Source organism: Otolemur garnettii, unplaced genomic scaffold, assembly GCF_000181295.1.
Source record: "Otolemur garnettii isolate 467f Iridium unplaced genomic scaffold, OtoGar3 scaffold00005, whole genome shotgun sequence".
Taxonomy (NCBI): domain Eukaryota; kingdom Metazoa; phylum Chordata; class Mammalia; order Primates; family Galagidae; genus Otolemur; species Otolemur garnettii.
Window position 1 is genome coordinate 33,090,197 of NW_003852400.1, and position 72,089 is coordinate 33,162,285.

The 72,089-nt window shown below is 34.9% G+C and overlaps 1 pseudogene; it reads right to left on the reverse strand.

Annotated features, from left to right (window-relative positions):
- Nucleotides 1-25,942: 25,942 nt before the first annotated feature.
- LOC100945837 lies at nt 25,943-30,234 on the reverse strand (annotated as a pseudogene).
- Nucleotides 30,235-72,089: the final 41,855 nt, after the last annotated feature.

Consider the following 72,089-nt stretch of genomic DNA (forward strand, 5'->3'; position numbering starts at 1 on the left):
TCTTGAACTTCTGAGCCGAAGCAATCCTCCCACCTCTGCCTCCCAGAGTGCTAAGATTATAGGCATGAGCTACTGTACCTGGTAATAACTGTTTATTAAAACAGTTATTTTTTTTCTAGTTCAACTTTTCCCATTTGGACTTAAGAGTTTCATTTTAAATATATGATTTATGTATCAATGATTATGAAAACATTTCAAGTATTCATGTTAGCTTCAATTACCAAATGCTAATATAATGCTAAAAAAATTGTTAATTTGTCTAATAATTCAAACAAAACAAAGCCTGATAAAATCCCAGTGGAAGCTTCAATGAAGGGGTCATTCACAAAGGTGAAGTTCTAAAATGTAGACAGATTCCTCTCCTCAGAAAACTTGACAGACTTTTCTTTTTAGGAACACAGGTTTTACATACATGGAATGGCTGAATAACAATATATATGGTATAGATTCTCCTGTTAATTCATAAATGGAAAGGGAAGAGAGAAAAAGAGAGAGGGGAGAGGGAGAAAGAGAGGGTGACCTACAAAAGCTTTCTGGGAAGATAAAGCAGCATAAATTTAAATGGAGTTTGCAATTTCACTCAGAGAGAATGCTTGTGCATTTTTGGGGGGGTGGGTCTGGGTTTGAACCCGCCACCTCCGGCTTATGGGGCCAGCGCCCTACTCCTTTAAGCCACAGGCACCGCCCTGCTTATGCATTCTGTGAGGCAGAAAGTCAGATAGAAAGGAATTGTCACTTGATTATCATTTAGGATTCAAAAAGTAGTTATTGAGGGCTATGCAATCCATCACCCAGGAATGGGAGAAAATTCTTATACTTGATAAAATTGAAAACATCAAAAATTATCTAGCTAGAGAAAAGGGTGGTGAGCATTACATATTGAATATATGAAGTCTGACAGTTCAGTTCATGACTCGTCCTAGAAAATGCTAAATACTTCATTGCTGAGTAACACTATAGTTACCTTTGAAATATTCCTCTTGGGAATGCCAGCATCTAGTCTACCCTTCAAAGCAATTTTGGAGCTCTTTTTACCTGGAATGGCCATCAGAGCTGTCGTCTTGGAAGGTGTGAAAATAAAGTTCATGAACTCATCCTAGAAAAAGTGCTTTGGAGCGTGGATCCAGCACTACAATTAGCGCATAGCTTCCCAAGGGGAGTCCTTTGAAGGTGACCGTAGTAACGTTCGGCAAAGAGGTAAGTAGCTGTGTTTCCATGACGAGTCTGTGAACCTACTTGTCTGATCTCCTATCCCTTTATTTGGTAAATTGGAATTTGCATTAGAAGTAAGGATAAAAGGAAGGCTTTATGCCAACTAATCATTAAAATTATGGTTATGAATAAGCTTTCAGGGGTGGTAAAGTGTAACAATACAAAATAACGACTCATCCTTGAAGGTGTCTCACATGTGGAAAGAAGCCTTGTCAGAGAAATTTAAATATGCTTTTAAAAGTTGATACAACAAGTTATATAAAGAGGCATGGTTACTTTTCTAAATCCTCAAAACTGTATGTATCTAAAATGGCCAAAACCTTTCTTTCACATATTCCTATTGAAGAAAAACTAACCTATATTCTAGCACAAATGGTAATCTGATAAATCAAATGGTTTCTGCCTCCTAAGAAATGTTTATGTACTAAAACATTAAAAAAAAAAAAAAAAAACTGTGAAAACATCCCAGCACTTGGAAGGCCGAGGCGGGTGATTGCCTGAGCTCACAGGTCGAGACCAGCCTGAACCAGAGCAACCTCATCCCGCCTATAGCTTCGATAGCCCCAGCTACTTGGGAGGCTGAGGCAAGAGAATCTCTTAAGCCCAAGAGTTTGAGGTTTGCTGTGAGCTGTGATGCCACAGCACTCTACCAAGGGTGACAAAGTGAGACTCTTTATCTAAGAAAAAAAAACTGTGAAAACAACATTTTACATAAACTGTAAAGAGATAATTACACCTGATATTCTGTGTGGAAAAACAAAGAAAATATTCTAGTCTAAAATGGAGAGTTCAAATTTAATTTAACACATTTGCATCTCATCGACAAGGTTTCATTTTTCAGTTTCTGTGTGCTCCCTTTAAAGATAAGAGTATGCCCATCCTAATTAGACGTATACACCTTGGAGATAGAGCAAAATATCCCTTTCTTTGCTTTTTCATTCTCTTTTTTTAAGGCTCTCTATCTCTTTTAAGACTGAGTTTAAGATTCAATTTTTGCCAGGAAACAAAATCATGTATTTGCTGAGTCATCTATGTTTATAGCTGATTGCTTCTAAAAACAAAATCCTTACATAGAGAATAGTTACTTCTTGATCAATTCACCAATAAGAGTTAATAAGCAATTTGCCCACGTTCACATAGCTCTCAGAGACAAGGATCACAGTAAGGTCCAATGATTTCACAGGGCAACCCATGCCATTGTGATTTGAAGCTTTTATTGATTTTCTCTTTTCTCCAAGAACTAATGGCATTTATAATTAAAAATATGTAATTGGAAGGGTTTTACCCTAATTGCTTCAGTGTTGCTTGTCTTACCACCATAGATTTCCTGCAGGAAACAGAAATTGATACATTTGGGAGGAAAGAACTTAAGAGCAGATGAGAATATTTCAATTTGAAACTCAGTTTTACCACATTAGAGTTCCATGACCGTAGGCAAGTTATTTCATATCTTTGTATGTCCATATCTTCATCTGTAAAATAGTCATAATATCTGAATATTATTGCTGAGAGGATTTAATGAGGCATTCCATGTCAGGTAAATGAAGCAGTGTCTGGCAGAGAGTAATATTAATTATTATCTTCCATGATCGTTACCTATTGTCTTGAACTGTCAATAATTCTTCAAGTATTAAGCATGCAATCAGCAGCATTTGCACACTATCTTACATTTAAGGAGTCATTGAATTATTTGACTTGGTTTAAAAGCTGACTTAGTGCTGACTCAGCAAAATCGAACTCAAAAATTTAATTGTAAATGTAAATCCCAGATGTTACTTTAGTAAATTTGAGGACTTCTTGATAGCTTTTATGAAAATTAATTTTTTAAGTTAATTTTTTTGCAGTTAAGTTTGTGAACTCATCCTAGAAAAAGTGTTCCAGACTTCACTGCTGATTAACACCATGGTCACCTTCAAAGTCCTCCCCTTGGGAAGCTAAGCACTGATGCCAGGAATTAGTCCACCCTTCAAAGCACTTTTTTTAGGGTGAGTTCTTAAACGTAATTGTCAAACCCTGTACATCATTTAAAATGCCACGTTCCTCAGATTTACTGGTTTTAGCTTTGCAACTCATCTAGATTAACTTTGATATTGAGATTATGTGGAAGAGTCAAGGTTCTGGACTCAACATTAAAAATGTCATTCAGGAATATCAATAAATAGATGTCCTCATAAAAAATATTGATGAGAAATACTAATGTGACTGTGCTGTTGAGGCTTAAATAAAACTCAATATTGCATTGTGTGTAATATGTATAATATGAAGGTATAGAATGTACAGCCGTAGAAACTAATATATGAGAAGGAATCAATATTACATTACTGAAGCGTGCTATTTCTTCTTCATTCACTGAAGGTAATGAGAGTTCCTGTGGATGGATAATTATCATTAAAATGAAAATTACATGAAGAATTGAAAGCCAAGGAACTGAGGTTACTGAAAAATATGAACAACATTTTATATTCTTTGAAATAAAAAAATTAACTACAATATTTAGTCACATAAGGAAATTCTCTGCCAGAATTCACATACCTAAAGTAAGTAAAATAGATAAAAGGTATTTTACTTTATGTACCATATTTTCTCAGTAGGAAAATTTCAGTACCTGCCCTCCCTGGAACTCCAATGAAATTTTTATCCAATGTATTTTCTTTGTCATATAAAACCTTCTAACATAACAATTTGTAGTTGTTGACACTCCTTTTCTACACAGAGTAACTTGAGAACTTGAATAACTTAATTATCATAGCATTTGTTCTGCCCAAGTTCAGTTTCTGACCAAAAGCAGAACTAAACAGCCAGTGTTCCATATTCAGCCTGATTCATTCTTACCAAGACATAGGCAAATAATTCTAAGAAATGTTTATTCTAGAATCTTCCATTTCTCTTAACCAAAAACTCTACCAGTTGTCAAATCTTATCATTCCATCTCCTGAATATACTTTGACTATCATTTTTCTCTTTATGATCATCTCAGTAGCAAACTTTGTAAAATAACTTCTCTGTTCTTTTGCTTCTAGGTTAAGCTTCTTCACGTTTAACCTTCATGTTAACACCAGTGGAGTACAACCCAAATCTGGTTGTATTTTACACATAGATAAAATGCACACACATGCGTGACCTATATAAAGATTCCATTTTAAGGTAGCATGATGTTATTTCCCTCTTTAAAAATCCTTTTCCTAAACTGATACAATGCTGCCTCATTACCTTCGCAATGAAAATCCTCCATGTGATTATTCAGTTATATGAATTCATGGCCAAAAACCCAGATTCAAAGTGGCTTAACAAGGAAGGCATTTTATTATTTTTTGGAGATGTAAATTGTATATTTTTTAAAAATATTAAGGTGGTACAATTTTTTTTAACATGGATATCTTGTATAGTGTTTAAGTCAGGGCTCTTAATGTGCTGGATACCAGAATAGAGTTCACTGTACCCAATACCCAAGTTTTTATCCCTCACCCCCTCCCACCCTCACTTCTTGGTTTTCAATATCTGGTGCATCTCTTTGTCTTTGTGTGTGCCCGTCATTTAGCTCCCATTTGTTAGTGAGAACACGCAGTGTTTGTTTTTCCATTTCTGAGATTTTTCACTTAGGGTAATGTTCTTGAACTCCATCCAATTGCTGTAAAAGACAATTCATTTCTTTTATAATTGAGTAGTACTCCACAGATTAAAACTACATTTTAGCCCACATTTTCTTTACCTACTCATCAACTGATGTGTCTTCAGTCTGAATCCTGTATTGAAATGGTGCTGAGATAAGCATTCAAGTGCAGATGTCTTTATTATAAAATGACTTTCTGGGCGGCTCCTGGCTCAGTGGGTAGGGCACTGGACTCATAGACCGAGGGTGGCAAGTTCAAACCCGGCCTTGGCCAAACTGCAACAAAAAAATAGTCAGGCATTGTGGCGGGTGCCTGTAGTCCCAGCTACTTGGGAAGCTGAGGCAAGAGAATCACCTAAGCCCAGGAGTTGGAGGTTGCTGTGAGCTATGTGATGCCATGGCACTCTACTGAGGACAATAAAGTGAGACTCTATCTCTACAAAAAATAAAATAAAATAAATAAAATGACTATCTTCCTGTGGGTAGATGCCCAGTAGTGACATTACTAGGTTGAGTTGTATGTTTATAGTTATTTCTTTGAGGGATATCTATACTATTTTCCATAGATGTTGTACTAATTTGTAGTCCTACCAACAATGTAGAAGCATATCTTTCTGTATCCACGCCAGAATCTATTATTTTAGGACTTTTTATTAATGGCCATTTTGACGGAGGTGGGATGGCAACTCATTGTGGCTTTAACTTGCATTTCTCTGCTCAATAAGTACTGTTCAACCATTTTTCATATTTTTTTGGCATATGTCTACCTTCTTTTGAAAAACTTCTGTTTATGTCCTGTGTCCACTTCTTGATGACATTGTTTATTTCTTGCCAATTCGTTTTTACTCTTGTAGTTTCTGAATATTAGCCTTTATTGGATTTATAGTTTGGAAATATTTTTTCTGATTTTGTAGGTTGTCTGTTTATGGTGTTGATTATTTCCTTTGTTGTATAGAAGCTTTTCAATTTATTTAATTAAATATATTTATTTAATTATATTGTAGTTGTATTTGCCTAGGGGGTCATTTTAAATCTCACATAACCTAGAACTTAGAGATACAGTTGACTCTGGGCCTGGTACCTCAGGTCCCTGCCCTGCTTCTCATGGTTTCTTGGCTCTGCATAAATCCTTCTATCAGTTGATTGTGCACAATATGGCTTCTCTCATGGAACAATAACTGTGGAACATAGTTCTCATTATGCATCTCGTTGGAGAAAAACTTCTTGTTTTTCTTTATGGAGGTGGAGGAAGTTTCTCCTTGATTTCAATTTGTTTAGATCTAGCTTATCCTGTTCAAACATTAGAAAAAGAATAAAATTACCATGATAGGTTTATAAATATATGGATAATAATTGTCTGGCCAATAATGAGTAATGAAAAATTAGTTGCATATTTCATGTAACATATCCAATTCTTGCATGTTATTTTCCTAGATCTGCCTATACATACTCTAAATGCTAAACACAACAGCTGCTACCTCTGGTTTTCTAAATTGGTCATATCCTGCCTTCTCTTTAGCCATTTTTTCCCCTTTGCCAAGAATTTCCTTTACTATGTCTCCATCTAATTAACATAAAGCATTTTTTATAGATTAGCTTAAGATTAACACTTTCTGTATATAATTCTTTGATTCTACCAGGTTAAACCAAGAACACCTCTTCGATCACCTTGTAGCTTCAAGTATAATCTTTTCAATCTCCTGAAGATAGAGATTACCTGATAGACTATTTCAAAATTCTAATGGCCTGAAACCACTCCCAGATATTCTGATTCAACTAGTTCGGCGTAGAGCCTGAACCTGAGATTGATTTATTTTTTTAATTCCCTAGGTGATTCTAATGTAAAGTAAGGATTGAGAGTCCTACTCCAGATAACACTTGCCACATCAGGTTATGACTACACATTTGTCTTTCCCCTCTACGGGGATTTAAATTTTTGAGCATAGGACTGTATTTTTTATCTTGATAGCCTAAGTACCTAAAGAATGTCAGTGCCCAAAAGTTTGTTGAAGAAAAAATAGACTGAGTTCCAAAAGATGGTTATTTTGATTCAACTTAACAACTATTAATCAAATCCCTTCTTTGTACTGGATTCTACATGAATAATTTGTATACAAGATAAATAAAATGGTGTCAGCCTTTAGTGGAATTAATATTAAATTGATGCTTACAAATTAGCTATTATTATCACAATGAGACTATCATCAGACCACTACATCTTAAATTATTCTTCCAGATGTCCAACACTCAATCTCATAGACCTAGTGATTCTTTTCTTAAATAATACTCCATTATCTTATTGAATGCATAATTTTTAAAAACTAGGTTTTGTAAGTATGCACTTATGAGTATGAAAACTCTAATGACAAAGAGTTATGTCCTTTTATTTTTCATTTTTCTGAGTAGTTAATATTTTTCTATTCTTACCTGGACTCCAAACAAAATCCAACAAGTTGTACATAGATTTTATATCCAAGAAAAGGCAGGTGTTCACTAAAAAGAATGAGAAGATTAAAAGCAGCCTAACTGCAGAAAATCCCTTTGAACCACAAGTTTAAATTTTTAATGGCTTTACAATCTTCTCAAGCTGTCAATGGAAAAATGTGGCTTGACATTGAACACATACCAAGTCAGTAGCATAACTATTTTATAATGTCTGATTGGTCATTGAAAAAATAGTTTAAAATTCAATCCATGTGATGGAAATGCCACTTAGAAAAACACCATTCATACTGCAGTGCAGCAGGAAAACTGTGGTTATAACAGCTCCCAATTCATCCGGCAGCAGAAGGGTTTTTAAAGAATTATAAATGGAATGGTTCCTAGAATATTGCATGTTGAGCATTATTAATATAAATTTTACCATCATAAAATTCACCATTAAAAGAAGAAAAAACATAATATTATTTTTTTTACCTGCCAGAGTTTTAAAAAAAAAAAAACTTTATGTGTTAAATGAAGATTTTTAGGTTTATTTATTAAAATCCTTTTGGAATGCCCATTCAGAATTTCATTAGGTCATTCATTCATTAATTTAAATGAAATATGTTGAACACTTGCTATATTGTTTCTCAGGGTGGAAAGAGTTTGCCTAGTCATCTGTCCAACTGGGATTTATACTAGTCATGCATTTTGTATTCTATTTGGGAAGTCTATGAGGAGTAGGTGTTAATAGCTGCAGCTTACAGATTACTTGAAAAGAACTAATTGCTTCAAAGGGTTTATTTATATGTTGATAACAAATGAAACAAAAAGTAAATAATCAAAATAAATCAGATTAACTTTTTAACTTCAAAAACTATTCTGGAAAATTATGAAAAATTGGATGGATTTCATCCACATGTAGATAATCAGATTTGTGTTATGCATCTCAGTACCAGACAAGTTCTAGAGACTGTAAACTTCAAACTTTTAAACTTTTGCTAGTTTCAGCTGAATTTCAATTACCTAAATTTGAGAAATCTAAACTCATTGATTTTATTTTATGCTTATATTTCTATATGCTTCTAGACATATTCATCATTGATTAGCAGTTTTGAAAGGGTTGGATAAGGAAAGAAACTGTTGCACTAACAGAATTGGCTCTATTTTACTTATCGGCTCTAAAAACTAAGTTAGTAGAAAATGAGGCTGAAATTTGTGGCTAAATGAAAGTTTCAGACAGTATGCAGATTTTTCTCATTGCGGAAAATCAAGAATTAGTCCTACTGTAGAACTGTTTAAAATTCATTCACGTTTTCTTCTATAAGATAAATTTAAGCATGATAATCTACTTCAATAATTATTATGACAGTGATAATAACAACTTCCACCAAATGTAGACAAAGCTTCAAGGACTAAATAGTTATGAACCAACTCATAATAGTTATAACTCAAAATAGTTATGAATCAACATTGAGACCTGATCAGGAGAGGGCTTTATGGCTGTATTTTTGTTTTTTATATATTTCAGTTTACTTGATTCCTTAAAAGAAAATATCATGCTAAGGCCTTTCCCTTTGTTTTTGTGTTTATTCTTTCTATTTTTAAATAAACTTTATTTTTTAGAGCAAAATTGAACAGCAAGTATAGAGAATATTACTATTTACCCCTTCTTTGCCCCTCACGTGTAACCTCCCTCATTATCAAACATCTGGCACCAATGTGGTGCATTTCTTACAATCAATAAACCTACATTGATATATCATTTTCACCAAAAGTCTTACTTTAAACATCAGATTCATTGTTGGTGTTTAACATTCTATGGGATTTGAAAAATGTATAATGACATGTACCATCACTGTTAAATCATACAGAGTTAATTTTACTGCCCTAAAACACCTCTGTGCACTGCCTATTCACGCCCCCTCTGCACCTTATCTAAACTCCAGGCTACTGATTCTTTTACTCCAGGTTACTGAGCCTTTTCCTCTGTCTATACTACAGTTTGTTTATCCATTTATGTGCCAAAGAACATGTTGGTTGTTTTCAAATTTGGAGAATTATGAATAAAGCCTCTATAAACTTCTGAGTGCTTGTTTTTGTATAGATATACAAAGGGGTTTTTAACTCCTTTGGACAATCATCAGGAAGATAATTACTGAATCATATGGCAAGAGTAAGTTTAGTTTTGTAAGAAAATGCCAAACTGCACTCCAAAAATATCCTGTGCCATTCTGCATTGTCACTAGCAAAGAACGAGAGTTCCTAGTACTCCATATTCCCTCCAGCATTCATTATTACCAGTTTTCTGGATTTTGTCCAGTTTTGTAGATGTGTAGTAATAACGCATAGTTTTTTTAATTTGCATTTACCTCATGACACAGGACGGAACAAATCTTTTCATATGCTTAATTTTCCATCTCGATAAAGCATATATATGTGGTTTGGTAGGTTTTCCTTTTTGTGTATACAAAGTGTTTATTTAAAAATTTGGCTTGGTTTTAATTGGGTTGTTATTTTCTTATTGTTGAACTTTAACAGTCCTCTGTGTATTTGGGATAACAGTATTTTATCGGTTAGGTCTTTTACCCCCATCTGTGGCTCATCTTCTTATAGTGTCTCTCTTTTACCCCTGTCTGGGGCTCATCTTTTGATAGTGTCTCTCACAGAACGGAAGCTTCTGATTTGAAGGCAGGCCAGCATATCAATTCTTTCTTTCACGGATCCCGCCTTTGACATTGTACTTGAAGAGTTATGTTCAAAACCAATGGCATTTAAGTTTTTTTTCAAATTTATTTTTTTAGGACTTTTATAGTTTGGCAATTTAAATTTATGTCAAAGATCTGTTTTAGTAAGCTTTTGTGAAAAGTGTAAAGTCTGGGTCTAGATACTAGTTTTTTTGTTTTTTTTTTTGCATGTGGATGTCTAGAAGCACTAACATTTTGATGTTGTGTTTTGACCTGCTGGTTAAGATTAAAAAATTTATAAATGTAGGGCAGTGTCTGTGGCTCAAAGGAGTAGGGCGCCAGCCCCATATGCCAGAGGTGGTGGGTTCAAACCCAGCCCTGGCCACAAAAAAAAAAAAAAATAAAAAAGGCAATAAAAATTATAAATGTAATCACATTTGTTTTAGAAATACATTATAAATTTAACCTTAGGAGTAACTTCCAAGGCCAAATAATCAAGAACTGTGGGGCCCACAATGCCTATGGAAAGAAAACCCCATGTAAAGGCATGTTACAAATATACAACATTGTTATAAAAATAAGGAGAAAATACCCTCAGAACATTCTATTATTACCTTTAAAATAATATCTTAACTGAATTTGATTGAACAGAGATTTTACTAATAACAGGTTAATATTAATAATTAGTTATTAGACAAATTCACACATGAACCTAAATTCGAAAATGCTGTTTTAAATATTATAAAAATTTAAATAATTAAGTATTATATTTAATATGCTTAATTTAATATTATGAAATATTATTAAAAAAACTTAAATATTATAGAATGGAATAATTCCTATGAGAAAAATCCCAGCCATCATCTTTAAGAAATGATGAGCGGAAGAGCAGGACAAATAAACATGTAGCATGTCCAGCCTCTCATTTTAACAACTTAGGGACCAGTCACTGTCTATTCTTTCAAGCATCACTGTTAAAAAATATTCTACGTCTGGGGGTTTACTTTAGAAGGTAGCCGTGTATCCTTAAATGTAAAAAGTACACATTTACCTTTACCAGTTGTGTGACTGACGGGAAGAATTATTAAGAATCACGAGATTGTAATACATTAAATTCCTTTTCCTCAATAGACAAATGATGCCCTTTTCTCTGTGTATTCTTAGGATGGAAAGTCAAAAGTGGTGGGACATGCGTGCACGTGTTGCACACGCTGGCTCTTTTTAGGTACGTTTATGATAAAGTAAGTAGAGATTTTTTTTTTCTAGGATTTCAAGAACTACATATTTACACCTCTTCATAAATCAAGCACAACAAGATAGCATTACAATGATGAACTAGAATACAGATGAAGAGGATGAAATCAATGACCATGGGCAGCAATGTGGCTCAAAGGAATAGGGTGCCGCGCCCACATGCTGGAGGTGGTGGGTTCAAACCCAGCCCCGGCCAAAACTGCAAAAAAAAAAAAAAAAAAAAGAAATCAATGACCATAAAATTCTAGGATAAAGAGAAGAGAGTATGTGAGTGTGAGGAATTCAGTTGATTAAAGTTTCACTGGATATTTTTCTATACACACTATGCGCACTTTCTTTCCATAACATATCCTTTTTTTTAGGGAAGGAATAAAAGAATATATTTTGGTTTTTTGACCTGGGTATATTATTAAAATAAGCACATCCCCCACTTACTGTTCCTTCTCTACTCCTATCCTCCTCTCATTCCCCCCACCAATTCCATATGCATATTCTGTTTTTGACCAGACAACTAATACACAGATTTATTTCTACAGAAACAATCTCTGGTAAAATCGTAGAGTGCCTGCTTGAATCATATCCAAATGTTGACTGCACGCTTTCCAATGGCCAGAAATAACTCACAGCAAATGAATTCACAGAGCAGTCAATGGAATACTGTAACCCTCTTAGGGGAGCCATTGTACTTGGAGAGAAATTTGAGGCAATGAAATAGCCTTTACACACACACATACACACACACACACACACACTCTGTACTAGGTATGGTAGAAACTATGGTAAGAGTAAGTTAGATTATTGATTGGTTGGTGGAAAATTTCCACTTGAAGCCTCTAGGTGTTAGCTTAAAATTCCTTTTCTTTCATTGGAACTGGTAATAATTTATTCAAAATGACTTTTTTTATTTATTATTGTCATAATACTGGCAATAAACTGAATTGCAATAATACTAAGAAAGAAGAGACTGATGTTACTTCTAAGATATAAATCCACACAGATTGGAAAGTTGGTGTTTCTTAAGATGAATTCCAGAATTCATTTCAGAGAAAAAAAAAGTCCTGACAGTTTCAGTGCATGCATGGGGTTCTGTATTTCTGGGATAACGACAAGCATTCTTTTAATAAATTTCTTTTGTTAAAGTCACGCTGGCATTGGAGGCAGAGTTAGAGCTGAAAATATGCAAAAGTGGAGATGGAAATGAAAAATTGTTTAAAATAAAGTTTATCACATAGGAGAAAGCAATTAACTTTTCAAGTTAGAATGTTTGACTATTGTTACATATATCATGGTTAGACCAATCTGCACATTCGTTGTTTTAGTTTAACACGCAGAGTTACAATTTGTGTGTTATTTTAGGAGCTAGCATACTTGTGAAAATTTCTGTGAACATTCTGGGACAGTGTCTAATTTGCCTGAAAACAAGGAAAGGTAATTATTTTAAAGCAATCAATGCACGATTAAAAGTGGAAGCACAGTCTCAATTTTCATCAGTCTAATTTAAATATGCACCTTAAATCTGAACGTCACTAAGAATTAACAGTCTTCTTTCCAAATTTAGGGATTAGGAAAATTGTTTTCCCTTCCAAACTCATGGTCCAGGGGGTTTCCACACCTTCTTCCCCTATCACAGTTGATTGGTTTCTACCTTATTACATCAAAATCTGATGTTCCCGGTATCTACACACTTACCACCACCACCACCCCCACACACACTCTAACCACAACATCTACATTGTATTCCTTTTAATCCTAGTTACAAATTCTTACATCATCTAAACTCTGGGCTAGTCACTTCTCACTTCATTTAGTTTTGGGATAGACACATTTCTTACTTCATCTCGATTCTGTGCAAGGGCAGAATTTACTGTGTCAGGACATACGGTGACAAAGAGGATGACTAAGGTGTAGGGAGCACGCCCGTTCCTCCCACCTCACGCACTCCGTGTCCCGGGAGGATACATATGCCATTTCTTCATTCCTCCTTCAGAAGTGATGCCCCGAGAGATCAAAAGGAAGTGATCAGAGATTCAGGGCTGGTTAGAGGGCCTCTGAGCACCTCTGCCCCAGAACCACACTGCAAGTTTCTGCACCTCTTGTAATTATTATATTACTCCTGTGTGCTTTTATGTCTCTGTATTCTAAAGGGGGGAGACAAAAGGGATAAGAAGGGGAAATCAGAGGGAGATAAAAATGGAGGCCGCTTTACAGTTTTTCTTTCCGTTTGTTAACAACATCAGTGGGCTTTGGTGTTTTGCTTCGGGGAAAGGCGAGCAGGAATGAAGCTGCTGACTTCATCCTGTTCCTGGGAGGAGACAGAAAATAACGGAGTCTGGTGGGAACAAGCAGAGCCAGCACCAGGGTCATCATGCAGCCAAATTCAGACCTCCAGGAACATAAAAAAAAAGGAGATAGAAAGATGTCAGGACAGAGAAATGTATTTCCAGTAGAGCCTTTATTTCAACCCACGTTTTAGCTTCTTCCCTGGTCCTTCTAGACTCCTTGTCTCAGGCGTGGAGCTCCCAACAGTAGCCTAGAGTCGATTCAATGCCCAGTGCTGCAGCTGGGCGGTCTTCATGCTCCGATGTCACGGCTGGGGTGCCATCACGCCACCTGAACTTGCGATTTTGGACCTCATTTATCTAATGTTTAATAATTTCCTTTGGCATTGCTAGTACGGAGTTATTCTTTATGCACAGTATATAGGTTACGGAGAGCATTGTGGGTCAGGTTGGAAATGTAGCCACTAACAACATTAACTTTATTTGTTTGCTCGACAAATGTTTAAGCACTGTAAAGATGTATTTCAGTTTTCAAGGAGAGGTGAATAAAAAGAATAGGTTTCTTAAATTTGCAGTTATATAAAAGTGGTTGAGACTAAAATGTCCGTGTTGAAATTTATATTTTTAAACTCAGATAAAGGCTCAATAATTATCTTCCAGAAGATGGCAAAGGATGAATTTCAATTATTTTAATCACCATTATTTATTTAATAATATATATTATTTGTGTAATATATATTTTTAATATTAATATGTTATATTTATTATACAATAATTATAAAATATATGACTACAATAACATTACATTATAAACATATATAACATATTACATTATAATATATAAATTATATTTAATTGTATAATAAATATGTTACAATACAATATGAATATCATATTTATATTATATAATATAAAGATATAAATAAAAATAATATTAATAAATAGAACATGACCTGATCTGAAAAATATTTTCTTCTTATTCAATTTCCTTAACAATTTATAAGATGTCTTCCTAACTTGAAGAAAACAAGCTTGTATTTAAAAAAATAATAAAATTTATTACTAAGTCCAATTTAATGTACAGAGAAATGTTGAGACTTTAATTGCTGTTAATCATTGTATATAAAATAAATTATTACATATATAAATACTATCTCTGTGATTTAAACATCTCTATATTGTCACATTTAAAAACATTAAGCTCCATTTTTAACTTGCCAAATTCTAATCTTTTTTTAGTTTAAATGTCGAATATGTAAATATATGTATTTTAATATGAAAGGTTTGGTTGAAAGACATTTGAACATTTCCCATGACACTTTTAAAATTTAACATTTATATTTTAATGCTATACTTGATACACTGAACTACAAAAACTATATTCTTGAACTATTTAGAACTTAAAAAGATTCTTATCTTAACCAAATAATATTCCAAATAAAAAGTCCCTTTAAAAAAAAAAAGACATGACTTTAAGCAGACTGAATCTGAGAGTTTGTAAAACGCTTATTATTAGAGGAGAAGAGCTCATTCATGTTGATACCATTGAGGTTCGTTTAGACAAGGAGATTCTTAATGTGGAGGATTTACAACTGCTGTTACGATGATAAACTTTCCAATAGTCTTGAAATAATTTAGATCTCTGGAATTCTAAAACTGTGCATATTCTAAATATATATGTAAATATAAGTGTATGTCTTTGCATATAATTAATACATATATATATAGAGAGAGAGAATATATCCCAACTCCCTCCCCCCCAAAAAACTACTATTACAATATAAAAAGAAGAAAGAAAAACATACTGGGTGACTTTAAGTTGCTGACTTGATTTAAAATCTGGTAAAAAAGATTATGGCTCCCTGTAAACAAAGAAACATAGGCCGTACGACTAACATCTCATTCTTTCCCACAGTTGTGTCCCAATGCAGAAGGATGTATATTTGGGTTCCCAAATTCTTGCTTCCCTAAGGGAATTTTAACGTCTATACAATTCTCAGCAGTAAATATGAACCACCATTTCGCACTGTAAAACATGCTTTTAACATAGCAGATGCTAAAGATGATATACAGAGTGGCCATATGAACTTTATGGCCACCCTGTATGTGACTAAGTCACATATCCATAACATATAATGCATATTGATTGAATGATAGTTGGAAATAAAAGTAATTTGTGTAGGAAAACAAAATGTTTTCATAATATATTTAATTTATTTAATTTATTTATTTTTGTCACCCTCGGTAGAATTCCCAAGTGTCACAGCTCACAGAAATCTCCAACTCTTGGGCTTAAGCAATTCTCTTGCCTCAGCCTCCCAAGTAGCTGGAACTACGGACACCCACCACAACGCCTGGCTATATTTTTTTGTGGTAGTTGTCATTGTTGTTTAGCAGGCCCGGCCAGGTTCAAACTCACCAGCCCCAGTGTATGTGGCCAGCGCCCTAACCACTGAGCAATGGGCTCTGAGGCAGACATAATTTAAAAAATAGAAATTTCGGCTTGGTGCCTGTGGCTCAAGCGGCTAAGGCACCAGCCACATACACCTAAGGTGGCTGGTTCGAATCCAGACCAGACCACCAAACAACAATAATGGCTGCAACCAAAAAATAGCCTGGTGTTGTGGCAGGCACCTGTGGTCACAGCTACTTGGGAGGCTGAGGCAGGAGACTTCCTTGAGCCCAGGAGTTGGAGGTTGCTGTGAGCAGTGAAGCCATGGCACTCTAACCAGGGTGACAGCTTGAGGCTCTGTCTCAAAAAATAAAAAAGAAAAGAAAATAGAAATTTTGTTTTTACAACTTTCCCTTTCCTATTTTTATAATTATATTAAGGAAAAATATTTTTAGACCTCTCAGAATTGAATTTGAGAATAAAAGTCAAAATGTTAAACTTTCTACTTTTGATTTTATAATTTTATGAATTTTAATCCCTCAAATCTAGAATGTTGACGTGACCAATTTATATATGACCTACAATTAAATACCATGTGTGAGCTTTATAGAGAAAAGAGATGACATAGGTATTACTTTCCAGCATTTACCTTACTTGTCTTGAATATGCCAATCTAAAAACTACACATTTAAATGTCTCTATAGACATTTCAGTTAAAATCCTTGTAAAATGGGCATGATTAGGTGCCTGATGAACTCTGTAGATTTTTGTAATCTATTGAACAAAAAAAAGTTTTGCAAAATATTGTATTTGTGCATTATTTAAAAGTTTATATTTTATTTTATTTTTTATTTTTTTTTATTAAATGATAGCTATATACATTAATGCAAACGCTGGGTACAGTGTAGTGTTTTCATATACAATTTGAAATACTTTCATCAAGCTGGTTAACATAGACTTCATGTCATTTGCTTAGTCATTGTGTCAAAACATTTATATTCTAGTTCTAAAAAGTTCACTTGTACCCTTGTTAAAAAGTTTATATTTTAAATTTAGAATATAAAACAGCATCCCATAACTTCTCCAGATAATTTTATGTAATTTTTAATATTGCAGCAGATCTATGGACAAACTTCTAAGAAGTGCTTTATTATTGTTGTTGTTATTCAAGAGCTGACCCCATACATAATAGGTAGGTGTGGAAAATCCCTGTTTTTCCAGTGGTCAGATATTTTGAACTTGTGTTGATTGAACCATAAAAATGGCTGACTCTACTACTCTACCACTAAGGAAACTGGACCTGAAAGATATATTTCCTTGTTTTGTTCCTGTAGGTTTTTTTCCCCCTCTTTTGAATTATTTGATTTTCCTCCAAACTTCAGAATCCCTTTTCTTATATTTTCAAACTAGTCATTAACCTCTCAGGCAAGTGAAAGAGATAGTCTTCCCCACTGGAGGTAAGATGCTGCACCACACAATGGATTATCATTTTTTAGCACTGCTAAAGCACTTTAAAGGCTTAGGCATTATGCAATGGAAAAGTTGCACTAAACAAGAGCGTGGTTAATAGCCACAAATAAAAAGGGCCTTGTGCCCTACAGAGCCTCTACTTCCCAGACCTGAATGATCCCTCACAAGGACCCAAATATGGGGGGAAATACAAAAATAACAAACAAAATAAAAAAGCAAAACTGGAAAATATGTTTAAGTGTTGGAGAAGTGCGAGTCTGTCTGGAACACTAGAAATAGACATCTTAATTACCTGGAATAATAACCGACTAAAAATACTTCACAGAAAATAACTATATTTCTGAGAACTACCTGGAAAATTAATTCTGAGTGTGCTTAATATCTAAGAACATTCCCAAGCAGACTGCAAATACGGAACTGGCTTTTGAAATTCTGAAGAAAGCAGAGGGAAATGTTCTCATCTGTAGCAATGACTCACATCCTGACTGCGCCACCTACCCGTCACAATTCAAACTGCAGTGGAAAACTTGACTCTAAAGCCTCTGGATGTAAATAACCCAAGCAATTTCTGAAACAATATTTAGTTGTGTGTATTACATGAAACATTTTATTTTTAATTAATCATTTTTACCTCAAAATAAATTATATAGCTGGTTTCTAATTAACCGAAAGGATAGATCATGAATTATTATGTATAGATCTATGTAGCCCAGAAAAGTATAACTTCTTAAGCTATTTGAAAATTCATTCCATTTTAATCACTATCAAAATGTTCTCCAGGGTGATGTAGCACGCACTATTTGTCCATATCCTTCCTTCTCACTGTGATTGTGTCTCAGGCCATGAATTATTTTGTAACTTCCCCTATCATTGGCTTTCTCATGGTATCCTAAGGTCCAGAAGAATCCTACATTTTTTTGTAATTCTACCTCCAATTTGAACGTAAAATATAAAGGCCTAGAGATTAGTCTTTTTTTTTCTATTTTGGGACTTGAAAATAATGAAAGTATCACTAAATCATGAAAACATTATCACCAACTATTCATGTACAATCATTTGGTTTGGAGCCTATGAAAAGGGGAGCTCACTATTCTATGTTTTTCCTTGAAACCCTGCTTTAGGTAAAATACATTAACATCTCTCGTGGGCATGTGGTATAACTTTTTCTGTCCAAAACCAACAGTCAATTGGCTCCATATTCACTCATTTCCTTCCCTCCTCTTCTTCCTCCTCATCCTCTTCTGATAGAAACTGAGAAATTATTTGAGCATTTTAAAATAAATGTTCCTTTGGGGCCTACAATGTCTCTGTTTTCTACCACCCAATTAGAAAAGCAGAAGAGACCATGGAAACTTGATTACCAGTACAAACAGGAGCTGAAGAGTAACCATGTTTCCAAGACTATGCAGAAAGTCTTCTATGGGTAACTGAATTGGCTTTGGCACTTGAACCCATTCTGGGATTTCAAAAACAGAGTTTGCTTACAAGCATAAACAATAAAAAAGTGTAAAGAGATGGAAATCTTATTTGCCCCCAAATGTTTCTTTTGTGCATGCAACCTTCATTATGGATCACAGATGAAATGAATGAAAAGAATATTTGCGGAACCAGGAAACTCTGCTTAGGGAACTTCCTCTTGAAGAACTTTATGAAGAAGTTTTTAGAAACAGTAATAATTTTCATTTATTTTTCCTTTTAGGAAGAATGAGTATTTAGTTTGTACTTGTTTGGACACCAGTGATATGAAGATCTTCTCTTTTTTTGGAAAAGAAGCTTTTTATACCCTCGGTTGTCTTCACATTCTGGTACACAAATGTAGGCAATTTAAACTAGTCATTGGAGTGAAACTCTTTCCGTCTTCATCTCACTCAAAATATTACCTAAATGTAATTTGACCCATTTAGAGTAGCTCTACTTAAATCCTGTTATGTTTTCAGTAGTAAAGACTGATAACTTGATAGTTCCCAAGGGTTAGATGCTTACAGTTTAAGTACCAAGTTGACATTGCCTGCTGTTTTTCTGAAAATCCCCAGGGCTGTATTATAGACGAGATAAGTAAAGATGTATAAAACTGTGAAGAAATCTGTGGGTATCTTCACACATGGTACTATTAGACAACAGCCTATAGGTGTCATTCATATATATATATATTCTTGTTAATGGTAGTCATTCTCATCTATATAGATATATGAGATATCTATATATGAGATATCTCTATATCTATCCATATATGAGATATCTATATCTCATATATGTAGATATGAAATCTTGTTAGTGGCAGTTATTAAAAGATAATTAAAAGTCTAATTATTTCAATTATAATATTTAAAACTCAAAGTTTTATAAAAGTATTAATATTTGAAAGTTATCAATTCATTTTTTTCACTCATTCACTTCCTCTAACCTATAATTAGAATGTCATGACCAGAAAAGTTGATTGTTAGGCTATCATAATTTCTCCTCTAGACTACTACTTTACTCCCCAACTGGATCCTTAACGTCAGTCTCACCGTTTTTTGCTTCTTCCTTTGGTCAGTTATCAGATTGATCTTTCTCATCTCGTTATCCCGCCATCACTGCATAAAAATATGCACTAACCTTCAAGAATGTTCCCTCCAAACGATACTGCATCCCCCTCCCCACTTCTCCATCTCAAACCTGAAATTCAGCCACACCAAATCAATGACAGTTCTTTTAAAGGCTTCTATTTTTTTCCCCACTCCTACCTCTCCATTTCATATGTTTAGGACATTCTCATTTATTTTTTAAAACCGACTAAAACATAACTCTACGAGAAGTCTTTCCTGAACTCTTCAATCCTTTCATTCAGCACCCCATGTTTCTAACTCACATCATACTGTAGTACCTACTTGCAGTTCACCAGACTATAAAACTTTTATAGGCAGAACGCACGCATGATCCATTTGGAAGCCTAGCACAGAAGACAATGCCTGTTAAGAGGTAGTTTCCAATATAAATTCACTGAAAAATGTAGAGTTGATTGAGTAAACAAACAGAACAACTCAGTAACTTCAGAAACAAAGAAATTAAGGAGCGTGTGATTAAGAGACTTGCCTGAGGTCATTCTTTGAAGATGGCACCCTAACTGCAGATCACAATTATTACTCAGTGCTCCTTTTTCTTGTATCTGGACAATGGTTCCTGAAAACATTTCAATATCAATAGAATTAATTTGTGACTAAATATTAGCCATTTACAAAGTCCCTGTAAGAATAATTGGCTGTGCTTTTATCTTTGTCTTTAAACAAAGTTTGTACTCTAGAAAAACTGTGCGGTTTGAATTTAGTGTCCTTTGTCCCATGCCCGAGGCAAAGAACACACCTTTGGAAACTAAGATTATGTGGCAGTCCTTCCAAAGAAGCAGCAAGATTACACCCTCAGCTGTCTTTTGCATGGTTTCTTAGAAATGTCCTGACTTTCTCCAGTGAAGAAATACAGGCAGCTGGCTAGAATCTGCTTTCCATGTGTTTTTAATAATTACTATTTCCCCAAGGACTACTAGTCTATGCTTCTCAAACCTGGTTCTATATTAGAATAACCAAGGTCACTTAAAAAAATAAAACAAAACAAAATAATGTGTGGACCCACAACCAATGATTCTGATTAAATTCTTTGCAATTGACCTCGGGCAATAGTAGGTAATGAAGCCTTCCATGTGATTCTAAAATATGGCTCAGCTTGGCCATCTCTACTCTTGAGCTTTTCAAGTGGAATCCTAAAATGACCATCTCTTCCATTTGCACATCGTCCTGTCCACAATTTGTAGCATGGAGGCGCTGCATGCTCAGTATCCCTTTATGCTGACCATTTAAATGGCAAATACATGATACATAGAAAAAAGCTGTTCTTCCCTTTATTTTAGTTTAGAGATACACCTGGTCAAAGATGTCTATAGGGCTACTAGAAAGTGAAGGTATTATTGGATTATTTACAGTCAGTGCCCGAACTTGTCTTGCAAAAAATGTACTGTGAAGTCCTATTCAGATTTGGCTTTTGAAAGTCCCTCCTCCTCCAGGAGACTGAGGCATTTAATGAAAGGAGTACAGAGAACCACTTTTCTCAATTTAATTCTTAATATCTTCTTACAAAATTCCCATTCCTCTAACCTCAATCCTCTCTTGCCTCGTGTATTTGAACTAAATAGGTCCTAGATCAATGTTAATTGCTAATTAAATCAAAGTATTAAGCTGTTAATATTAGCACAGTAAAAAACTAATGAAAAGTGAACAATGAGCTGTATTTGACATAACAATATAAGAACTAATACCACTCTGGTGCTTCATGACTGCTTAATCAGTTATTGTGATTTATGGAGAGACTTATAATTCTCTTGAGATACTATTCTGAGTTTTGGCAAGAGTTGAGGGAAAGGAGGTATTGCTAATGTGTCAGGCAATTCACCATCATTTCTATGTTTTTACAGAGTTGATCTTTCCCATAGAATCTGCTGAGTAGCTGATAAAAAGCCCTGTGCTTTTGGTCCTTGGTTCTTAGACAGGAATAGGCATTTGATTTAAAGCTCTTCAGTTTATTGGTTGTCCAGTGACCAATCTGTTTATTTCCCAGTGATTCATATTATCAGTTTCAGAGATATTTAGACACTTTGGATATGGACACCTTAAGATATGCACATATATTCTGAGGCTGGTGGCCAATTTCAGTAATGTGTAAGTTGATAATTAAACAGGGAAATATGATTGCAAATAATGTGCATTACACATTTGGCTTAAGCAGCAGAGAGAAAATGGAGAGACCAGCTGCTAGTTCCTGGGAGTCATAGCTATACTGTCTTTGAATCAGTTATTGACATTCCCTTGTATTCACCCAATACACTCATTCGTTCTTAACTGGTTTTAGTTCACTACAATAATACTACCTTTACCCAGCAAGAATAACAAAGTATTTCAGAACATAGATATGTAGATTAATCATCATTGTGAATTTCTTTTGGTAAAGAGAAGTCCAAAGAAAACATTTAGTCTTGGATTGATAAATTTCCAAGGGAGGTTTGCACCTAAAAGAATGGACTGTTCAAAAAACTATGGATTTATGCAATGGAGGAAAAACAAGGAGAACTCAAAATACGAGAAAAGCATCAAATTCTGTGTTACTCCAGATAGATAATTTCTTTTTCGTAATTTACACTGTAATATTCTTTAAATGAAACTGATTTGTGTATTTTTAAAAGGTTGCATGCATACATTGATAAGAAACACGTAAAAAATGAAAGAGGCTGACTTGCCCAGGAATGATAATGATAATGGATTATGAGCATTTATGTTCCAAGCTCTGTGCTGAAACAACAGCAATTACAACAACAATCTTTATACCGATGATACCACTGAATTCTGACAATAATCTAATGAATTTAGAAATGTTATTATGTCTATTTTATGAATAAGAAAACACAGGCTTAAAGCAGTTAAGTCATAGTCTATAGTTATACAGCTGTAATGTGGTGGATTCAAATTGCAAAATCAATTGAGTATAGTTTTAGAGTCCGTGATCTTAAGCACTTTGCTTTAATATACTTGGAGGAAAACTTTCCTCAATTTCTGGAGATGAAGAAATGGAAAATTATCCAAGCTAGTGGCAATGCAAACCATCTGAGAAAGGAAAGGCATCGTTTCATCACAGCTGGTATTCTTGGGAAGAGTTAGGACTTTGAAAGAAAGATTTAATTTGAAAAAGATTATTTGGGCACTTTTGTGGAAGGTTTATCAGAAAAAAGGAAGAGACATCAGAAGACTATTTTAGCAATTAAATGGAAATGCAGACATGTAGTTTGGGGGATTGTCAAGGTTTCTAAAAATTGGTAATTGAGAAAAACAGTTACAGATTAATTGTAAATTTGGGGTCTGGTGAGCTAAAATATAAGGGTGCCACTGGGAGCAAAGGAAAATGAGAAATGTGCAATTTTTGATGGAGGAAAAGAAAATAACATATATATTTCAAATTGTGAACAAGGATGTGAGATAGATCTCTCATTTTAGTAAATTCTCCTCCCATTCTGTTCTGGTCAGTCCTCCTGAGTGAACAGCTCAGCAGCTCACCCTCAAGTTAATATTTTAGCTCATCTTATTGTGGTCTTCTTTGGGCGAAGGGCAGGGGTTTGGGCCAGAGCTGTGTTTGAACCCACCACTTCCAGTATATGGGGCAGGCACCCTACTCCTTGGAGCCACAGGCGCCACCCTTTATTGTGGTCTTTGTTTTATCCTTTGAGACTGTATCTTCTCATGTATTACACATGTTTCAATAGCTGAATAGTACACTATTATGCAGTGATATCCTGTCTTGTTTCCTAAAAGTATCACAGACTGTGAAGACCTCTAGCTAACCCAGTGGTTGGAGATTCTAACAAGCTATTTGGTTAGTTACATACATGCTGCCCTATTCTTATAGTGCCATATTATTTCCACTTTCCAGTTTGATAACTGTCTCTAGGCAACCTCATTTCCCAAAGGAATATGATCATAGATATCTACCAGGTTTCCAGATATCAGCTGTTTCCAGTAGATTTAATTATATCCATGGGTGACAGTCCAATTACTTATTTTCTTTAATTCCCCTGTATGTTCAGAATACCTAGATTTTAGTTAATAAATTAGATATAACACTTTTATTAAATTTGTAATTTAATAGTATGCCATAGTTCTTTCTTTCTCTTGCTTTTTAAATTTGTAATTGTCAAAAGGGGAAAATGATCAATAACCTTAATTTTTCTGTTTCTAATTTATAAAATTAAAGTCACTGTCATGTCTGACTTGCAATTCCACCCCCTGGAATTAACTACTACTGAATTTGCTAAATATAGTTTCATGTTTTAACATATATTTATATGGACACAGGGATTTCATGTGATATATTTATTATATTTATTAATTAATGCCTTTATTTACAAAAGTAAAATTGTACCATAAACTTTTTAAAATCCATTTATTAAATTATCATATGTAGTTTTATAGGTCAGTACTGTATTCTTTTAAATAGTTTTATAGTAATCATAGGCTGTAGTTGTTATAACTCATCCTCTCATTTTACTGTTTACTGACATTGTAACTGCAAGTAATGTTTGCAGTGAGCATCATTCTTCATGAGAGTTTATGACTGAGAATATATATATGTGTGTGTGTGCCGTCATGCTTGGTCTAATGTCTGTCTTGGAGAAGAGTGGGCACATTTTAAAATTACATACATATCCCTAGGTTACTTTCAAAAACCCTATTTTACTCACATCATTTTTTTTTAATTTTGAGACAGGGTCTCACTCTGTTGCCCAAGTTAGGATGCCGTGGCTATACTTCACTATAACCTGTAACTCATGTGTTCTAGTGATCCTCCCACCTCAGACTCCCTCTTTGTTATAGCTACAGGTATGGACCACCATGCCCAGCTAATTATATGTTTTATTTTTTTATATAGACACAGGGTCTCCCTATATTGCCCAGACTCCTGGCCTCAAACTCCTGACCTCAAGAAATCCTCCTTCCTCAGCCTCCCAAAGTGCTAGAATTACAGGCATGAGCTCTTGCACCTGGCCTCACACCAAATATTTATGAGTATACTTTTTATGCTACCTCTGCCATCACTGGATGTTATCAAATACCTTAATAAGTAGCTAGGTAAATTGCATGGCATTCTTTTCTTCATTTATAGAGGTTTAATATCTTTTACTTGTTTACTTGTGATTTATATTTTTCTTAAATTAATTTGCACTTTCATCTCATTTTTTTTCTTTTCACAAAAGCACTTTTTATTTGAAGCAAACAGAAGACAAGATAAAAGGATTACAGTACCAAAGAGTCAAAAGTCAACTGTTCGTGGTGCTATTTTGACTTTGTAGATTTGGGTTCTCCTTGGTCAGAAAAAGTTGTTCAGGTTTTAGTTTCCCCAGTTGGGCAAAAACAAGGGCAAGGAAAACTGGAAGATCTTCAGACCCAACATCAAGCTAGGCAAGCCCTTGCTGGCCAGTCTGAGGGTTGCTATCCATGGCTGAGGCCATACTGATTGGCAAGGAAGATGATACTGGAAAACAGATGTACCGGAGGTCACTTAGGAAAACCAGGCATCCACATTTTGTGAGACTGCTCAGAGAAGGGTAAGGAACCAGAGTGGAAGCAGTGGGGATTGAGGAAAATATAACGCAAGAGAAGACATAGAGAGGAAAGATGGGATCAGGAGGTCTGACTCAGCTGACGGCTGCAGCCAGCACTAAAACACAAAATCAGCTTTATTTTATAGTATCCCAGCAAGGTTGTTTACAGGGAAGTAGCATAGACAAAAGACATATTTTAGGTCTTCCAATATGATTGGAAAATGTAAATAACTTTATCAAAAACAGATCATCTTGTTAATGGTTTCTACAAAACTTCATTAACATATGTTAAGAAGTAAACAGAAAGATCACCAGGATTTCTGCATTGTTCTTAAAGATAAATTAGATCAAGAAAGAGCTATGTTACTTCTGGCAGAGGGAATATGAAGAGAGGAATATGATTGTTGTGGGAAAGGAGAAGTAGTTGGGGTTCATTCTCAGAATGATCCCCAGGCTGTGGGGGCCCTGCCACCTCACAGTCAGCTCTCCACATCCACAGTTTCAAAACTCCTCACTGAAGGAGTAATGACTGTGGGATGTACAACTCACTGAGGTAGAGGGCCTCCTGTTCCTGTTATAGCTGAGGAAGGTGGTCACATCATCCCTGCTCAGTTCAAAGTCAAAGATTTATAGTTCTGAGCAATGCGTTCAGGCATCACAGACTTAGGGATCACCACCAAGTTCCTCTGTGTTGGGGACTTGCCCCAAAGTACATCATGAATTCTTTCCCAGTGGCTGGTGGAGATGAGAGAATGAGGGAAAAATAAAGTAGACAAAAGAAAATTCTCATTTTTTTATTAAATCATAAACACATAGATCATGTATACATTAATGCATTATAGTATAAATGTACTGATTTCATATAGAATTAGGAACACTTATATCCCACTGGTAAATATATACCTCATCTCATTTACTTAATTATTGTGTTAGGACATTTATACCCTATACTAATAGATCTGACATGTACCTTTAAATTATGCACCATAGGTGTGATCCCACCCTTCACCCTCCCCAAATCTTATCTCCCCACCCCCACCTTTCAGACTCCCTCCTCCCTCCTTCATCTGGGCCACAGTTGTGATCTATTCTTCATATGAAAGTGTGAGTGATTATAATAAATTGGTTTCATAATAGTACTGAGTACATTGCACATTTTTTCTTCCATTCTTGAGATACTTTACTAAGTAGGATATGCTCCAAATCCATCCATGTGAACGTAGAAGAGGTAAAGTCTCCATCTTCTTTTAAAGCTGCATAGTATTCCATGGTTTACATATATCACAATTTATAAATCCATTCATGAGTCAGTGGGCACTTGGGCTTCTTCCATGACATGGCTATTATGAATTGAGCTATAATCTGGTGCAAATATCTTGGTTATAAAGTGATTTTTGGTCTTTTGGGTATACACCTAGTAGAGGAATTGCAGGATCAAACAACAGGTCTACTTTTAGATCCCTGAATATTCTCCATACTTCTTTCTAAAAGAGTCGCATTAGTTTGCACTCCCACCAGCAGTGCAGAAGTGTTGCATTTTCTCCACATCCACGCCAACATCTGTAGTTTGGGGATTTTGTTGTGAGCCAATCTTATGGGAGTTAGATGATATCTCAAAGTCATTTTGATTTGTATTTCTCTGATGATTAAAGATGATGAGCATTTTTCTATGTGTCTATAGGCCATGCACCCATCATTTTCAGAGAAGCTTCTGTTCAAGTCCCTTGCCCACAATGAAATGGGATTACTTGTTCTTTTCTTATTAATAAGTTTGAGTTCTCTGTGGATTCTAGTTATCAAACCTTTATCAGAAGCATAACATGCAAATATCCTCTCCCATTCTGAGGGCTGTCTGCTTGCTTTACTTACTGCGTTCTTGGCTGTGCAGAAGCTTTTTAGTTTGATCAGATCACAGTAATGTATTTTTGGTGTTGCTTCAATTGCCCAGGGGGTCCTCCTCATAAAGTATTCTCCCAGGCCAATTTCTTCAAGTGTTTCTCCTGTACTCTGACCAAGAATCTTTATAATTTCATGTCTTAAGTTTAAATCTTTTATCCAGTGACAGTCAATTTTTGTTAATGGTGAAAGGTGTGGGTCCAATTTCAGTCTTCTTCTAGTCTCTAGCCAATTCTCCTAGCACCATTTGTTAAATGTGGAATCTTTCCCCCAATTTATATTTTTGATAGGCTTATCAAAGATCAAATGACAATCAGTGTCTGGGTTCATCTCTTCGTTCTCAATTCTTGGTTCCATACATCTACCTCTGTGTTTTTGTGCCAATACCATGATGTTTTAATCACTATAGATTTATAGTATAGTTTTAAGTCTGGTAGCCTGATTTCTCCTGATTTGTTTTTATTTCTGAGTAATGTCTTGGCTATTCGAGGCTTTTTCTGGTTTCATATAAAATGAAGTACTATTTTATCCAGATCTTTAAAGTATGATGATGGTGCTTTGATAGGGAGTGCATTAAATTTGTAAATTGCTTTGGGTAATATGGACATTTTAACAATGTTGATTCTTCCTAGCGATGAGCATGGTATGTTTTTCCATTTGTTAACATCTTTAGCTATTTCTTTTCTCAGAGTTTCATAATTCTCTTTATAGAGATCTATCATGTCCTTTATTAGGTAAATTACCAACTATTTTATCTTCTTTGGTACAACTGTAAAGAGAATAGGGTCCTTGACTGTTTTTTCAACTTGACTATTATTGGAATATATAAAAGCTACTGATTTGAGAGTATTGATTTTGTATCCTGAGATGCTACTGTATTCCTTGATCACTTCTCAGAGTTTTGTGGTTGAGTTCCTGGGGTTTTCCAGGTATAAAATCATATCATCTGTGAAGAGTGAAAGTTTGTTTTCCTCTGACCCTATTTGTATACCATGGATCGCCTTCTCTTGCCTGATAGCAATGGCTAATGCTTCCATTACAATGTTAAAAAGCAGTGGAGACAATGGGCAATCTTGCCTGGTTCCTGATCTGAATGGGAATGTTTTCGATTTTACTCCATTCAGTATGATATTAGCTGTGGGTTTGCTGTAGATGGCCTCTATCAGTTTAATAATACATCACTTAAACAAACTAAAAAACTAAGATCATATGATTCTCTTAACAGATGCAGAAAAAGCTTTTGACAATATCCAGCACCTTTTCATGATCAGAACACTTAAAATATGTTTTAATTTCCTTAGAAGGGACTTTCCTAAGAAGAAAAATTTTAAAAGCTGGGCCAGGGGATTTTTTTATTTCCAAACATGAGGACAGGTGAAATGCCCCTAACTATGGGCTAGCTCCATTTTTGTTACACACATCACTGTTTTAATCATCAATCTAATGGGTATAGGCTAAACCCTTATATCATGGTTCTTGCTGGGCTTGCATTTTTTAACCAAATTATTCCTTTAAGTAGCTGCTTTAATTAGACTAATTTATTCTAAGTTATTTATGATCTTCATACAAACAGAGCATGGAAAAGCGAACACAGTCCAGGAACAGGATGTCAAAGCAGATCCCAATTAGACCACACACACAAACCTCAAGGGTAGTAATTAATGCCTCTGGAAAGACTTGTGGGCAGATGAGCTGGTACTATTGCCAATACCGAGAAAACAAAAGAAAGGGGGCTTTTCCTCCTATCTCCCTGCGAGAGCTTGTCTTTCTTAGTGAAGTTTGGGTGCCCTCCTCGTCTCCAGAACATTCTGCAGTCTCTCGCTATTTTCTTAACTCCCAAATGCAGGTACTCTCCCTGAGAGGGCAGCCCTGCCTGGGAGATTTGTCTTTCAGTGCTCAGTAACCTCTCAGCTGAGTCTTGCTGGGGCAGGGGTGAAACTCCGGCAAGATAGTTTCTCTGAAAACATCAAGCTTTAGGCTGTCATACAGAATTGGGGCTCCCGGTATTGCTTCTGCAGTCTGAATGCATATGTGATTTTTCTGATCCACTTTCCTCCTATCTGTTTTTCCTTTTGCCCATCATCTGCAATCATTTTCTTAATTCAATTGCTAACTTACTTATAAAAAACAATTGAAAATCAGTGTTAAGCTTATTAAATCATTATTTCTAGCAATGCAAGCACATCAAGATATGACTCTTCTCTTAAGTACCAACGTATCCACCCACACCTCTGCATGGGCAACTGGATCAAAACCTGGACTGGAGTTTTACTGTGTTTGGCTTCAGTTGCCTTGATCATGAAATCCTTCTGAAGGGATGGATCTTTGGGGTTGGCCCAGGGTTTGTTGAGAAAGCCAAGGGGGCTGCAGGCAGTCACCACAATGCTTTTGGACTGGCAGTACTAAACTAAACTTCTCCTGAGTTAGGTATGGGTCGCACTCTATCTGCTTCACTGCTGGCATATACTTTAAGCCAGCTTCATTTAAGATCCTTTCAATTGGAGATGGTTAAAGTTGGATATGCCAATAGCTGCCACCAGCACTTAAAGCCTGTCAGCTGGCAAATAAGTTAAAGGCCCAGATAGTCCAGCTGCAGGTCTGAGCAGGTTCTTACAGGCTTCTTTCAGCAGGGTCCTATGGTATGTGCACCTCAGCTGGCTAATGATAAAGAGATCCTTCCATGTCACCACCTGCTCCCTGACCTGCTGGATGGTCAAACCCACCTCATGCTCATTCTGCTACAAGTGGGCACAGTCAATGTGGCGGTACCTGATGTTAATTGCTACTTTCACAGCCTTGGGCACCTGGAACAAAGAGAACTTGCAGGTTCCCAGCCCCCCACCCTACCCCAGAGTAGGCATCTCAGTGCTGGCATTGAGTACAATGTGGCTAGCCATAGCTACTGCACTTCACAGACCCCCTACTTGGAACTGTATCTCCTCGTTTTCTTATTGAAGTATATGGCTTTTCCTTTTTATCTTGTATGGGTTCTCAATTTTATTAAATATTGTATGCAAGAGCCACCCTTTATTAATGAGTTACTGACATTATACTTTGATGTATTTTATTAAGATTAAAGTTATTTCTCTATTTAAATACTATATTTTAAACTATTAAATAGTTTAAAATATATTAAATACATGTACTAGAATATACATTTATTTAAAAATACATTAAAGCAAGCATGAATTGGATTTTTTTTTTAACAGATTGTGCATTAAGTAAGAACTATACGGAGAAAGACAAATGATGTCAATGCACATACAAAATAAAACAAACCCACAGCACACACATTTGAGACTTCAAAGACATTTAGAAATATTTAGCAGACATATGAGGTATTTACAAAGAAAAAGAAAATTGAGATTATTTGCCAGAAGTCCTATGTTTTGTACAATTCTTCATTTGGTCTGTTTTTACAGTAGAGCTACCTTTTATCATATGTATGAGAGGCACATATAAACAAGTGTATAATTTTATCTTCAGCAAAACATTGTTTCACAACTTTCACAATTTTGATTTTGAATGTAATAAAGATCATAACGGGGAATTAGCACTAGTTTGTGAGGCAATAACTAGATTTTGGTAACCATCCTGTTAAAAAAACATATAAGGAGTAAGGTCCCAGAACAGAAATAGAAAACAGAAATTATGACTGAAGAAGATACTCAGGGTGGAAACCCCAAATTTCTATAGGATTCAAAATAAATTTATTTAGACAATTATTTGTTTATTTTTTATTTTATTCATCCTATCATTTTTCTATTGGCCCAGTCTCTCTCTTAATTCCTTTAGAAAAATAAAATCAGGGAACAGAGTTGAGTATGCCTATAGACATATATTAATAGAAATCTGTATCTTTCTTTCATTTTTAGTTTTTTCCTATGAGTAAAGCAGATCAGTTAGAAACTTTCTTCACAACTTCAGCACTTCTTGGCTCATAAAAAAGATATTTCTAAGAGAGTTTCAGAGGAGGTAAATTCTTGCCATCAGAGAATCAGAGCCAATACACATGCCTATTGTCATTTAAGTGCATAATTGATATAAATTCAAGGTAAACATTATGCACATTGAAATCAATTAATACGTGTAAACTAATGAATCAATATCCAATATTGATTGTGTTCTTAGGATATGTTAAAGAATACATTGATGAGCAAAACCAGAAAATTTTGTGCATGAAACCCAAGTATGTTTCAATTCATTTTATAATGCTATATAAAAATTATAGTGGCATAGTATAAATCATGGGCATTAGAGTCTCAGATACATAGATTCGTATCCCAGCATTGCCATTTATTAGCTAGGTAAACTTGGCCAATTCATTTGACCTCTTTAAACGGTCTTAGTTATGTTGTCAGAGATTATTTCCTCCTATCATTCAGAAGGTGGAATGAAAAGAACACAGAACTAGAAGTAGAATGATGGAGTGTGGTTTCCGCTCCTGTTTTTGACACTTCCCTAGCCTGGGCTCCAGTTTCCTTATCTATGAAATAAGAGGATTGAACCAAGTAATTTCTTAATCCTCTTCTATACATTAGGATGCAAAAACCTTTGCCTTCACACTCTTTTGCGTTTATGAGGGAAAATTAGCTTTCTCAGTGTTCCCTCATTCCTCTATTTTTTACATTCTATTGCAAGGCTGTAATTTAAAATCTAGGAGCAAAATATGTGGAAAGTTTTAGTGTTTCAACTCCATTTATTTACCAGAAAAGACCTTTGCCATTGGATTTCAAACAATGGTAGGAGTGGTTTTAAGAAACACAGCCTACACTACAACTTATTTCCCAGGGGCTCTGAAAGAAAGACCTCACCTTCTAAAACACATTTTTGAGAAAGGTGGAGCTGAACTCTCATCTGCAGAAAACATCTGTCAGAATCTATGATTCATTGCCAGAAAGACTTTTTTTTGGCTTTTCTTAATAACAACACTGTATAACAAAAAGATGCCTTGTATTACAGTGATGCCTTTATTTAGACCACCTTTCCAATCCATCTATAAACATGTCTAAGAAACACAGGCTATGTCTAGACTACCAAACTAAAAAGGCACCCAAATCAAACAGAAACCATGGGATAGCATTGCTGAATTGGCGCGTTCAGTAGTCTGAACATCCATATTAGTTTATTCCATTGATAACTTCCACAAAGACTGCAGAAAACATATAAATTTTATGGAGGCATATTTAATCTAAATTATTCTCTATCGGTTCGGACATATTTAAAACATCTTTAGAAACCATAATTGGTGATGATAGCTTAAACAAATGTAGGCATTTCTGGGCTAACTCACATAAAAATATAAGAGGTGATATCTGTTAAAATATTTTACCCATTTTTAAATTGTTTTTTATTTTATTATTGAATTAGAAGAATTATTTATATAGTCTAGATATGAGTTATTTCCATATTTCTGTCCTGCAAATAGTTTTTCTCAGTTCTTTCCTTGCCTTGCTGTTTTTATAACAATGCCTTTTGATAAACATTTTTTTTAAATATTGATGTCTAATGCACTGAAGTTTTTCTCACTTTTTGTTATTTTTTTAAAATTTGTCAAACTCAGAATCACTCAGATATTCTTTTGTCTCTTTTTCTAAAAGTTTATAGTTAGTTCTTATATTTAGGTTTTTAATCCATTTAAGTTATTTCTGCATATGCCATGAAATAAGTGAAGATTGTTGTTTTGTTGTTGTTGTGTGTGTATGCACATGTGTGTATATGCCTCCTGAAATGTTCCAGTACAACGTGTTAACATGTTTCTTTTTTCCAATTGAAAAGTCTAGACTCTGCAAAAGTCAATTGACCATAAGTTTGAGGATAAATCTTTAACATCTACTTTATTCCATGTATCTATTTGACTGTGTTGACAGCAATATCTCACTTTCTTCTTCTTCATCATCTTCTTCTTCTTCTTCTTCTTCTTCTTATTATTATTATTATTATTACTACTACTACTTTTTATTGTTTGGTATTTGTTGAGGGTACAAATAATTAGGTTACACGAATTGCATTTGTTAGGTAAAATCCCTCTTATAACTGTGTCCTACCCCCAAGAAGTGTTCCATACACTCTGACCCTCCATTCCATGCCCTCCTCCCATCACCCCACTTGCTAATTCCCCTACCTTTCCCCCCACCCCACCTTGTATTAACTGATCTACTGCCTTCATATTAGAATAGACAATATTGGATTCTTGCTTCTCTATTATTATGATGCTTTATTAAGAAAAATGTGTTCCACCTACATCCAGGTTAATACAAAAGATGTAAAGTCTCCATCTTTTTTAGCTACTGAATAGAATGCCATGGTGTACATATACCACAGCATGTTAATCCATTCCTGGATTGCTGGTCATTTAGGCTATTTCCACATTTTGGCATTTGAAAATTGAATTGTGATAAACAGTCTAGGGCAATGTCTTTAGGATAAAAGGATATATATACATATTTTTTTTCTGGGTAGATTGCTAGTAATGGGATTGTAGGATCAAATGAGAGGTCTCATTTGTGTTCTTTGAGGATTCTCCATACTTCCTTCCAAAATGGTTGCATTAGTTTGCAGTCTCACATCAGTGTAAAAGTGTTCCCTTCTCTCCACACCCAAGCCAGCTTCTGCACCTTTGAGACCTTGTGATGTGGGCCGTTCTCAATGGAGTTAGATGATATCTCAGGGTAGTTTTGATTTGCATTTCTCTGATGATTAGAGATGATGAGCATTTTTTCATATGTTTGTTAGCCATTTGTCTGTCTTTCTTTTTTTCTTTTGTTTATTTATTTTTTTGAGACAGAGTCTCACATTATCACCCTCAGTAGAGTGCAGTGGCATCACACAGCTCACAGCAACCTCTAACTCCTGGGCTTAGGTGATTCTTTTGCCTCAGCCTTCGAAGTAGCTGGGAGTACAGATGCCCACCACAATGCCCAGCTATTTTTTTGTTTCTGTTTGGCTGGAGCCGGGTTTGAACCCGCCCCCCTTGGTATATGGGGCAGGTGCCTTACCCACTGAGCCACAGGCACCGCCCCGTCTGTCTTCTTTAGAGAAGGTTCTATTCATGTCTCTTGCTTAGTGATATATGTGATCGTTGTGTCTTTTTTTGTTGATGAATTTGAGTTCCCTATAGATCCTAGTTATGGAGCTTTTGTCCAATCCACAATAAACAAATGTCTTTTCCCATTATGAAGGTTTTCTGTTTGCTTTGGTTGTTGTTTCCTTAGCTCTGCAGAAGCTTTTCAGTTTAATTAAGTCCCATTTGTTTATTTTGGTTGTTGTATCACCATAGAAATCTTCATAAATCTTTCCCCAGGTTAAGAACTTCAAATGTTTTCTCCCCACTTTCTTCAAGGATTTTTATTGTTTCATGGCCTAGATTTAAATCTTTTATCTGTCTTGAGTCAATAATTATAAGTGGTGAGCAGGGCAGATCCAGTTTCAGTCTTTTTCATGTGGTTATCCAGTTCTCTCAACACCATTTACTGAATAAGGATTCTTTTCCCCAGTGTATATTCTTGTTTGGTTTATCAAAGATCAGGTGGCTGTAAGATATTAGTTTCATCTCCTGGTTTTCTGTTCCAAATGTCATTGTTTCTATTTTTGTGCCAATATCATGCCATTTTGATCACCATGGCCTTATAGTATAGCAGAAAGACTAGTAGGGTGATACGCCAGCTTTATTTTTATTACTAAGAATTGCCTTGGCTATACAGGATTTCTTCTGGTTCCATACAAAATGAAAAACTATTTTTTCCAAGTCCTGAAAGTATGATGATGATATTTTAATGGGAATTGCTTTGAATCTGTATATTACTTTGGGTAATATAGACATTTTCACGATGTTGATTCTTCCAAGTCATGAATATGGTGTGTTCTTCCATTTGTTAATATCTTCTGCTTTCTTTTCTTAGGGTTTCATAATTTTCTATGTAGGGGTCCTTCATCTCTTTAGTCATGTATATTCCCAGATATTTCAACTTTTTAAATTTTTTATAGTTTTTGTGAAGGGAATTGTGTCCTTAATTACCTTCTTATCTTGGCTGTTATTGGCATATACAAAGGCTATTTATTTGTGGACCTTGATGTTATATCCTGAGACATTGCGGTATTTTTTGATTACTTCTAGGAGTCTTGTAGTTGAGTCTTTAGGGTTTTCTAAGCATACAATCATATCATTGGCAAAGACCAAGAGTTTGACCTCTTCTGCACCAATTTTGATGTCCTTTGTTTCTTCTCTTGCTTGATTGTATCGTCTAGAACTTTCAGCACTATGTTGTATAGTAGTGCCAATACAGGACAACCTTGTCTAATTGCAGTTTTGAGTGATAATGGTTTTACCCCATTCAGTATAATATTATTAGCTGTGGGTTTGATCAGATTAAGAAATGTGCCACCTACACCTATATTGTTAAGAGTTCTAATTAGAAAAAGATGGTGGATTTTATTGAATGCTTTTTCTGCATCTATCTGGTCTTTGTTTTTGCTTCTGTTGATATAGTAAATTATGTTTGTGGACTTGAGTATGTTAAACCAGCCTTGCATCCCAGGAATGAAAAATACTTGATTGTGATGATTTTTTTTTTAAATGTGTATCTGTAATCTACTGGCTAGGATTTTGTTGAGAATTTTTGCATCTATTTTCATTAGTGAATGAATTTGGTCTGAAACTCTCCTTTTAATTGGGTCTTTTCCTGGTTCAGGTATCACAGTGATTATATCGCTTCATAGAACTTGTTGGAGAAGATTCCCTTCTTCTCAATTTTTTGGAATGAATTCTGCAATGTGGGTATAAGCTCTTCTTTGAAGGTTTGATAGAATTCTGGTGTGAAGCCATCTGGACCAGGACATTTTTTGTTTAAGAGATTTTTTATTATTTTTTCAATCTCAGTTCTGGAAGTCAGTTGGTTTAAGAGATCTATTACTTCTTGATTATGTATTGAGAGAGGGTGTGACTCCAGGTATTGATCCATTTCCTCCATGTTGTTAAATTTCAAATCAAAGAATTTCTTGTAGTACTCAGAGATGATCTCTTGTGTCTCTGTGGCATTTGTTATTATTGTTCCTTTATTGTTTCTAGTTAATCTGGCCAAAGATTTATGAATTTTATTTATTTTTTCAAAAACCAACTTTTTATCTTGTTAATTTTATGAATGATTCTTTTGTTTCATTAATCTCAGATTTAATTTTGGTTAATTCTTTTCTTCTACTGGGTTTGAAGTTAGATTGTTCTGCTTTTTCTAATTCCATAAGATGGTTCATGAGTTTGTTGATGTGTTCTCTTTCTGTTTTTCAAATGTAGTCATCTAGTGCAATAAATTTCCCTCTTGAGACTGCATTTAAGATACCATAAGAGGTATCTTATGTTGAGGATTGTTGTTATGTTTGAGGATTTTGATGATTTCCTTTTTGATTTCTTCTTGAACCCATGTATCATTCAGCATAAGGTTGTTTAATTTCTAAGTCTTTGTGTGGGGATGAACATTTTTGTTGAAGTTGAGTTATACCTTTATTGCCTTGTTGTCTGAGAAGATACAAGGCATAATTTTTTTTCTTTTCTTTTCCTTTAATTTTTTTTTTTTTTTTTTTTTTTGCAGTTTTAGCAAGGGCCAAGTTTGAACCCGCCACCTCTGGCATATGGGGCTGGTGCCCTACTCATTTGAGCCACAGGCACCACCCTATAATTTCTGTTCTTTTAATTTTGCTGAGGTTTGATTTGTATGTGATTGATTTTGGAGTATGTACCATGGGCTGATGAGAAGCTCTGTTTCAGATCTATGAAACAGACCTTGCATAAATATTTAAAATTGAAATGTCTTGTTAAATTGTTCCTTTGACTAATATAAAGTGTCCATCTTTGTCTTTCTTAAGTTTAGTTATTTTAAATCTGCTTGTATCTGAAAATAAGATTGCAAACCCTCCTTTCTTCTGATTTCCATTTGCTTTAAATACTGTTTTTCATCCCTTAGCCCTGAGTCTTGATTTGTCTTTCAAGGTTAGATATATCTCCTGGAGATAGCATATGGATGGCTTGTGCTTTTTTTTTAATCAGCCAGCCTGTGCCTCTTCAGTGGTGAGTTCAGTCCATTGACATTTATTAAGAGAATTGATAAGTGTGGTGGAGTTCTATTCATCTTATTTTGTGAAAGTCCGTTGTGTAGTTTTATCCTTTGTACCATTTTGGGAGCTATGTTTTCACTTTTAGCTTCTGGGTGTTTACTTTAATGGTGGTCTATGGTGGTGGTCAGTGTTGAGAATAGGTCTAATTATTTCCTGTAGAGCTGGTATTGTTGTGGTGAATTTCTTTAATGCTTGTATATCTGCAAAAAATTTGATTTATCCATCAATTTTGAACCTTAGTTTAGCAGGATACCAAACTCTGGGCTGAAAATTGTTTTGCTTAAGAATGTTGAAGGTGGATGACCATGTCATCTGGCTTGAAAGGTTTCAGTTGAAACGTTTGCTGTCATCCTAATGGTTCTGCCTCTGTAGAAACTCTGGCTCCTTGCAGAATTTTTCTCTTCATCTCGATTTTGGATAGTTTCATTACAGGGTGTCTTGGAGAGGCTCTGTTTGAGTTGAGATGACCTGGGGTTCACTATCCATCTGAAAGGAGTGTGTTGGAGTCTTTAGTACAACTTGGAAAGTTTTCATTTATACTAGTCTCCAGTAGGGCTTTCATTCCTTTGGGACAATTTTCTTCACCTTCAGGAAAGCTTATTATTTGTATGTTTGAACACTTCATGGACTGTTGTAGTTCTTTGAGCACCTATTCTGCTTTCTCTCTCTTTTCTGCCTCTTTAACTACCCAGGTTAACTCAAAAACTTTATCCTCTGGCTCTGAGATTCTTTCTTCTCCATGGTCTAACTTATTTTTATACTTTCTACTGAATCTTTACATTCCCTGATTGTCTCCTCATTTCCTTAAGCTACACCGTATCCTTTCTACATATCTACATATTCTACATATCTCTCATTGGACTTTGGGTTCTGTCTTTCTATTTTTTCATCCATTCCTTTTATTGTTGTTATCATTTATATTTTAAATTCCCTTTATGGCAAGTCCATTAATTCTTTATAGGTGGAATCTTCTGCAGTAGCTTCCTCATGCTCCCATAGGAGGAGTTCCTCTGTTTTGGTTTTTCATTGTCCCTATATTTTTGTGTTTGTGACTCCTATGTGTTCTTTCTTCTTGTTTACCTCTTTGTCTTCCTTTTTCCTTCTCATTATCTCCTTAGTTTCAAACATAAGTTTTTGCTCTTGATGACAGTATGTTGCAATATGTCTCCGGGACACCAGGTTGTACTGTGGTTTTTTTAGAAGACAGCACAGACAGCAACCTCTATGTCTATGGTCCTTATTCTAAACTTAGTTGCCTTTGGTTTCATCCTGATTGTTTCCTCAGCATTCAGATCCTGCTGGACTGGGATCCTAAAGCTCATAGTAATCCTTCAGGAGTGGGTCTCACAGTGTTCCCTGATTCTAATTCCTATGGAGTTCAGGAGTTCCTCAGCTTGTCCCAAGAATGGAGTCCTGATACCAGGAGGCAGAATTAAGTCAACCATCTTTTAGGCCCCTGCTAAAACCTTCACATGTTTCTTCCCACAATATCAGCCCCCTGGCCACTGAGACCTTCTCAGTGTGGCTGCCTCACCAGCCACCAAACCTATGGCAAATCCACTCCAACCAGCATTCAAATCTGGTTGCTGAATACTGTATGAGTCCTCCCACTCTTCCACACTTTCAGCTCAATGTGCAGCTTCCCCCAACAACTGAAAACTCCAAAAAGGCTTCTTCCTGTCATGGATCTCCATGTGTGGGTGGGTGGGTGACTGATCACAGCTTGTCACAATCACTTGCCTAATTCATCAGATTGACACCATTCTGGATCATATACTATATCCAGCTCACCACCTCCTCACTGTTCTCCCTGAGCTATGACTCTAGGTAAGGTTCCCATGCCAGGTATGGCTGGGTTCTCTCTTTTTCCACAGCCATTGTAGGAAAGGTCAGCTGAATGATCCTTTCTGCATCCCCTGGGGTTACTTCTCTTTATCAGCTTATTGCAAAGGATACAGATGTAGAGACTATTGGGGCAAGGTATGGGAGAAAGGATACCACATCCTCCATGAACTGCCTCATGTTCAGCTACCTGGAAGGTCTCTGAATCCCAATATCTAACTTTCTTGATTATTAAATCTACATAATAACTTTTGAAGTGAGACAGTTTAACACCCTTCAAAGTTGATTTTCTTTTACAAAGCTGTTTTACTATTTTATGTTCTTTGCATTTCCATGTAAATTTTAGAAACAAATCATCAAGTTTTGCACAGTTTCCTAGGGCTATGATTGGCATTGCATAGAATAAATTTGTAGGGAATTGATGTTTTTACAACATTAAGTCACCCAACTATGAACTGATAATATTTCTCCACATGTCAGGTCTTTAATTTACCCTATATATATTTTGTATTTTCCAGTGTATAGAACTTCCACACCTTATATAAAACTTATCCTTAAATTTTTTATATTTTATATCATTGTAAATGGTATTATTCCCATTATTTCAATTTCCATTGTTCACTGCTTGTATAATAGAAATATAATTCATTGTTTAACTTAATCTTGTATCTTGCTATCTTGTTAAACTCATTTTACTAGTTTTTATAGTTTTCTTTGAAGGTTTTGTAGGATTTCCAACTTAAATTTTTTTTTCCAAATTGAATATATAGGATAGAATCTTCAGAATGGTGACTAGAAATTATAAGACTCTAGAACCTTGCTTTGTTCTTCAACTTAGAGGAATAGCATTTAGTCTTCTATCATTAAGTATGACATGAACTGTTAGTTTTCATAGATGCCCTTTAAGGGTATTTGAAAGAAGTCCTCAGACTCCACAGTGCATACACATGTACTATCACCTAAAGGAAAAGTATAAAATATTAAAAAAAAAAAAAACAAAGAAAATGTGGATAAACACCATGTATTTGAGAGATAATCTACAGGAGAATTCCCCAGGGATACTCATAAACCATATATGCACCATGCTGTAACTCCAGCCAGGCTTGTCACAGTGTTTGGATCACTGGCAAACTTAAGTAAAGAAATTGACTTTGAGGGTCACTAGGAGAATTTTTGATCTTAAATAGCACATCATACACTGCCCTTATTTTGTCTAAGAGTCACAAACCAAGGCATTTCAGGTACACAGAAAAGACTTGTCCAGCCTAGTATTAAACTACTTCAGTGTTTGGATAGTTAGAGAAAGTTCACATCTATTATTAATTTGCTCAGAATTTTTTATGAAATGAATGGTGTATTTTACCAATCACTTTTTCTCCAGCTTTTCAGATTACCCTTTTTAGCTGCTAATAAGGAGAATTTCATTCGTTGATTTCAAATCTTAAACCAAACAAGTATTCCTGGTATAAAACCTCATGTGGTTATAATATATTTATACATATACATATGGTAAATATTTATATTATATGTATATAATGCACATATGTATATGTACTATGTGTGTGTGTGTATATATATTTTTTGGGGGGGAGAGAGAGAGAGAATTGGATTTTATTTGCTAAAACTTTGTTAGGAACTTTTGCATTTATGCTTATGATGGGTATTCATGTCTAATTTTCTTTATTTTGTTTTGATATTAGGATCATAATGGGCACAGGGAGTTATGTTCTTTCCTCTTAGGTTTTCTGAAAGTGGTTATGTACATTGTTACTATTCTTTCCTTAAATGTTTGGTAGGTCTGATTTAAAAAATTGTGGTGATACTTGCCTGTAGTCCCAGATACTCAGAAGGCTAGGGTTGGAGGATCCCTGGAGTTCAAAGCTGTAGTGAGCCCAAGAGTTCATAGGTAGTGAGCTATGATTGTGCCACTGCACTCCAGCCTTGGGGACAGAATGAAATCTAGTTATTTTAAGGAAAAAAAGTTTGATAGAATTTCCACATAATGCTGTCTGATCCTGGAGTTTTCTTTGTAGAAAAACATTATGAATTCAATTTTTGAAATAAATTTAAAGGTATTCAAGTTATGTATTTCTTTTTGAGTGTTCTTTGTTTGTGACTTTCAGGGACTTTTTCATTTCATTGACATTGTTGCATTTATTGGCAAAAATTTATTATGATCCTTGCCATATGTGTCAAATTTCTAGTTATGTCCACTCTCCTTTCCTAATTTGGTAGTTTTTGTCTTTTTTCTTATTTTTTATCAATATGAACAGAGGTTGATCAATTGTATTGGTTTTCTGAAAGAAGCAAGCTTTATTTTTTCTGTGGCATTTTTCTATTTTTGCTTATTTAATTTATTCTGCTCCTACAGGGATGAATTTCTCAGTGTAACTTACTGATTTTATATTCTTCTTTTTGAATAAATGCAAAAATTTGCTTCCAAGTACAGGTGTAGCTACAGCCTAAAGTTTTTGCTTGTAGTGTTTTCATTTTTTGTGTATGTTGTGTATTTTGTTGTTGAATACACTATTCTATAAATATAATGAATTCTAATTGGTTGATAGTTTTGTTTTCTATACATTTAAAGAAAAATGCATTCTCACCCTCTGTGTGTGAATTTGACTATATTTTTCTTACAGTACCGTCAGTTTATTTTTTATATATTTTGAAACTCTGTTATTTGATGCACACATATTACATTATTATATTCTCTCCATTAATTGACTCCTTTTATCATTAAAAAATGGCCTCCACTATCCATTTTGATAAAAATATTCTTAAAACTGAAACCCACTCTGTCTGAAATTATTATAGCCACTTTAGCTATAACTAAACTAACTTTAGCATTGTTTTCATTAATATTAGTATGGTATCTATTTCTATGAAAATACTTGTAACCATTGTTATACTTAAAGCAGGTTTCTTTCAGGCAGTGATAATAGATTCTGAGTACTTTAGGAATCTCAGCCTTTTAATATTTATATTTAATCTAATTGTAGATATTATTGATTAATATTAGATCCTTGCTGCTTTTGTTCTATTTATCCCATTTTATCTTCTCTTTTTTGCCTTCTCAGGGTTAACTGAGCATGTTTATTATTACATAATTTATCTTTTTTGTTATTCATTGTAACACAGCAATTTATGGCGAATGAACATATGAAAAGATATTTGACATCATTAAATAGTAAAGAAATTCAAATTAATTTTACAATATTACTATATACTCACTAGAATAGGTAAAATTAAAAAGTTGGATAATAAAAAGTGTTGGTGAGAAAGTCAAATGAAACTCTCATACACTGCTAGTGGAAATGTAAAATTGTGCAACCACTTGAGAAAAAGATTTAGAAATACTTTATGACCCAGTCATGTAAGATATTTACACAAGAGAAATGGAAGAAGATCTTCATACATTATATATAAATTTTCATAGCAGCTTTATTTGTAGTAATAGTTTGAAAACAACTTAAATGTTTGTCAATAAATGAATGGATAGGGTGGCTCCTGGGCACCATGTAGGTGCTGGGTAGGGTGCTGGCCCCATATACCAAGGGTGGTGGGTTCAAACCTAGCCCCAGCCAAATTGCACCAAAAATTAGCCAGGCTTTGTGGCAGGTGCCTGTAGTCCCAGCTACTAGGGAGGCTGAGGGAAGAGAATGACCTAAGCCCAAGAGCTGGAGGTTGTTGTAAGCTGTATGATGCCAGGGCACTGTACTGAAAGCAACAAAGTGAGACTCTGTCTCAAATAAATAAATAAATAAGTTAATGGATAAATGTATAATATTCACATAATGGAATTCTACTCTGTAACATGGGTGAATGCTAAAAGGATTATGCTGAGTGTAAAAAAGTCCATGGTGAATGATTTCATAAATTGAAAATTAGTCTGTAATCACAGAAAGTAGACCAGTTGTTTGCTGGGGCTGGGGTCCAGCCGGTGGGGAGTGGTGAGAGGGAAAAATTACAAAGGCTGATGAGAAAACATTTGGAATTGATGGCCACATCCATTATCTTGAGTGTGATGATGGAGTCTCACACGTAAAGATAGATATTAAATACTTTAAATTTTTTTTATCAAATGTAGCTCATTAAAATTATTAAAGAACAGCACAAGAAATTTTAAACAGAATTCAAAGTAGAAGGTAGAAGAAATTTATGTTCTAGGAGTTCAAAGGACTCATGAACACTGAGAACTAGAGAAGTGGAAGGTGGTATTTAACAAGTTATAAAACTTAACTGTGTCTTGAAGTTAGTGGGAGTGTTCATGAAGAAAATTTATGGTTAAAAAATGGCTCGTGCTTTGAGTGATGTAAAACACCAGAAGTTTCTTATGGCTTTACTCTGAAAAAATATGTCTCTATGAAATACATGTTGAAAATAACTGTATTCTAGTTCCTTTGCCCAGTCAAATTTTGTCCATGGGGCTGGTCAATTTCTATTCCTTGGTGATATCTAAATTCTCATATCATTGTCTGATCTTATTTCAGAAATAAAATTATCCAGACATATGTAATTGTCCCAAAATTCTCAATTGTATTTAATCGAATGATCTCTTTCCACACTCTCCTCCTGCATCTTTTCAGGTATGGAACCTGCAATTAAAAAGTCAATGTATCTTCATCATCTCTGTTTTCAATCATTGCCTCTTCTCCACCCATGAACTTATTTACACAATTTTCTATCCAACTTACCTGGTACTGTTGTGATCTTGCTTTAACAAATGTTTCGATCTGATTCTTTCATGAAGTGCTCTACTGCACTTCCCATTACCAGGATGATATGCATTTCACTGGTCCCTGCCCCCACCAACCCAAGATTCCTCCCTCAGACTTGGATTTCAAAAGATGGGCTCCTGTGGCTCAGGTAATACCAACCCTGCAGATCATTCTCTTTGTCACAATTCAAATTTATCTTTGACCAGATCATTGTCATTTGACACAATTCTAGATCACAGAAAACACATATTTTAGTAAATGTGTGATCAAATTTTGCCTCTCTTTTTCTGTCTTTCTGAGATTTTTCAGGCATTTGTGTACCCTTCATTTGACTGAAGCTTTATGAATGATTAAAGACCCTTTAGATGACTTCTATTTAGGATAAGGTACCCTCCTTTCTATTCTGCCTTTCTGAGTGGAAGAAAGGAAAAAAAATACCATAGTAGTTCAGTAACTCTGTACACATGCACACATGAATACACACACACACACACACACACACATATTATTTCTCTTAGCTGTTTTAGCCTCAAAAATTTCATGCTATAAAGGACATTCAATTAGAGTACAAAACTTTTTTCATTTATATTTCAGTACTGTTTCCTTTGCTAGTCTAATATAGGCAGTATATCACTTCAGCATGGAATGTGGAAGCACTTGCTTGCTATTGTTTTCTTCTTGAAATTTGAGGTCTCAGCCAAAACTGAAAAGAAAGGTTTCCATTTTAACATCCTGTTACAAGAATATATACTGCCAAGGACATGAGGTAATTGAATTTGACTCTCAAAGTCCATGGTTCTCAGAACACAGGATTGCAAGAGGCCTCACTGTCAAACATCTTGAAAGAATGTATGACTGGAGTTAGGATATTTAATTTTATGTTTGTTTGCATTTATTTCTGACTCTGTGCCAACATAGTATTAGGACTCAGATTGGATAACAAAACAAGATTATACATAACTCTGAAAGTGACACAATATTGGAAAGGAATTTTATTAATATAATAATTTTCCATGAAAACTATCTAAATAAAAATAATATTTTGAAAAACAGTTACTCCTTATTATACCTAAATTTACATTAAAATCATGACTTGCTTCTTGAAACTAATAATGTGTGATTTATCATTTTGGGCATGGAATAATATGACTAAATGCCAAATAGTTTTATTATGTCTTGAAATTATTAGTGAGGTTTTAATTTTGAAAAACACATAACAAGTTAAAATTATATAGGCTTTAAAACTTTTTCACAAATCTGGGAAGAATATAAATTTTCTCAGAGGGTATGTCAAAGATAAAAGTCAAAGGAACTAATAGACTTATTCAGGCTATTGCAATAAGGAGAGAACTCCAGATCTGAATATCAGAGTGACTCAGCAGGGTAGTTTTGCTTTGGCATTTATAAATAGGAATAAATGAGTTATGTATGTGGATGATTATATAGTGGGGACTATTTTTGTATCAGGGAAAGTCTCAGTCAACTGATAAGAAACCATTATCTGTGCATCTAGCTAGTATCAGAAGACAAAATCTTAAGATAAATATTTGTAAGTCAATGAATAGGATTTGGAGGGTTTGTATCTGGTCTTATTACAGGTAATCGAGGAGTTCATCTGTCAGTCTTAAAAAGTCACAAATCATGGACTGGGGTCTTATCTTAATCACATGGAGAAGGCTGTTTGTTCTTTGGGCTAAGCTATTTCCTGGAACACAAAAGGGTGGAGGAAAATATAAAAAAGAAAAGAATAATAGATATTTCTTTTTTTCTCTATCTCTCTTAATTTCTTTTTCTTTCTTTCTTTTTTTTAATTGTTTCAGTTTTGTTGAGGGTACAATTAGGTTACACTGTTTGCATTTGTAAGGTAAAGTCCCTCTTACAATTGAATCCTGCCCCCAAGAGGTGTGCCATACCTCCTAACCCCCATCTTCCACTCTCTCCTCCCCTCTCCCAACTCTATCATTCTTCTGTGCCACCCCACCTTGAATTGATTTGAGTTTTTCTCTTATGTGGGTATGAATTAGACCATCTATTTGCTTTATATTAGAATTGAGTACACTGGATTCTTGTTTCTCAATTCTTGTGATATTTTACTAAGAAGAATGTGTTCCAACTCTATCCAGGCTAACACAATAGATGTAAAGCTTCATCTTTTTTAATGACTGAACAATATTCCATAGTATTTATGTACCACGGCTTGTTAATCCATTCCTGCATTGGTGGACATTTAGGTTGTTTCCACATTGATGGATGTCCATTAATCACAGCTGTTTCTCTACAGGAAAGTGCTCACATAAAATATAATTTCAGAGTTACCTCTGGGAAGGTATTGAAAATTTGAATCAGCAAGTTTTCCTTTATGTCTTTAAAATATAATGGCATAGTTATGATTTTAATTTTTATCATTTTGTAAATAAAAAAGTACATCCCAACATGTGACTAGCTCAAACTCATCAATCTTATCTTCATAGCAAGAGAAACACTAAACAATTTGAAAATCAACATCTCTGCCTATATCTACTAGAGAATTAAAGTCACAGGCAAACCACTGCCTAAGAAAGAAGAGTACAGAGAATCACAGCTCAGCAGGAACAGAAGCAGCCCAGAAAATAACTGATGGGAACCATGATCAATTAACCCAGAGAAGGCAAAAAGGATTGGGCCAACAAATAAAGAAAAGAAAAGGAAAAGAACAAGGGCAATGAAAGAAAACATTTATAAATACAATAAAATTTAAAACTCAGGTCAAAATAAAAAGATGGGAAAAAATATACCATGCTAACACTAACCAATACAAAGCTGGAAGATGTTATTAATTTCAAACAAAGTAGACTTCAGAGCAAAAAATTTTATCAGATATAAAAAGGACATTGCATAATGACAAAAGGGTCAATTCTCCAAGGAGACATAAAAACCTTTAATGTTTAGGCACCTAACAACAGAGTGTAAAAAAATAAAATAAAATAAAAAATCAATTTTTAAATTGATTGAACTGTGGAGAGAAAAAAATATTCATTATTATAATTAAAGACCAAAAACACCTATCAGTAATTTACAGATCCAGCAGTTAAAACAATCATTAAGTATAATATATAGCTAAACTGAACAGTGTCATCAATGAACTGGATCTAACTGAAATTTATAAAATACTTTACCCAACAGCATCAAAATGCACATTCTTCTCAAGCTCACATTGAACATTTTCATCAAAACAGGACATACTCTGGGCCATGTAACATACCTTCAAATTGAAAGAGTGGCAGTCATACAAAGTAAGCTCTCATTTCACAAGAAAATTAAAGTAAAATAGCAGAATGATACCTGAAAATTTTCAAAATATTTGGAGTTAAGAAATTTACTTTGAAATAACACATAGGTAAAATAAGAAGTCTTGAGAGAAACTGAATATATTTGACTAAATGAAAATAAAAATATGACATAACAAAATTTATAGATTATAATGAAGTGCTTAGGAAGAAATGTATAGCACTGAATGCATATATTAGAAAAAAGAAAAATCTAAATTTGAAAGTCTAAGTTTTTTTACATTAGGAAACTAGAAAAATAAAGGGAAATTAAATCCAGAGTAAGAAAAAAGTATGGAATTCTAAAAATGAGAACACAAATTAAGGATACTAAAAATAGATGAGTAGATTTTTGAAAAGCTGTTTTTTTTAAGATCAATAAAATTTATAAATTTCTAGCTAGGTTAACAAAGAAAACAAAAGGGAAGATGCAAATGACTAATATCAGGAATGAAAAAGGGATAATCACCACTGATCCTATGGGTATTAAAAGTATAAACAAGGAATAATATAAACAATTCTCTGCCACAAATTTGTTAACTTAGATGAAATGAAACAATTCCTTGAAAGATGCTGCTGTTCTGGGGACACAAGTCATATAACTTTGCTTTAAATGAACTCACAGGCCATAACTTTTAAGTTTTTCTATCAGTTTTTATAATAATCTTCCTTAATATAGACTTGTCACTTCCCTCTTCTTCTTTAAAAAAAGAAGAAACCCATATAGCAGAATACCCATTTATTCATCCTTAAACTTGTTTATACATAACTTACTGAACACAGTGGTAGATGCAGAAGACTGTGTTAGCTAGGGAGAGATTTGGTAGCAAAGAGGAAAAAAAATCATCAGCTAAAGCAGAAGGAGGAATTTATTGGGCATCAATGTATTTCACAGCATTTATAAGCAGGGAGCATTTCTGGGCCTCAGGAGCTACTAAAACCAGGAGCTAGGAAAGTTACTATGAATGTAGGTGCGTGTGTGCTTATTGCTTTCTCTCTGCCTGCTCCTAACCCCCTACTTCTGTTCAAGCCCCACAATCCCCAGTAGAGCTGATAGGAGCTCTTTTCTATCAGTTACAAATGCCATGAATAGAAAGCAAAATGCTCAGTTTAGTCATCTGAAACCCAACCATCTGTGTTCTAATCACCTTCCAGGTGATTCAGAAGTATGCTAGTATTTGAAAATCTTTGGACCAGGGCCATTATCCAAGGAAGGGGCTGAGGAGAATTGCTGGCAGCCCACACTCTGTGCCATTAGATGTGAGTGCACCACAGGCGGGGAGCCTGAGCAGCCTCTACCAAAGGGTGCTGTGTGCCACCTCTTCCCTTTTTATATTCATTCAAAACTGTTAACTCGAGGACAGGAAAACTCCAGGGATAGAAGAGGCAAGATATTCTAATGGATACTGGGTTGATGATAACCTTAAAAAGTTATGGGTTCAATAAGGAGATGTTTCTCTAGGAGCAGTGTTTCTTATTGTATCTTTTGGAGTTCACACTTATACAAAGGAAAACTACAAACTACTCTGATCTGTGAAAGTTCTACCACAGCATAGCAGAGCTTCATGAGGTGAGTACCTGTGAGGTATGTGACCAAGTTGGAGCACTTCTATAAAGGTGCTTACAGATCAAGATAGATGGACCCTGTCAAGACCCGGATGCCCTTGGAGGAGAACTTCCCTATTCACGGATGAGAGAATTCATTTACCCATAAAACCTCAGCACAAGGCTCATGAGAAATTCTATAAACCAGGACAGGTAATATTTCTCTGAAGATGTGGAAAAACCAACAGCTAAAAATGATCAATAATAGAAAACAGAAGGAGTTTTTGAAAATACACTTAATATTTTTGCAAAGATTAAAAAAAGATTGCCTGAAGTCTTCCTAAGAAACTGACTTGAATATGTCACTGGATATAAATTACAATTGAAGACTCAATTTTATTAGACATCTCTGGTATACAGTAGGACAAAGTGTAGTTTGTCATAAGAATCCAGTCAAGAATCACCATTGGGAGCAAGTATGGTGGAAAGAATGGTCATATCATTGAACCTACATGTGCATCAAAATCATGTTATCCTTTTATAGTGTCATCTGTTTCTTCAGAATACACAGTAATCTGAAGTCATCATAAAAAGGCAAAAGAACAATTTTCCTTTTCTCTGTTACTGTTTGCAAGCAATACCAGGTTGTGTAATCCAATGAAGCATCATCAGAATGGGAAGGAAGGTACTCCCTGACATCTACTATAACAAAGTAAGTTTACATGATGCTGAACATTCTACCAATTCAACACTAGTAACCAAGTCTAATTTAGTTACTTGTACCTATTGTGTAAACATACCACAATTTTCTGTTCTATAGTCACCACTAAATTAACCCACTAATCAAACTCTTGAAAGGGGTTCCCATAAAGTTTGTGTGCAATATAAAATGATGTTTGCTGATTAAATACTTACTACAGAAAACACAACCAGATTCTACCAAAGCACGTCCCCATGATATTCTGAGATGCATATGATTCTCACAAATACTTTTGTGCATTATACTGAGTTCAAAATCAGTGGCGTATGTTTAACATTACATGTTGAGGAAATTCCAAGTTTACATTCAATAGTTAAAGTAAACAAATGCTTAGAAACACATAAAATTCTTACAAACTGTCACTACCTGTCACCTGTCAATGTCAACATTTTAAAATTAACAGGCATGTATTCATTGATTGAAGTGATTGCATGAAACCAATGCCCAGATAACATTTGGGAAAATGACCATGAAATGTTCACACAAATGAAAGAAGATAAAAGAAAGGATGGTCCACAACAATTTGGAAAGATCTGAGACCCTTCTTGCTTTGTGTGCTTCCTGGGCAGAATGGTCAGATTCCTTCCTGAATTCTGAACAGGGGGAGGAGGTAGTATGCCTGGGTTCTCATGTGAGGGTAATCTAGGTAGGTTGGTGTGTCTGAACTGGCCCATACGGTTGACATAGTTATTGTGTATATTGTCTGGCATGCCTAGAATTGTGATGCAAGAACCCTCAAAGCATCTTGACTTTGGAGCATCATGTCAGTCCTCCTGCACTCCCAGTTTATCTGCAAGGGCACAGATGCTCAAGTAGATGGTTGATGCAGCCAGCACCTATACCATTTCCCAGCATCTTTGTAGGCTTCAAGTGATCTGCCCTTGTAACTGGAATTTTGCCAGAGGCAGATAGCTGCTGGTGTGGAATATTTCAACAGCTCATCTTAGAACTCAAACTCCTGTTACTCTATCCTTCTAGCTGAGTATAGATACACTGTCTGTCATGCTTCCCTCCGGGCTAGTAGGCAGGGAACAGATTTCCAGACTGAAGCTTATATCCCAATTCATCTAGATAACAGGAATCTCTTCACCCCCCAAATCTCTTCCCTACATTTAAGTTCCATCTTAAACTTGGGGGCCTGCAGTTGCTCTGTCCCCAGAAGTTGCTCTCTGCCTCCTCTAGTGTCTGAGTGAATTTGACTCAGCTGCAGTTTGAATTTGGTAATTTACTTGAAGCCAGGGCAGCAATAGGATTTAAAAGCAAAGGTTTGAAAATCCCAGCTCAACCATTTTCTAAGTGACCACGGCCAAGTTATTTAACCCTCTGTATCGCAGTTTCTCACTTTGTAAAAAGAGGATCATAATTGTGCCTACTTCATAGAGTTGAAGCAAAAATTAAGTGAATTAATGTGTGTAAGTACTGAGGGCAGAACCTGGCACACTGCAGACACTACGTAAGTATTAGCTGTCATTACTGCTACTAGCATCATCATCAGCATCATTGTTATTGTGTTTTCCCAATATGCAGCTGGAGAATTGGACAGAATCATCAGATATCTCTGTTGGTCATTGTGATCCTGTAATAAGTATACCTAGTGAAATTTTAGATAAATGATGTAATAAGTAGGTAATATCTGTCATGTGTCATGTTTCAATAAGCTGTTTTTCTCTTTTTAACTTTTCTGCTTACAAAATGATAAATAGATCTATCACTCTTAATCAACATATGCTTATTTATGACAAAGAGTAATAATAAGCATCTGGAGACAGAAAGTATCATTTAACATATGGTGCTTAAAGAGTTGGCTAGCTTTCATCAAAATAAATTTCTAATGGAGAAAAATTTAAGTGTGGAGGTAACAAAAGAGATAAATAAAGGGACAGAATTTTTGAATAAAGATTGAATTTTATAAAATTAAAGTAACAGAAGAAATCATTGCAATAATCTAGAGGTGCCAAAAACATGTATATGCATTTTAAGAAGGAAATAACTATTAAAATAATAATTAATATATGCTTATGACAGAAGATGAATACAAATCCTGCTGAACACCTATTGTAATTACAGAAGTCAACTGCAACTTGAGTATTACAATTTTAATACAGGGTTTGCCCTTTCTTAAAATATGTATACTTTTTTTAGTATCCTCTGTATGTTAGACTCTGGAATGTTGGTGGACCTCGGTGAGTCCTCTCTTTCACAGAAACAACTAAACATCAGAAAATCACCTTTTCCAGAACTCTACCCCAAGACTTACCATACTCCGAAGAGCAAATATCTTCCAGAAAACTATTGAACTTCATGGTAGTTTAACTTGGCCTACTCTCATTCCCTTGGCCACAGACATGCAATTTAAAACCACAATAAGACACCAGGCACACCAACAAGAATCACTATAGTAATTAAGATAGACAATAATAAATGTTGGTGAGGATGTAGAGAAACATAGCTCATGGGAGTATAAATTGGTGTGGCCAGTTTAGACAATAGTTTGGTAGTTTTTCAAAAAGTAAGACACAAAATAACCATATGGTCCAACAATCTCACTCCTAAGCATCTATCTAAGAGAACTGAGAGCTAGTTAATATTAAGAGCTTTACTACAGAGAATTCTGTCTGATGGCAACAGAAGAAACATTTCTGATATGAAGCTGATTAGCTGCGGTAATAGTCACATGTCATTGATGTGAAGCATTCTCTGTCTGGTCTCAAACCCCAACTCTAGCTGTTTCCCTCAGATCTTCAATAAGACAGTCACCCACAATGGCATCACTCACTTCTGTGGTGGGAGTCCTTTCTCCAAGACTATCAGGCTGTTATCAGGTTAGCTATTCAAAACGTCAGTGTAGGACTTCTCTGGTCTTTTAAACCTGAATTTTTAGTAAAGAGCCAGGGAACTAAAGACTTGAATAACTACACAAGGGGTGATACTGATTTGGTAAAAGCTAGCAAAGATAACCCAGTTGCATAAAATCTCACACACACAAAAATTATGACTTTTAAAACAAGCCAGGGGGATAAGGTTAATTCTCCGAAGTTGTATAGAAAAATTGGAGCAGCACTGGAGCAATAGAATGCAATGTTTAACAAAGTAAACTGCTGAAAAGTTGTCATTACAAAGAAATTCTGAAGTGTGCAATTGCTGTAGTTAAAGCAGATGGAGTTAATCATGCCACATTCGAGACTTTTTTTTTCACCTCCCCTTGAAATAATTAGCCACAAGACTGTAAGTCCATTTTTCATGTCAAATGGATAGTGGCTTCAAAGATTTGGGAGGGCAGAACTGAGAGAGAGTGCGAAAAGGAGACAGAATGCACGAAAGACAAAATATCAACATTTCTTGTACACCCACTGAACATGTGTCAGCAAGCATGAGGTCACTTTTTAACGGGGAACAATGGAACTCAAATAGGTGATTTGTTAAAGAAGAAAAACAAGGAAGTGGAGCTCATCAATAACTTGCACAACAGTGGGGCAACATAGACTTTAGTTCAACCTAAATTTAAACAATGTGAGTTAACATACAATTAAATTGCTAGAAAACTCACTTTAAATATAATGTCTGCGGGAGGGAAAGCAAAAAGCTAATTCCAATCGTGCTGGGAACACACTTGATCTATTTTGGTCTAAGCCGCACACTGGCAAGGTTGGGTGTATCAGGAAAGCATTCGTGGACGAGAAAGCAAGCGTTTATGTGTGAAGATACAGTTGGAGCCTTTGTATCCAAGTCTATCAAGTTGGTATTAGATTAATCAAAATGTCCTTATAGGATTTTTGCTGTGGTAAAGAATAGTCAGTGAATTTCCTGAGATCAGTTTAGCTGCTCCCAGATTTTAGCTATGTGAACAGAAAGTAGGCTTTCTCTGGGTTTGGCCATGCTAGATCTATTTACGGTCAAAACCTATGCAAGGTATCACAAATCAGAAATTATAATAATAACTGTAATTGTCTGGTTAGAATACTGCATGTACATACCCATATATATAAAAACATATATATGCACGTAGTATTTATTACACATTAGCTCTGATAACAGTAATAGTACCCTCTGAAGTAGATCCTATTATAATGTTCTTATTTTATTAATAAGCAAGGAGAGACATGAAGAGGTTAAGTGACTTCACTACATCACACAACTAGTGAGTGCCAAAGCTGAGATTGAAACCCAAGAATCCCACCTTCAGGTCCCAATGGTAGTGTTGCAATAGCTATAGTGAAAACATAGTTTTTGCTATAATCCATGTTATATTTTTCCTTCTGGATGTAACCAGAAGTTTCTTACCTGCTATTGGTGGCTATTCTGTGGAGTATCTCTTTTTGCCTCTTCTCTAGAGTAATCCAAGTCAACATTTATGAGAATGTCATAACTTACACATAATCTCAGTGGAATCACGTTTCTTTTCTCCGGTATTACAGAACATGATCCTGGGAGGCCTAAACATAAAGTCACTGGAAATTTACCCTATTCAAAATACAGCATCCTATATATCATAAAACAAAAATGCTCAAAGGAGCTATATCTAAATCCTACTTATATAACCTGGGAATAATGATTGAAAAATGTTTTTGTGTTTTTTTTTTTTAACTCACAAAAATGTTCTAAGCAGTTTTGGGATGAGTAATTGGTGTTTGCGGTATCCAGGGACAAATTAGTCATTTCGAATTTCAGAAAGGAAGAACAGCCCCGAGGGTGTTTCTCCGAATCTTATTTTTCTTCTTCTTCTCTTTCTTTTCTACTGTCCCTGTTTATTGTTGTGACCTGTCTGAATTTAGGATACCACCATCCTCTCTCTGTATAACTAAGACCACTTGAGGGACCCTGAATGTTCTGGCATTTCGCATGGTTACAACCAATCCTAAGGCTCGTCCAGCAGTGATATAAGGAGTTGTAAACCAGAGACGTTAACTTGGTCCTGCTCTATCCTAGAGTTTCTCTCTCCTTCCATTCTAGCAACAATACCCCAAACACATGCCTTTAAGTCTCAGTCTGGGTTTTCAAGCTTAGCCAGCGTCATAGGTCTCTTCTAGGGCAGCAATATGTCATTCCCTTACTGGACCCCTCCTGAAACTAAAGCCAACCACTGTTCTACCTTTTGAATTTAAGTCTTGCAAGCTAAGGGTGTAATCTCCTGCCTATACCAAGCATTGACTAGCCTAGAAAAGTGTTTTCTACATTCGCTTCTGAGCGCTTTTCCTATTTTACCTCTTGGCAAAATATTCTGATGCTTCTTGTTAGATCAACCACTACTTGCTTCCTGTTATAATTTAGTTTTTAAAAATTCACGACCTTGCTGTATGGGAGTTCTGATCCATGACTTAGTAGGTACATCCTCTTTAGCTGCCCCTACTCTGCATGTCCACTTGCCTACTCTATTTCTTTTCCTCGTGGTTTTCACATTCCATTACAGTGTTATTAGAATTACCATTGTTCATTATTTGATGCCTAAATTCAGTACAACTAGACTTTAATCTCCAATGGGATGGAACAGTCACTCTTTTTTTGTTTTGTTTTGTTTTTCCATGGCATACAGCACATTAACATACAACGTGGCATGTAGTTGACACTCCAAATATGTGTTGATAAAACTAAGAAAAGGAGGAAGTGAGAAGAGAAGGAAGAAAAGCTGGCCATGGAGCTTTACAAACTGGAACTCATCTAAGGAGTTGTAATTAAAGGTAAAGTGCTAGCTAATAGAATTCTTGGTTTTTGACTTTAAAAATAATACATTTTGGCAGGTAGCTTAATTTGCTAGTGACAATGTTTTGATGAATAATCATCGATGAATTAGCAATAACTAAGATTTAAATATAATTTAAGAGCTAGCAATGTTTATTTAAAAACTAATACTAACATTTAGATTTTTGACACTAAAATGGATAAGTACAATGTGGAGAGGGAAGGCAGAACATGAAGTCATACATCCTTGTTTCAATTTCAGCCTAAGCTGTTACTAGTTGTGTGAATATGAATAAGTAAATGAAATTCTGGGCAATTTGCTTTCCTCACCATAAAGGGAGACTAAGACCTTTCACTTAGATTAGAAAGCATTAGCAGATTTTGCCTCTGGGGACAAGGTAGATGTTTCGTTTAGTACTTGAGGAAAGAAAAAAGAAGGATACTATAAAAGAAAAATTAGTCACTTAGAAAAATGCTATTAATATTTCAAGGTAGTAAAAGGTTATAAAGAATTTTGAGAACTTCATTTTTGTAAGATAATCTGAAAAAGAAGAAAACATAAAGTGTATTTTTCTGAAAGAATGACCAGGCATTATCTCTATGTTTTGGATTTTTCATATTCCCTTTACTGAACTTTATATGTATCAATATGTATCATACTTAGAGATTGATAGACTGATAATGATATGAAAAAGAAAGAGGAATTTAATGTGTGTCAGATCAGTGTTTTTAGCACATTTATTTTCCTAAATACTAGATTGTTGATACATAGAAACTTACCCAATGTAACATACTTGTTTTAGTGCTATGTCTAATTAATTAGTGGTATTTTAAGTGAAGTATCATAAACACCAGCTTTTAGTATTTGACTTTTTTTTTAATTTTAAACTTAATTTACACAGAATTTAAGCACAATTGATAGTTGTCACACATAAGTTTTTCTTCTACGTATAGAAGAGACAATATAACAAAGTTTGAGAATAGTTTTGTTTGCTTTGAATAGTTTTGGTTTGCTAATTGCTGATTAAATGATGGTACATGAAAAGAAACATGGGTGTAATATAGCTTACATTTCCATGATTCAAGATCTCTCAAAAATATTGTGTAATTTGGCTTTCTTGTTGCACTCGTATATTTCACTTGTCCTCATGGCAAGCAAGGTAATGAAATAGGATATTTATTTGAGCCAAGTAATTTTATTGGGAATAATGCAATTCAATTGTAGCTGTTGAATCTCTCCAGAACAAGTCAAAATACACCTTAACTTACAAATATCCAAAGTTCTGACCTTTTGATTTTTCATAAATTTTTCTTCACTGACATGAGTTATTCTTCCCACCCTTTTCCAGTTAACAATTTGGATACTTTCCTGAAGAGGATTTTTCCATGCACACCACATAAAGCTATCCATCAACTTCTTCCCATGCTTAGGTTTTTATTCATCTTAACCGACACCAATTTTTGTTGGCAACAAATCAGAGTTAAGGAAACTACAAATGGAAAAGATATGACATGTCAACCAGTATAACTTCCTAAAACAGGATTACTTTTCATAATTTATTTAGTTTATTTTATTATACCTGACATCATCAAAATAGCATCACTACACTTTAATCACAGAGTGAGAATATATTCCTTGTTTAATGCTTAATATAATATTCAGTTTTATGTTTTCTTCCTTCCCAGAGTTGGAGGAAAAAATGAAGAGAAATATTTTGGCTGCATAATTCTCCTCCCATCCCTGCCCATGCCAAGTCTTTTCTTTTGAGCTCTGAACTATTAACTCTTAGTGCAATCAGAAGCATTACTATGATGAGAAGGATTTTCTTCACTAGGGAAAAAAAGAGAACAAGGTTATTTGTCATCTGCTGGAGAAGGGAGAAAAGAAAATTATCCAAAATGTATTTTTCTTTTCTGCTTAACAATGGCCAGTGCCATGGTGCTTTTTATAATTATTTTCCTCTCTCCAAACTTTTTTGTTTATGACTTTCGATTCTCTTACCCAAACTTCCCCCATTATACAAGCAGTTCATATTAAGTGCAGGGTTTAAAAAATTGAAATTCTATAATCTCAACACTCTATGTTGTGGATATGGAGATAGAAAACAACAGTTACATACTACATAAAAAGTTATTTAAAGAGGAATGTACATACTGTAATGGAGATATGAAGAGTCATTTTCTCTGGGACTACAAAAAGGCTTCAGAAAAGGAGTGCATGAATTGTGACTTGAAAAATGACTAGAAGGAACTCAACAGTCAAACTGACCAAGTAAAGGAAATAGAGTATACAAAGGTAAAAGGTATGAGTGAGTGTGGCACACTTGGCAAGCAGTTCTGAGTCATAAAATGGATACCATAAGATATCTGATTTTTATTCAGAAAAATCTTATATGAGATTCTGGAGGGTTAAGATTACAAGGGATGCCACAACAACATCTATATTTCTAAAAGTTTGTTCATCTTATTGTTGTAAATCTTCTGAAAAGATATAATTATTTTTTATTTATTTTGGCTGGGGCTGGCTGGGTTTCAACCCACCAACTCTGGTACATGGGGCTGTCGCCCTACTCCTTTGAGCCACAGGCACTGCCCAAGATATAATTATTTAAAATGTGTAATTAATTTTAGATGATGGGTGACCAAATCCTATACTAAAAAGAAAGACAGGAAAGGCATTTCTGAAATTAAGAGGGAATGACTTCTAAAAATTCTTTCTTTCATAAAAACAATTAAAACAAAGTAATCAAAATCAACTTCTATAGAACTCTGGAAGTTGACTACAGACAGCAATACTAGGTGAATTTATTTAAGAAAAATGGCTGAATTTCAATAAGAACAAAGAGTTTTGTAGCATTTTAGTGTGTTCCCATCCTGAACTCTCCAACTTTGTGGTAGCCTTGAAAACCAACAGCCTTGCAACGATGGTAGCTTGAAAAACAGCAGCTTACCAGCCAGTGTGATGGCATAATTAATTGGAAACACCACATATCGCCCTCAGGCCTGTTCATATTGCCTGAGAAAACTGTCACTATTTGACTAATCTCCAATTTCCCAGAAAGGCTCAATATTCAGGTCTGAGTTTGTTTGCATTGATTATAAGATATTTAGTAAGATGTTATAAATATGTTCAAACAACTAAACAACCTGTGTTTAAAGAACTAAGAGAACATGTAAGAATAATGTCTCCTCAAAAAGAGAATATCAATAAAGATATAATTTGTTTTTACAAATTTAACTACATTGTACAACTAAAAAGTACTATAAATGCAATAAAAAATCACCAGAGCTCGAAGACAGATTTAAACTTGCAGAAGAAAAAATTCAGAAAACTTGGACAAATGTGAGGTGACGTTATCTAGTCTAAGGAACAGAAAGAAAAAAATGAAGACCAATAAGTAGAAACCCAGCATCCTTTGGGACACCATCAAGCATAGGGATGTACCCATTGTACTCATTTCCTATTATAGCTCTGATAAATTATGTTAGATTTAGTGACTTCAAACAATGCAAATTTCTTATCTTACAGTTCTCAAAGTCAGAAGTCTCACTAGGCTAAAGCCCAGGTGTCAATCAAGCTGTATTCTTTGTGCAGGCTCTAGGGGAACATCTGTTTTCTTGTCTTTTCCTATTTGTGGACACACATTAGTTGAAACTCTACTTCTGTTATAGACTCTCTGCGTCCCTTTTATACTTAAGAAGACTCTGGTAATTATGTTGTGCCCATATGGATAATTCAGGATATATAATGACATTTTCAGATCTTTGACTTGGTCACATCTGCAAAAACCCTTTTGCCATGTTGTTTAACACACACTATGGATTAGGAGATGAAAAATTTTAAGGAGTCATTATTCAGTCTATTTCATGCATAATTAGAATCCATAAAAGAGACCAGAGACAATAAGAATCAGGAAGGATATTTTAAGAAATTGTGGTCATTGACTTCTGAAATTTCAAAGAAAAACATTAATTCAGTTTAAAAAATCTTACAAGCTCCAAGTAGGATAAACTCCAAGAGATATACACTGAGACATTTGATAGTCAAGAAATCAAAAGAGACACTTTTAAAAGTGACTTATCACATATGATATGCTTAATGGCTGGATTTTCATTAGAAACTGTGAAGACATGGCATTGGGATGATTTTTTCAAAGTCCTAAAAAAGTTAGACACTGTTAACCATAAATTCTGTACCTATGAAAGGTACCCTTTAAAAAGAAAAGTGAAATAAACATATTTTTAGCTACCAAAAACTGAAAGACTTCATTTGGATCGCCCTACAAGATACACTAATGGAAGTTCTGAAATAAAAGGATACTAACTAGATAGTAACCTCCTTCATGTAAAGAAATAAAAGCAGTGATAAAAGTAAATGATAAAATCATCATTTATGTGGATTAAATGAGAGTATACATGTCTTTTTGTTCATAAATATTGAAATATTTTCTTCTATGAAAGACAAAGGCACAAATCAATAAATCTGAAACTACATTGGCAAGGTTATAATATATAAAGAAGTAATTTGTAGAAAAATTGTAGCACAAAGGACAGGGGATAAAGTAGAGTTATAGTTGAGTTATTAAAATTAACTTGATAGTAGTCTAAGCTAGATCATTTAAGTTAAGATGTTAAATTTTTACCCCTAGGACAATCAATCAGAGAATAAGTCAAAAAGAGTGAAAGAAAGAATAAGAATTTTAATGGTATAAATATAAATTTTCACTTAACTCAAAATAAAATATGAGACCTATAGAAAACAAATAAAAAATTGAAGCTACAAACTTTATCAGTTACTACATTAAATATAAATAGACTAATTCTCCAATAGAGGATCAGCACTGGCTCAGCACCTGTGACTCAAGTGGCTAGGGTGCCAGTCATGTACACCTAAGGTGGCAGGTTCGAATACACCCTGGGCCCACCAAACAACCATGACTGCTGCAACCAAAAAATAGCCGGGCTTGTGGCAGGCGCTTGTGGTCCCAGCTACTTGGGAGGCTGAGGCAGGAAACTCGCTTGAGCCCAGGAGTTGGAGGTTGCTATGAGCTGTGATGCCACCACACTCTACCCAGGGGAACAGCTTGAGGCCTGTCTCAAAAAAAAAAGAAAGAAAATCAGCACTGGTTTAGAGTTATTATTCTTTAGAAAGATCTCACTAGTTACTAGCCACTTGTGGCAAGGCATGGGAAAGAAAACTCCAATTACCTCTGGCTGAGGGAACCCATCCAGGGACATCACTGTGGGGCACAGTAAAGCACTGGTGGACTACAGGTGCCAGCAAGAAAGTCTCAAACTGAGGAAAATTAGCACAGAAGGTGAGTGCTTAGGAACAGATGGGAACTGGCCAGATAGCCTGCCTGTGGAGGACCTGAGACAGGAAAGGGCTATCCTGCAGTTTTTTGATTTGGGGGCTAACACTACTCACTGGAGTATCCTTGAAAGCATTTGAACAGTGGTCAGTGGCCAGGATTGAATACCAGTGGAAGATGAATCTCTCATTGGCTTGGCTGCTAGTTTGGCACTGCCATTGTGGGAAGGTTGTGTGGGAAAAGTGCATAGGGTCCTAGTGCACACCACTTGTGGCCTGCCTGCTGAGCTCAGTCATCCACCCTTGGGGTGAGCTGAGTGGCCCAGGAATTTTCAGGGGGCACTGTTTGACATGCTTCCCAAGGAACCTGGCAAGAGTATTAGGACCCTAATCCAGTGGGGACTGAATGCTGAAGAAGCAACAGGCCTTGATTTAGGGCAACTAAGTCAGGAAAATAAGACCTGATTCTCTATGCAACTAAAAGAGTGGCTTTGGGCCCTAATTTTTTTTACAGTAAAAGAGCATATGTTCTTTGTCTCCTAACACCACAGTGCCAACTGGTGTCCAGGCAACACACACACACACACACACACACATATATTTTTCTTTTTGTTTGATTAGTTGTATTTTTATTTTTTCATTTTTTTCTTGAATAGCAAGTGCTCTTCCATTTTTGTTACAGTTTTTAGCCCCTTTATTCTCTCTTTCCTTTTTTATTTCCCTCCTTTTCTTCTCTTTTGGGGGACATTTTTCTACTTTTCTCACCTTTCTCATAGAAATATCTCATACAACAGCTAAGACATTCCTCTCTTTATCTTATATAATTACACTTTAAATTTATTTTATCTTTTTTTATTTATTTTTTCTATTCTCTAAGTATTGGGGGGAAGTCACAGCATTGGTCTGGTTGGAAGATCGCAGCATTGATCTGGCTGAAGGAGGTAAATAGCTCACAGTTAGGGTGTCCTATATTTGGCCTTTGGAAAGACAGTTTTGGCAGGTCCCCACTTCTACATAGTGCTGAAATTGTAATTTTAAATTTTGTTTTGTTTTCTCTATCCATATTTGGTAGAGGTGGGGTCTTGCTTTTTCCCAGATAGGTAAGGAGCTCCTGACTTTGAGGGACACACCCAACCTGGCCTCTCAAAGTCCTAAAGTTATGGGTGTGGCCATATTAGCCTGCTGAACAACATTTCTCCTGTCACTCTCTTTCTCTCCTTTCAAACCGTACTCACTTTTTTTTTCTCTTCTTTTTTCCTTCTCACTCTTTAACCTTCTTTTCCTTTTGACCTTATAAGAAAATGCCACTTCACTACATAAACTCTGATACAAGGTAATTTAAAGTGACAGAGGTAGCGAGAAGGAAAAAGTAGGGAAAGGAAGTGAACAAGAAGAAAACATACGTCAGGAGGAACCAACATGAAAAACCAAAACAGAGCAATACCCCCAAGAGACAATGAGGCAGTTTCCAGAGAAGATTCCACCTATAAAGAATTAATGAGAATGACAGGTAGGCAATTGAAATATAGGTGGCAAAGACAATCAAGGGAATTAATGAGAAAGTAAAAAAACAGAGCAAAAAAAATAATGAAAGATATGAAGGGTATGGTGAACCTTAAGGAATTGAAGGAATCAATCAGAGAACTTAAAGATGAAGTAGAAAGTATAAATAACAAACCACGGAAAAGAAAGACTCTCAGAGCTAGGATTAAGCTCTTGGATTATCACAGGCAATTAAAAAAGGCAGAAAAGAAGAGAGAGAGAGCAAAACATTCACTCAGATAACTATAGGACTTCAGGAAGCATTCAAATATACAAATTATATGTATCCTAAAAGGGGAAGAAGAATATCCCAAAGGAATGGAAGCCCTACTAGATAATATCATAAATAAAATTTCCCCAAATCTCACTAAAGATTCCAAACACTCCTTTGAAAGATATCAAACTCCAGGTCATCTCAACACAAATACAGCATCTTCAAGACACTTTGTAATGAACCTGTCAAAAGTCAAGACAGAAATAAAAGTTCTTCTGCAAGCAGCCAGGAGTAAGCACCAACTGACCTACCAGGGCAAATCCATCAGGGTGACAGTAGACTTCTGAACCGAAACTTTCCAAACCAGAAGAGAAAGGTCATCTACTTTTAACCTTCTTAAACAAAACAATTTTGAGCCCAGAATTCTGTATCCTTCTGAACTAAGCTTCAAAAATGGTGGATAAATCTAATCTTTTACCGATATTCAAATATTGAGGAAATTCGCCACAAGAAGACCAGCTCCACAGGAAATACATAAACCTATTCTCCACACTGATCATCACAATGGCCCACCAGCAAAGTAAATACCCAGAAACTAATGGACAAAACTTAGCTTTCACAATGGTGCAAAGGATAAAACTAAGTAACGAACTTTCACAAAATAAGATGAATATGATTATACCACATTTATAAATTCTCTCAATAAACTTTAATGACTTGAATTCTCCACTGAAGAGATAAAGGCTGGCTGACTGGATTAAAAAAGCATAAGCCACTCATACGATGTCTTCAGGAGACACACCTGGCATTGACAGACAACTAGATTCAGGGTAGAGGGATGAAAAACAGTATTGAGGCAAATTAAAATCAGAAGAAAGGAGTGGAGTAGTCACAATCATTTTTTCAGATACAAGTGGATTTAAAGCAATTAAAGTTAAGAAAGACAAAGATGGTCACCTCATTCCGGTCAAGGGAAAAATACAACAAGAGGACATTTCAATTCTAAATATTTATGCACCCAATTAAATGCTCCCAGTTTATGAAACAGACCTTGATTGCTCTGAGCTATTAGATATCACATAACACCATAATAGCTGGGGACTTTAACACCCCTCTGGTAGAACTGGATAGATCCTCTAAACAGAAACTAAACAAAGACACAAGGAACTTAAATATGACCCTAGAACAAATGGGGTTAATAGACATATACAGAATACATCATTCCAAAGCTAAGGAATATACATTTTTCTCAACAACATATCTTTTTCTTGACAGACCATGGAACATACTCCAAAATAGCTCATATTCTAGGATGCAAATCAAACTTAGACAAAATTAAAAGAATTGAAATTATACCTTGTATCTTTTCAGACAACAAGGCAATAAAGCTGGAACTCAATTCCAATATCTTCACACAAAGGCGTGGAAATAAAACAACCTTTTACTGACTGATAGTTGGGTCAAGGAGACCATTACCTTCCTTGACTATAACCACAATGAAAGTACAAGCTACCAAAAACTGTGGGATATGGCAAAAGCAGTCTTAAAAGGGAAATTTATCACATTAGATGCCATATCTGAAAAACAGAGAGTGCATCAACAACCTAATGAATCATCTTAAGGAAAAGGAAAAAGAAGAACAAGCTAATCCCAAATCTAACAGAAGGAAAGAAAAACACAAAAGTAAATCAAGAATAAATGAAACTGAAACAAAAGAATCATTCAGAAAATTAATGAAACGTTAGGTTCAAGTAGCCTTCACCCTAGGGAAGAAAGGCTGATTTAACATACACAAGTCCATAAACGTAATACACCTTATCAACAGAAACAAAAACAAAGGCAGCATGATCCTCTCAATAGATACAGAAAAAGTATTTGATAAAATACAACATCTTTTTCTAATTAGAACGCTTAAAAAGGTGGCATAAGTGGCACATTTAGGAACCTGACCGAAGCCATCTATAAGAAATCCACTGCTAATATTATACTGAATGGAGTAAAACTGAAAGTTTTTCCACTTAGAACTGGAACCAAACAAGGTTGTCCTCTATCACCACTACTATTCAACATAGTGCTGGAAGTTCTAGCCAACACAATCAGGCAAGAGAAGGAATAAAGGGCATCCAAATGGGTGTAGAGGAGGTTAATCTCTCATCTTTGCTAATAATGACTTTATACTTAGAGAATACCAGAGATTCAGCCACAAGACTCCTGGAAGTGATCAAGAAATATAGTAACATCTTAGAATATAAAATCAATGTCCACAAATCAGTAACTTTTGTATATGCCAATAACAGCCAAGTTGAGAAACTAATCAAAACACAATTCCTTCATAGTAGCTTCAAAGACAATGAAATAAGTAGGAATATACCTAACAAAAGAGATAAAGTGTCTTTGCAAAGAGATTTATGAAACCTTAAGAAAAGAAAAAGCAGAAGACATTAACAAGTGAAAAAACATACCATGCTCCTGGCTGGGAAGAATCAAGACTGTTAAAATGTGCATACTTCCTAAAGCCATCTACAGATTCAATATAATCCTTATTAAAATACCAAAATTATACTTTGAACAACTGGATAAAATAGTTCTTCATTTTGTATAGAACCAGAATAAAACACTGTATAACCAAGGCTATTTTTAATAATAAAATAAAGCTGGAGGTATCACTCTAACAGACTTTAGGTTATATTACAAGTCTACAGTGATCAAAACAGTGTGATATTGACACAAAAATAGAGACATAGATATTTGGAACTGAATAAAACACTAAGAGATGAAACCAGTGTCTTATAGCTGTCTGATCTTTGATAAACCAAAGCTTACACAAGGGAACAGAATTGAACTCAATAAATGATCCTGGGAAGCCTGGCTAACCACATGTAAAAGACTGAAACTGGACCTGCACATTTCAGCATGTACAAAAATTGATTCAAGATGAATAAAAGATTTAAATCTAAGGCATGAAATGATAAAAGTCTTACAGGAAAGTGTGGGAGAAACTCTTGAAGATGTGTGCCTGGGGAAAGATTTTATGAAGAAGACTTCAATGGCAAATGTAAAACAACAGACATAAACAAATGGGATTTATTAAACTGAAAGACTTCTGAACAGTTAAGGACACAACAATCAGAGCAAATAGACAACCTTAAGAATGGGAAAAGATATTTGCATATTATGAATCTTACAAAAGTTTGATAATTAGGATCTATACAGAAGAAAAATTAATCTGCAAAAAAAGAGCAAACAATCCAATTTATTACTGGGAAGAGACATAAACAGAACCTTCTGCTTTTAAAGGGCAAAACTTATTGTCTATCTTGTAGAATAGAAGGACGACAAACAGCTAACAAACATGAAAAAATGATCATTGTCCGTAATCATCAGAGAAAGGTAAATCAAAATCAACCTGAAATATATCATCTAACCCCAGTTAGAGTAACCCATACCATAAAGTACCAAAGTTGCAGATGCTGGCATGCATGTGGAGAGAGGGGAACATTTTTACACTGTTGGTGGGACTGCAAGCTAATACACCCTCTTTGGAAAAAGGTATGGAGAAACCTCAAGGTACTCAAATAGGACCTCCCATTTGACTCTGCAATCCCACTACTAGGCATCTACCCAGCAGAAAAAAATCATTTTATCTTAAAGATATTTGCACTAGATTGTTTATCACAGCTCAAATTATAATTACCAATATTTGGAAACAACCTAAATGCTTACCAACCCAGGAACAGATTAACAAGCTGTGGTATATGTATACCATGGAATACTATTCAGCCATAAAAAGATTTGCATCTTTTTTATTAACCTGAATGGAGTTGAAACACAGTCTTCTTAGTAAAGTATCACAAGAGTGGAAAAGCAAATATCCAATGCACTTAATACTAATATGAAGCCTGTAGATGATCTAATTCACGTCCACAGAGGAGACAAACTCATTTTAATTCAGGTTTGGGGGGAGGGGGAGAGGGGAGCAAGAAAAGGGGAGTGGGATACCCTCACTTAATGGGCACAATGTAAGTGTGTGTACCTTTTGGGTGTGGACACAACTACAAGATGGACAATACTTAAGAAACTCAAATATTATCACCTAGTTGTTTGTACCCTCACATTAACCTGAAATAAAAAACAAAAAGTAAAGATCTAACTATATATTGTCTTCAAGAAAGCATAATATGTTAGAAGATATAAATATATTGAAAGTAAAATGACAGTAAAATATAAACCATGCAAACAGTAATCACAAGAAAGCTGGGATTGTTATAGTAAATAAGACATAATATACTTTAAGACAAAACTTGTTCCTGAATGGAAAGTAAAACATTTTACTCTGACAAAAGAGTCAATTCTTCAAGATAAAATGATTGCACATTTCCAAGACTCCAAACATATGAATAAATTCCCAAAAATATTTGGGATAGATTGACTTTAATAAAAAGAGTTACCTCATTCAATAAAGAATAGAATTAGTAAGCGAGATACAAAAAATAAAGAGAAAACACAAACAGCACTATAAGCCATGTAGACCCAATTGTCATCTGTTGAAAAATTTGCTCAATGACAACCAAATACCCATTGTTCACTAGTGCACATGGATCGTTCCACAAGATAGAGAATATGTTTTGCCCTTTAAAAAACTTTATAAATTCCGAAAGGATTGAATTTATACAGATAAAGAAAACTCTACATGAATATCATGAGGCATTTTGGGAAATTGTGAAATTTGAGGACATTACACAACATACTCTGAAACAATTTCTAGATCAAAGAAGAAATCACAAACAGAAATAGAAAGTACTTTGAATGAGGTGAATGAAAATAAAAATCACAATATATCAAAACTTGCAAGATGCATATAAAGCACTGTTTTGGGGTAAATTTATACCAATAAAGTCCTATACTAAAAATATAATAGAGATCTAAAATCAATAACCTAAACTTCCAGCTAAACTAGAAAAAGAAGATCACACTAACCCTAATGCTTATGGAAGAAAAAAAACAATAAAGATTAAAGAGAAAATCTTCATGACCGTGAGTTAAACCTTAATTTCTTAAATATAACAATGAAAGCACAAATACAAAAGAAAAAAATAGGCAAATCAGAGAATCTAAATTACAGATATTTTGTGTTCAAGGGATACCATCAAGAAGTACGAAGAAATACAAAACAATCCACAGAATGGAATTGCTCTATATCTCCAAGAACTGCCACACTGTTTTCCAACATGGCTGAAATATTTTATATCTCCAGCAAAGAACTAGGGATCCAATTTCTCTACCTCTTCAACAGGACAGCAGTTGGTATTGTCTAAGCCTTGTCATTTTAAAGGAACTCTTAAGCATGCCAAGCACCATCCCAGTTTTAAGGCCAACCTCTTACATTCTTCCCCTTTGCCCTTTGATAACTCATTTGCTTCTCTATCATTTTTGCTTCTCTATCAAAATAGTGCCAGCTGACTTCTAGAAAGCAAAATATAAGAAAGATCTTCTGAAGCTAGTTAAGGCTTTTATTATTTGGGTGTTTTGTTTTTTTTTTTTTTTTTTTTTGCAGTTTTTGGCCTGGGCTGGGTTTGAATCCGCCACCTCTGGCATGGGGGGCTGGTGCCCTGCTCCTTTGAGCCACAGGCATTGTCCTATTTTCTGTTTTAAAATACCTTCAGTCCTTTGACATTTGCTATTTTTTCAGTTAATTTGGTTTTGCAGAGGAAGCTCTCTAAGGCTAGTTAATTCTGTTCAGACCCCCTTCTTACAGTTTCCTTCTGAATAGTTTCTGGTTACTTGGATTTTAGCTGGACTGAACCTTAGACCAAGACTGCCCAGTATCAGAGCGTTTACCCATGAAAAAAAAAAAAAAGGCAAAGTAAAAAAAATCAATGTGGTTAGTTAATATAATAGTGTAAATTAGATAATTGCTCAGATGTTTGCATAGAAAATGAACTCACAGTTTTAAAGCAAATTTATGTTCTTTACAATAACCTCTTCATAAGCACCAACATGAGACACGTCTAAACACCAGGAGAAAAATCAATGAGGTAGAATAAATATTTTGTATTCAGTTAACTGACTTTTCATAATAGCCCAAGTAATACTAGTGCTTCTGGCTTCCAGCTGTCTGTAATTTTTTTTTGTTTGTTTTTTTAAAGAGATTCTATTTTGGCACAGGGTCACATAAATCTGGAATATCCTCTTTAACATTAAGTTGAAGATTACCATTATCAGACTGAAATTAAGTCATAAAGGATTATTGACTAATTCATTAGAGTTGATGTTGTAATGTTTCTTCAACTCATAAAATGCATTTACTATGAAGCCAGAGCTTCAGAGACTTTCTACTACACAGATTTTCCCATGGCAACAGAGAAGATCTTGTCATTTTGTAATTTACTAGACTAAAGGAAGGCACAGGCCAAGCACGTGTTTGAGAAAGTCAGTGAATGCTCACAGCATGCAGAACAAATTCCAGCCCAAAGTAAAGGCATTACAAACGCTTAAAATTACAGTCTTTATCTCTAAGGCAGGTGTTTCAAAACTGGAGCCTGTCCCAGATATTTTTTTTTCCCCTTTTTGGTTATTGTTTTTCTACAAGAATTTGAAAAGGATGTTAAAGATAAGGCAGGTGTTAAGATAAGATTCCTCACCAGGAATGACTCATGGGGAGCCAATCAGGGATTTTCGTATCTATGAACAAAAGCAGGGTGGTGCCTTGGCTATGCCTATGAAAACTCCTTTCAATTCAAAAGCAAAAATATTTCTGAACAAAACTTTGAAATAATTCCCCTTTAGGGGAAAAAAATCTCTGTAATCATTTGCACTAATTAGATTACAGAGAATGTGTAATTTTTGTCACTTTTTCTGTCATTGTAATGTTACTAGTTCTGACTCTATTATGCTAAGGCATATTATATCCTTAATATTTAAGATTATATTAGATGGTACATTAAATATCTTGGTAGACTTATATTCTACATACCAAAATGAACTATTAAAATATTAATGAATGAGTCAAGCAGTCGCAAAAGGCAAAAACATAGAGTTTAAGATGGTCACCACTAGTGGCCTCCAGATCTATGTTAATTCATTTTTATTTGGAAGAAGAGTGGGCAAGTGGATAATATCAAGACAGAGGTTTATTGGACCTTTTGCCATTCACCTCCACTGAGAATTATGGCAAGGAACAGTTGCCCTTGTTAACCTGCGAACATTTTTCACTCCCTTAGGTCATTGACTCTGGCTCAGGGGTCCAATTTTCCTTTCATTCATTAAGCACATTAGGAAGCAGAGTTCCTAACCCTTTCCAGTCTAAATGTGGAACAATCACATCCCCTCACAATCAACTGCCAGTGTGCTGGGACCTTTACGTTTCACTGTGCTCTTGCAGTGACGCAAGTTTTTAACAATTGAAGGATATTAACTCAAAAACTTGTTTTCTAATTGGAGGAGCTCAAGGGATTTCAAATAAATGAACTTGTATAAACTGGAAGCTGATACATGTGCCTTTCCAATTATTTTTTGTTCAAATTAGGGGAGAGGGCACAGCTAATCTCAGAAAGCAGATTTCAAAAATTAGTTTAGCTATGAAGTCAATTCATGATAACAAAACCAAGCAGCTGTGAATTGCTTAGATAATTGAAAATACATAATGTTATCCTCATTTTAGTAAAGTAACCATATATTCCAAATAATATCATTTCATTATTTAAAGCAGAGCATTTTTATTAATCCCTTGGATTATTTCCTCTCATTTAACCAATTGGAAAGAAGAAAATGTCCAGTCGAATATTAGATGTGTGATAGGGCTTTCTCGTTTTCCTCTAATGTATGTAACTTAATTGTGAATTTTTTTAAATGCAAAGTGTCTGTTTGTAACAATGATGATGATAATATTGTCTTTGTTAGTAAACAAGACGCTAATAAATGTACTGTGCTAGTATTATCAGGAAACAGCTTCCCACATGTTTAAATTAAGCACATCACATTTAAGAGACTAAAAAGAATCTGTAAACAGTGCTTTCTAGAGACGTTTGAAGTGTACACTGCCATGGCGAGTTATGGAAACTTGGTTAGAAAGAATGAAAGGGCTTGCTCAGTATTAATTATCATTTCCCACATACTCCCAGGAGTGAAAGGACAGAGGGAGAAGGAGGTGGAGGGAATGAGAGGGAGAGAAAGTCAGTGCTCATAGTGAATTAAACCTTTATTCAAATAACATTCAGTAATTCTCAGAAAAATATAATATTTTTATACTTAAAAAATTATTATTGGTTTTTGTAGGGGAACACAGGCATTTTAAGAAAATTTGTTATTTTATTAGGAATATTATTTTTACATAAAATAGTATGTTAATATGTAAAGCTATAAAAATTTGATATTAAAAAGCTACCAATGCAAACACATACACACACTCAACTTTCTCCTATGTATAGCCTATTATTCTGCTGTTCTTCACTCACTAAAGAATCCATCTGGAACTTTATCTTGTCACTTGTCTAAATCCTCCTCTCGCTAAAAGATGTTCAGACCTACCTCTGAGTTTTAATTTCCTCCTACTCCACTCCAGTGATGAGCTCCAACCTCTTCCTTCCAGCTGTCAAACCCACCTACTCCCCTGAGATAAAATATCTACAACAGTCTTGCTTCTCTGCCAACCATTCACCAAGGTCCAAAGGAATTTTCATATTTCCCTGTCAAGTGTCAAAAGCCCCATTTTCATGTGGAAAAAATTATATTATCTTTTCAGACATGTCACCACTCAGCCAAACATGTATATCAATTTGGATGCAAGAAATCACTTTATTTTATTTTATTTTCAACTATTCTTGTGGTTCCTTTAGTGAACACTCAACATAAATGTGAAACATATATTTTGTAAGTTTTAAAGACCATGTCTAGATATCATTTCATCAAAAAATTATACCATCAATTTCCTGGGTTAGTTGGAAGCAGAATTCCTAAGTATTTCTCATTCATGTGTTGTATTTTAAATCTTCTTTTCATAATTATTTACATTACTGGTTGTTTATGACAATCATGTCATTCTATAAACTTAATAGAAGAGAACACAGAATTCATCTATATAGATAAGCTTCCAATCATCATTTGAGTTACAAGGAGAATTTACCAGGAATCAAATCCTTAGGTGTCAAAGTCCAAAAAAAAAGGCTACAGAACCAATTATTAACCCCAATTGTTCATAGTGCTTATAATTCAATAAAAAATGAACAAAAGTAACATCTAATTAAATGGTAATTATCTTATAGTCAGTGTTATCTAATTACAAAAATGTTTATTTATTGCTTACTCTATTTGGGCATTAAACTGGTAGCTAAAACAAAGATCAGTAGACTAAGTAAAAATAATTCAATCAATTTTAATGGAATTCTGTACTAACTATTCACATAGAAATTATATTGTCTTTTAGCTGAAATCAGCCCAGAAAATATTTTGACAACAAATTAGCTGACATGTATGGGTTTGGCTGGCTATGTCTTTATGTTCAAAGTACTTGTACCAAATGAGGTTTGGAAGGAACAAAATCATCTTTTCTACTTCAATTATTGAATAAGCATGAAGATGTGAAACAAAAATATCTGAACTTATTTTCTTAACCCAGATCAAAGTAAGCGATGTTATCTGTCAAAGACGTGGTCAACATAAGCATATTTCAATACTAATAGCATTTGTAATATGTTAAATAAGTCACTTATAAATTTTATTTGTCAAAATATTGGA